Here is a 72,089-nt window from a genome sequence, read left to right on the forward strand (position 1 = left end):
TGTTATTTTTTTTTCACCAGCTTAGAATGTGCTGATGAAAAGGGTAGGAAAAATGCTGGCTATTTGAGGCTCTAGGCTCAAATAGCCAGCACATGCGTGACGGGTGGCAGTGGAGACTGAGGTATAGAAAACATATAGAACCGTTTACCGGTAATTCGTTGATGAGAATGACCGGGACAAGGCATTCCCTAAATGTTTTGAGAAAACCAGAAATTTCATCGTCAAAACACTCTGAGTCACACTCTAGAAGCACAAAAAAGTCATATACAAACCCAATTATCTTCTTTACTTACCTTTAAGCTTCACGTTTCTTAGATAAATGTCTGTCATAAAATGCGAGGTAGATTTTGCTTAACACGGGAGCTAATCAGGAACCGGTACACATGCAGTTCATCTAAATGAGACTCCCTTTTCCAAGTGAAAAAACGTCAGTTTTAGGTAAAAGGTTAAAAGCTCTAAGAAATGGCTTATGTTTAGTCCGCACTAACCTTGAAAAGCTACGTATCCCTAGCCGTCAATACAATGTTTAACACGTGCTAAAAGCACCGAGCGTGGAATGGAGCAGTAAAGAATCTTAATGTCAAAGTGTACAGGCAACAAAGCTTTGGTCCGAACATCGTTGAAGAAAGTCTACTTCTCTTCTGGGCTTTTTTGCCTGAAAAGAATTGTCAGTATAATACGTTCAATTTTGTTTGTTAAATTACCGCCTGCGATGTTTGCCAGATTTAATCTTCCGGCACTATTACACGTAGCGGATTGTAGTTTTTGTGTTTTGGTTGAGAATAATAGATAAAGATTGGGGCTTTTTTCCTCTTACAGCTAGAGAAAGTTCATATAGATTCAGCCGTCTGCATATTTTGCGTGCTTCCGTTTCCACTTTTCAAAAACAAAAAAAAACAAAAAAAAAAACGTTTCCCCCCAAAACAATGTACGCATCATCGAACATTGATTCTCCGCAAAATAAAGCGCTAATTGTCCGATTTAAATTCCAAAATTTCACGATTGATAATTACCATATTAAAAAGCTGTCAGTCATTTTCTTGTACATTAATTGTGAAAATGGCAGCCGACGTAGGCCTCCAATATATAAAACTAAGTGGCGCAACTTGCACAAAAAATAAAAATAGAACGGGTCCCGTTTTTTAATAAAATTTTCAGAAAATCACATAACATTCTAAATAAGATTCGGGCTAATTCTTAAACTTTGGCATCAGTTTCATATTGGTAGTGATTCAATTGGTTGGGGGCTCAGCATTCGAGAATCTGTCGTTTATTTTTACAGTAAAAAACAACAACAACAACAAAAACCTTGTAATTTTTTTTTTACGAAATGCACATAACACTGGGGGACTGGTAACAAAGCAGATTCCAGAGTACATCTGCCTGCTTATGTCTGGAGCGACTTTAATGAAGGGAGGGCAAATGCTGTCTCCCAACAGTCGGAAAAAATGATTTGGCTCGACTTAGCAGTTTTGACTGTCTCCAGCATACTATTGGGTAAGTGAGCATTTTCGTTGGGCAAGTAGCAGATGCCGATCTTGCACTTTATCAAACATACAGGCGGAATATAAGCTCGATTCTTAGAATAATTCAGTGTTGTTAGAATAAGTTATGTAATCTATTTTCAAACCAGGATTGGGTACCGTTTAATTTGATTGTTTACTTTTATAACGACACAGTTGCACGAGTCATTTGAACATTTTGAAAGTATTTTATTAACCAGTAAACCTTACTAATTTATCATACTGTCCCCTTTATTAGCATCACGGGCTACTAAAGTATTTTTGACATCGAAGTTTTGGCCGTTAGGAAAGCGTGTGTTGTATATTCGTAGGATGAGAAAGTAATCACCAGAATAGTAATCAAATGGAAATTGCATCTGAGAAACTGCCCAGCCAGGAGCAGTGAGGAGAATCAAGCGAAATTACATAGATCCAAGTGGAGGCATACCATATGTCCACAACCTAAGATTTGTAGCCTTTCTGTCACATCCAAAGAAAAACTTTGGCTTAATCAGCGGGTTTTAGACCATACTTCAAGCCTAGATTATCAAAAAGGAATGAAAGTCGCTGAAAAAAAACGAAAGACAAAAAACGTCCACCCTTTGGATAACTCTAACACCAAGTGAATTCGGAAAACATATATATATACGTATGACTCATCATAAAATTAATGTATTTTTGGGACACAAGGAATAGGGCGTAAACAGAAACAATTACCACAAGGGCAAAATGAATTTTCACGAAAAAGGGTTGCATAACAAAGGATTTTGTTAGCAATATATCCCCGTCACGACTTGTGCTCCACTGCGGCCTGAACGGATTCAGTGCCATCTGTAATCCTCCCTCATTTCCTCATCTTTTACCCTACACATACAGGAGTTTTGCTTACCAGCTTAGATATCCTCCTGCTTTTCTGAGATATTAAATTAGTGCGGCCACTCGAAAACTGGCCAGCACTTTATCGCTATCAGACATTATGTTTTAGAGCTGTTCAAACTTTTTTGTTAATTTCTTATTAAGGGTACCTAAATCCCTGGGTTGCACAGAAACAATCGTTAATATATCAATATTCGATCAATCGATCAGCTTTCTTTTTTAAAATAAATTTTACTTTACCCAACCACATAAATGGTGGCTACCCCGTACCTTTCTGAAGCCTGTTGACAGTGTTGATTGTGTCGTTTATCGATTAGAATCCATTATCTAAAGAAGTGTCCAGGCTTGCGATGTGTAGGCACGAGGCCCCTACACAAGAGCACCGCTCTTTTGTACGATAGCGTGAGACGCGGAAGTAGTCACCGGCCCTCCTCTCGCTCGCAAACTGATTCTGAATGCATGGCATTTTAATTTCTGATCAGAACTCAAGCAATTTTATATTTTTTAGGCATCTAGTGAAAATAATACATAAATAAAACAGCGCTAATGTATGAGTAGCATGGACTAGCAACGAGAAAACCCCAAGGCCATTGTCTCCGGTAACCGAAAGCAAGAGAATACACTTCTGTAAAGCGCGCATTATAAAATATATAAATAAGTGGACCATACTAGCGCACGCATTAAATTCCTCGGGAAGGGTAATACAGCGATACACGAACTCATTTCTGGTTGCCACGTGTAGTTTAGCTAGCACGCTCGCTATATGGCGCCATTATGTAGGGCGTCAAAACTGGCGTTGATCAGACGAATTTTCAATTTGACCAAAGCCCAATTTTCCTTGATTTTAGTTCACACAGAAAGAATAAAAATACACTCAAATGGACGAGGTTACAGACACCCACAATTCTTTCAACGAGCAGAGACACATTGATATCATGCCCATTGCATTAGGAAAACCTCATTGGTCACAGAGGAATACAAGGACGACGAAAACACTAGAAATATATACTAGAAGACGATAAATAAAGTTGAATTTATCTCCCTAAAAAAAGAATATTAAACAGGCGACAATTGAAGGAGGCCTTTTCTATGATAACGCGGGCACTTGGAATTCCAGCTCTTTTGTTGGTAACGACTACGAAGGTTCTGAAACATTGTGCGTGGCATACTTGATTTCAAATGCTTCAATCACTTCTTGCCCATAATTGTCCATGTGTGAGCAGAGCACTGTAGTGTTATCATAGCTAGGGGTGAAATCAAGGAAGGTGCGGTCATGAACAACAATTGGATGGTAAGTGTCAGAAGACGCCTGCTTGACGTTTAGAAAGTGCTCCCTAAGGCGAACGTTCAGGTAACGTCCCGTCTGGCCGATGTATATGGTGTCGCAACACAGCGGAATAAAAAAATTGGCTTTTATTGGCATTTAACATATTTGTTGGAATACTTGATGGTGCATTCTGGTGACGATTTTTGTTATTCACCCTCTGGAACATTTGTTTTAATTTCATCCTTCATGGGAAGACCATCTTCGTTTCGAACAGTCCAGCTAGACTCTTCAGGGGATGGGCGGTGTTATGCACGTATGGAATGCAGGCTGGGCGTGTTGTCCGTGTCATTTGTTGTTAGATGAAGGGCGTTCGGAGGCTGTGATGTGACGCTTAAGGGTAGTACGGAGGCCTGCTGGGTACCGCTCTTGGAGCAGTCGGCCATGTAGACGTTGGACAATTGCTGATGAGAGATTACCATCGAATGGTTGTGCACGCCCGAGCCTGCTATGATAGCACCTCTAGCTATGAAAGCAACACAGTGCTTGGCTCACGCAAGGAGAAGTATGGGCGAGAACAAATTGAAGCATTTACGATCAGGAATGTTTCAGAACCTTTGTTTTCATTATTGATAAAATAGTTAAAATTCCTAGCACCAGAGTTATTATGAAAAAATCTTCTTAAATTTGTTTCTCTTTTTTTTTACGGGGAGATAAATTCAGTTTTCTTCATCTTTTTTGGTATGTTTTTCCAGTATTTTTGCCTGCATTTAATTTCTTTGTGACCCTATAGGTTTTCGTAATGTGATGGCCATCACATCAATGTGTTGTTACTCTTTGAAAGAACTGTGGGTATCTGTCCCTCGTCCATTTCAGATTATTTGATTCTTTCCGGGAGAACTACAGTTTATAAGAACGTGCTCTGCCACGTGTACTTCCTTGATTCGTTTCTTTACAACATTGCACAAACAAAAGTTCAATCTATTCAAAAACAAAGCTAAAATAAACGAGTGCCCTAAAGCAGTACTAAAGCTACAGTTCCTTTTTGCTGTTCTATCCAAATGTTATTGGTGTCTAATAATCAAATAACTAAGTCTCTAACCTTTTAGCCTGGAGTATATTACTCAACTGCGTCTCGGTAATGGTTACAACACTATTTAGAATCAGCAGATAGCAAATTGCTCCACTCTGTTAGAAAATAATAGCCTAACATGAAAATAAAATGTGGAGATTCAATTCATTTCAATTCAATTAATTATTTATTGCCTTCATTGTTTTTGAAATTCAAGAAACTTTCTTCTTGAACCTAAAATGTCTAGCTTTCAAACCGATATCGATAACTTATTAGTTGTCTAGTAAACGTGAAATAATAACTAAACAAAGAACAACACAAATGACACTCTGTTGGTTAAACTTTAAGAAACCACGAATAAAGAAAAACTGATTTATTTGATTTAGATCACTGAAGCTAGAAACACTGAATTTGTACATATACGTATATGCTTGAGCATGGCAGATTAATTTATCAGTCCCTCTGATCACTGGTAACAATGCGGAAGAAAATATACTAAGTTAAACCACAGAACAATTAACAAATTCTAATTGGTGTAAATCCTGCCACACTAAAACAAAAAGAGCTTGATGTTCTGAGTCGAAAAGCTTCACTTGCGTTTTTTGCGCGTTCCGATTTGTTTGTATTAGAACGTTAAAGCAACTGCCGAACGAGTTGGAAGCTACAAAAGACACTCAGAGCACAGCTTTGCTCAGAAGAGCACCGCTTTTTCTTGTGCTCGGTCTAATATAAATCCATCTTGCTTGATGATTCCTTGGTGTCAGCATATAACAAAAACACATAGAAAATAGGTCGACAAAAATAACATAAAAAAGTAATTTGCTGATTTTATTTTGTGGGAAAAGTTTGATTTGAATTATCATTGTAACAATGGTCTGAAGAACATAACTACTTAGACGAAGTTTCAGACGATGTTAGAAAACCTCAGAACGATGTGCATAACGCTACCCGTCTCGTAGTTTTCGCAAGCAAAATGATGTAGTGGCTCTCGATGATGTCAAGGTAGTTTGCAATTAAGCTAAACTTTAGATTTAATGATTGCTGCGTTATTACCTGCAGTAGTTTTACCCCGATTATGTAGAAGGTATTATTTTCTTAAATACGCCCTTTGACAAAGACCATCCCGGCATTCATTTTATGCCCTTTGTCTAATGCGAAATTTGTTTTTTACTAGAGCCGTTTTTTTTTTCTTTTGTCGACTCACGACCACTGTTGTCCACTGGAGGGCTCGACGCCGCAATAAGCAAGCAGGTGTAAAGTCCTCGGAAGTGAGCGGCATGTCCCGAAAGTGGCATGCCGCTCTTCCAAGTGCCTGTTCGAACAGCGTCCAGGGTGCTGGATCCCTTCATGTCATCTCAAGAGAGCCGGTATATTGCGCAGTAAGAGCGCAAGCAGGTTCGAGAAGTATCCGGGGAAGCCATTCGATGTCAAAATTTTTAAATTCTAGTTCATCAAGTGTATATATATGTTCCACGTTTAAATGACTTATTTTCGGTATTTAATGAAAACGGGTTTAATAAAACCCACTCTAAGACACAAGAACTCATGGCTCAAACATTCGACTCAATGATCTGGGAAGCCCAGCGGACGCTCGACTTCCGGCACGAGCATCAAAGTTCAGGTGGCTTCAGTTGCGCCTGGCTCGGTAAGCAGCTATCCGCCATCCAGGCCCCTATTCGCCATTTTAAATTTGGCAACAAGTTCAGTGGCTCCATCTATTGGGTAGCCCAGGAAACTCATCCGAGTCAAGCACATTTGCAAATTTTTTACTCGTAATTTTTTGATTATAACAGTGTATTAAGTGTGGCAGTGCTATAAGCTACCATTCCCAGAAGATAGCGTGTATATTTGATGTACTGCTACACCCACCATCTAGTACAGGTCCGGAAGTGGTCGGGGGCTATTTGCGCACTGGCGCCACCACGTTTCAGCTTACGCGAGAAAGAGCGAATAGTAGAAATCAGTGCTTGCGGCTCGCAACGAAAATCCTTTTTTATTCAACACACGGACGTGCCTTCACGTCTCGGTTAAACGCGATAGTCGTGTTTCTATTTTTATACTTTCACGTTCCTTCAAAAATATGCGATTGACCTAAAGGTGAAGGTTGCAGCCTAACGACAAAAATTAATCCCATTCCTTCAGTATTAGTGTTTAAAAAACAAAACAGTAACTCTAATGCAAGACTAATATTTCTCTAAAAGTCGCATTTCATTCACTCACAGCCTTTGAGCCAAGCATTAATCGGCAGCAAAAAAAAACCTTATCAGGTGTTATGGTTGAAACAAATGGTACATAAGGCGCATCAGAGCATAACGCAATGTAAAGTTGGCTGCATGTCGTGTGGGCATTGCCAGGTTGCACGTCCCTCAGTAGCATGGAGGTTTTAGAGTGTATCAAGGAGAGCTGTTTTCAACACTTTAAGACGCATAGAACCATCCCACCCTTTGTTGCAGTTCTTGCGCCGAAAACAAAGTAATTCGACTGGTAATGATAGCGCAACAGATATTGACGTTTATCGTTTGAAACATTTATACAGCACAAAGCAAATAGGCATAATGCAAATCATTCGAATTCTCCCCCGTGCAATAAAAGCCCATAAACTTTGAACGACTAAGCAACTGCTAAATAAAATTTGTTAGAACATAGGCTCTGTGTCACCAAGCGTAACTGCGCAGCATCATATATGAACTTAACTTATTAATAAAATCATTTCTCAAGCAAGCAATAATGCAATCAGCTCGCGTGTCAAACTTCTATTCCACTTATAAACTTGAAGGGATTTGTACAAAACTTTCTCATTGGGCTAATAATTGACAACACTGCTACAGGCGTTCGCTGGTTAGACAAAATTATATAGACGCCGTCTTACTGATAAAAGTGTGCCGTTGTCTGGAAATGTTTTGGCAACGCGTTTTGTTAGCCGAACGTTAAAGGTACGATGCAACGATTTTTTAACCTGGACGAAATACCTGTAGGAGTACGTCCCTGCCACCGTTTTTAATAAAGATCTAAAAATGAATTTTACCTGCGTGTGTTAGTTTTTGTTGACAAATGGCAAATACTGAAGTTTTGGCCCTTTCAATATTTCAAGTTACGTGTACAGTGATGTAACTTGTCGAAAACCGAGGACCCGCAGTATCCGTACAAGTTCTCGGTGTCTGGCGTTGCCCACCTATTCACATGAAGAAACCAGCCCCCCCCCCCCCCCCCGAAAAAAAAAAGAAAAAAAAGAAAACGGTCCCCTTGAAATGTAAAGAGCGAACTCGCATGCCAATCTGCTGCCGTTAGTCCTCGCCTGTAGGCTTCGGTTGTTGCACAATCAAACCCAGGCTTTACGCCTGTGAATAAATCGTGGCACTATGAAGGTTCCATGCTAACTTTCAAAAAGAATATAGAGAAAAATTGGTGCACATTCCTATGCAGAACAAGGCGAGAACATTCACGAATTCATGACAACAACGTCCTTTATAAACAAGTAAAGAAGAAAGCGTAAATATTGTTTTAGCACAGATGCTTGCACATGACTAGTACGTATCTGGTGGGGCTGTATCAATGATTAAAATGCCTTTAATTATAACACTAGGCTCAGTCTTATGAGGAAAAACGGATGCAGATAAATCCGCAAGTCGAGTGCGATTTTGGTGTTGCACAGAAGTCTGCCAATTCTGGGCGATTTTAAATATATATCTTGCTTCCCCAAAATATTTTGACCACACGCTGTGCGGCGCTTCCCTGGTAATTACAACGACAAAACTGTTTTACAATAAAAAATATTTCGCGAGTCAGAGGTCTTTTTTGTGAAGGAAAATTTAATTCCTCGGTCTTCATCTCAGCTATGTATTCTCCAAAAGTGTATGTTTATGCCGCAGGCGTAGGTTCACCTTTCTGACTTTTCAAAACACGCAGTAGAAAATTATTCTCAAGACAAAACGTAGCATTACCTCAAGAAGGATCCTTTCCGCTTGATTCTTAAAACGTATTGTCTTTTATGAAGGTTTCTCCGCATAGTTTGACCCGTACAACGAAGCAATACGTCTGAACAAATTGGAGTATTGTAACTATTTGTTCAAACAAAATTATTATATCATCCATCTCATTAAACTGTTTATGTGGAAAGTCTTTCAGGAATATTAGGTTTAACTGAAGGCTCAGGAATTCGAAGTATATTTGTAGTGATATTTACTATCCGTACCTTCAGTTATAAATTGCCAACCTTCTGCAATCCTGTATTTGCCATTTTCGCTACAGTATACAGGTTGCAATGAGCCTTCTCTCCCGATACCTGGATATAATATATTCTGCTATATCTTACTTAAAAAAACAATATAAACTTATGTTGTTGTTTTTTTGTTTTTTTGGGGGAACGTTTTTTGTATGTGGGTGATTTAAAGGTGTTTCGTATGACAGCTAGAGCATGTTATTCAACCCTACTTGCATCTTAACCTTTGAGGTTTTGAGATTTTCGATATACTGATATGTTGATTCATTGCCAGTATCATATTAATATTGATAAAATATATTAATTTTGAATTTATTCATGAGCGAGATCACCATTTCAATCCAAAAATACTTGTTACGTAGTAGCACATTTTGAAATGTAATATGTATACATGCGCTCCGAACGGAATGTCGGTATACATTCGGACTTACATGAAAAGCCGCTGTTTTTTATCTGAGTGGTGTATGTCTTAATAGAACATACAAAAATGGTCTGTGGAAGTTTTAAAAAAAATATTATTACCCAATTTGGAACTCTAAGGTCAGCCATAAGAAACCACAAAACACACTATAGCCACCTAAAGACTAATATATGCCTTCAAAACCATAGAATCTGGACAATTCGAACTTCTTCAGCTGATTTTAGAAAAAATATGTCTACAAAGCTATGGACTCACGAGTATTCACTTTTCTTTAGCGAGCGATAGAAAATGTATGTATTTGATGTTACAGATTCGCGACTATGCAATGTTTCGTCGTCCGCTATAAAGTAATGTATGTCTATAAATCTGTAGACACGCTATTTTGTGAATTTCCTTAAGCCGACTCAATGGTATTTATGTCACCAAAGCTATAGGCGTCAGACATTTCACTGTGATTTAGCGAGCTATAAATTCATTTGTATATCTCTCCAGTTATAGACTCGCGACCATTCGACATTCTTTAACCGGCTCATTGGTGTTTTATGTCGCTTAGGCTATAAACCCGTGTTCTTCTACTGCGCACTGCAGAGGAAGTCAAGTGGAAAAGACTCATTAATGCGCTTGCTCGGGGCGATAATTTCTATAGCCAGTTTAATGGGACGTACGCAAGGTCGGATTAAGTTACGAACTAAGAGGGCTGCAGCCCGGGGACCCGGCCCCCCGGGGGCCCCATGCTGTTAGTCGAGGGGAAAAAAATTAAATGCAAAATATTTTAAACAAAAAATAGAAATTCAAAACAAATGTAAAATATTTCAACCGCACTTGAGAAGCGAGGTTTGACGAAGACAATGGCGCTGCAAGTAAAACCAAATAACCTTTTGCGCGGCGATTTTCTTTTCTTAATTAGTTTGCGCTTGCTGTACAGGAAGGCCCCTTACATTTGACGTGTCAGCGGCCCCTCGCGCTTTTTCTCCGCGTTCTTTCCAAAACGGCGTTGAAGAGAAGGAGTCGCAGAGGGGCCCCCCAGCCTTCTAGAGTTTTTTATCAGTCTTTAGAAAAATAAAAGGGAAACGTCATAAATGTCGGGGACCTTTGTGCAACTTGGAGAATCCTTTCTCTATAACAATGCGTTTAAACCGCCCCCGCATGTTACAAGCCAGAAGAAATTCCTTCCGCCATCGCTGAAAAGTTACATATGGGAGCATTCTTTGTGATTTATGAGAAAGAGAAAAAGGGAGAGCAGACAGCGTTGCAAACAACAAATAGACGACTCTAAATTATTGATTTTTTTTTTTTTAACCGAAGTGTGAAATAATGAGGTAGCCAACCAGGTCACTTATTCATCTGGCCCATTCCTTTTTTACTTCTTTGGTTTGACTCACGACTTATACTAGACCGCTTTGGCGCAAACTTTGGCCATGCATAAGCCAAGTTGGCTCTGGCTTGCGCCGATATGTCCCAAGCATGGGCCGAGGAATTGCGCTACTGGGGACATTTCCTTTAAACTCACAGTCGAAATGTAAGGTCACAAGCATATAATTGGGGCGTCTACTTGAAAACTAGAGTTTAAAAAAGGAGGTGATAAAAAATACCAAAGTTTACATATGTAACCAGTTGTTCAAAGACATTCAAAGAAAACTGCCATCTGGGTTATAAAGAAGTAGAAAAACTGACTACCTGCCAAGGGGTCTGGCCTGATATACCGGTGCGTCTGCTCTGTCCATTCGCAGCACTTACTACATCGTGTGAGCGCCTTCCTAGTAAATGTTGGTATCTCCAGCTCGACGTCGGTAGACGTCGGCAGTTGGGATCTTTCAGCGTTAGGCGGACCCACGCCACTTTATCAGGGTTTCCGCTGGTGTCGAGACCCAAGCTTTTTCCTGCGTAAGATTCCGATGCTGCCGAAACGGAACTCCCGATCTCTCCGGTCCCATTCTGCCCCACGTGCTGATCGAATTGGTGCACCTGACAATGGAAGCCCTCCTGCGGCAACTACGGCGGTTGGCCGTTCTGGTCAGCAATCTTTCGCAACCTTCCTGCCGTGCCTAATAATAGCATGCCCCCCCTCCCCCCCCCCCCCCCCCCCGACGTCTGCACACCTCTTACCTACAACAGCCGGGTTGGTCGGCGCGCTCACTTCGGCTATTCGAGCTGCGTTTCCCGAGATCAACCCGCCAAGGAGGACCCACTTCCCCCAGATGGACCCGCCCATCCCCAACGCGACGGACGACGACGAGGACGACTTCCTCCTCCGAGGGTTCGCCTGGGACCAAGACCCCACTAACCGCTACCGGGCCCGCATCCCACAGGATGACACCGACGATCCCTCTGAGAGTGAGTGGGACACCAGCCCGGACCGAGAGAGGGTCCACCATCCAGGTTACGTACAACCCCAGAGAGTCGCCACCGGAGCCCGTGGCCAGCGGCTTTTTCGAACAAGTGATATCCCCCCCCCCCCTTTCAGAAGGGACTTCAGAAATGACCTGGTCTTCGTGGACCGTGCCAGACGCCAGTCAAGGTTCTTCGGAACCCGTGATGTCATGGAGATACAACTCCTTGAAAACTTTCTTGCCGTGTGGGACAGCGTCCCCTCCCCCCCCCCCCCCCCCCCTCCGTCCAGCAGTCAAACTCCGGATCTTTGATAGGGTCCGTTCCCTCTACCAGGTTGCCCTCTCAGGCTGGCCGAACGCTTTGCAGGGCTGCGCCGACTCGTCGGCCTCCTACCTTTTGGAAGCCTCCACCGGCCGCCACTGCAGCTGCGGACCGCCAGGGCAGACTCCTAGACCACCAGGAGAGCACGAGCCAGGAACCCGCCCCCCCCCCTCCCTCCGTCCCTCAAGGCATCCAAAAATACCGACGCCGCCGAGTAGTCTCTTAGCGGTGACGCGGCGCGTCACCGCTAAGAGACCTTCTAGACCGGCTTTCCCTGTCCCCGTCCCCCACGCAACCCCACGTGCCGGCGAGTGTGCCCAATGAGGCAGTCTCCACACAAACTTCTTTTTTGGTCGACCAAGTTTCAACCCGCTTGGACATTGTTTCAGATCAACCAGAGCCTGTAGCTGTAAACATGAATGGACAACAGGTAGTTGCCGTTGTATAAAATGTAGTGGCCCCTTCGGATACCTTGCTCCAGGCCCTTCGGGCTGCAGACATTCTAGTCACTCCCCCTACCGAGTCCACTGGGGAGTAAGAGATTTAAGCCATCGCGGCAGACCGCATCCTAAGGTGGCCCGAAGACCACCGAACACCTGCTGAGACTCCTCTTGAGGAAGAGGACGGTGCCGATGATGACGACTCCCGTCGCCCCATTTCGCTTGATTCAATCCATCGGCAAACAGTTGGACCCCGTGCACCCCCTCCCAAAGTTAACTGGGAACCTACCGGCCATACCTTTCATTTTTCCTGGTTAATTATTCAACTTCTCATGACCATTTGCCTGCTATATATTGTTTCCCTAGACGTCTAACTCAAATGCGGAGAACGCATTTGTGCACCTTTCACAGATTTGTAAAAAGAACCACAACGAGTCTGTTCGATATAAAGTAGACACCCTGCATATAGTATGGTATATACAAGGCGTATGGTTTTAATTCGACCATATATATTGTAACGGAAAAGGAAAAGGAAGAAAAGGACAAGAAGAAGACGAGGTCGTGTGGAGAAGGGGGGACTGAATTATGGGTTGCCCGTTTAGCCCATGAACTGAGACGCCCGCAACATTTGGTGGCAGCGGTGGGATTACGAAATGGCAACCCAATCGGAGGCAAGTGGCGTCATCTCAACTTCCGCGGCGATGCAAATCACGGAGCGGTTAGCTAATCAGCTCGCCGAAAGGAGTGCTACGAACATTGTGAACCCGCTTGGAACCCTCGACGATTGCCTCGCAACCCGTCTGTCTCTGCTGGAATCTGCAGTCGAACGTCAGGTTGCCGATGTAGGGCAACGCCTCAATGACGGCCTTTCGTCCGTGGAATCTCGAATTCGACTGCCTGTGCACCACGGACCGCCACTCAAGCTGCCGACATTCGATGGGCAGTCGTCATTGCAAGCCTTCATCATCCAATTCGAAACGGTTGCGGACTTTTACGGGTTCGACTCAACGTCCAGAGCTCGTGCAATGGTGGCCCAGTTAAGGGGGAACGCTGCTGAATGTTTGGAGAGCATGTCTGCCACAAGTCGTTCCTCATATCAACTACTCATAGAAGCTCTAAAGTCCCGCTTTGGTGATGAACATCTCCAGCAATTTCACCTGACTGCTTTAAAGCACCACCGCCAAGGCACGGACACACTCCAGGAGCTAGCTGACGTAATCCAGAGGATGGCGAGAAGAGCGCTCGTCGGATGTACGGAAGTCGACTTGGAGCAGATAGCAACCACTGCTTTCATCGACGCAATCGAAGACACCGACATCCAGCTTCTTGTGCGACTCGCCCACCCAACCACGACTCGTGCAGCACTGGCTCGCGCACTCGAAGTTCAAGCAGCCAACAAAGCAATGGACATGGTGTCGACATCTGGAATCAAGCTTTCACGGGTGGCTCACCGATCTTCTCCGGTACGTTCAAGTAAACGTCGTTGCTTCACGTGTGGTGACATTGGGCACTTAGCTCGATCCTGCCCAAATCACTTGGCCCCGTGCAAAATGCAACCTATCCCAACGCCAAACGTTTCAAGTGACAGTGAGCCTGGCAAGGTTGAGTCTCATGTAGTGCATCATGTTCCTCTGGTGACAACGCCAGTGCGCACCTCGCCAACGCCATGTCTTTCAGTTCATCTTCATGAGTTGGGACAACATGTGAATGCTATCGTGGACACCGGAGCTGCAGTAAGTCTAATCGATTATGCATTACTGCAATCAGCAAAGTGTACCACGCCCAAGAGACTTCCTGGTACCGTCTGTCTTATATCAGCCGACGGTTCTACAATCGAACAAGAAGGACAGATCTCGTTGACTGTAGAAACTTTAGGAACAACAGTCAACCTCCCCTTTGTAATTGTGCGCAAGTTACAATGGTCAATGATACTCGGCCGTGACTGGTGTTCAAACGTCCAACTCTCCCTATCGTTTCGAGGAGGTGAACATTGTTTGTCAGCCGTACCAACTTTCACCACTGGCGATCAGTCCAGTTGTTCTGCGACAGAGTTGCCCCAAGGAGATAGCGGGGGAAGCAAAGAAGCAATTTCCTGGAATTTTGAGAACTTATTCGATGGATTTATCCTAGCGTGGTCCAGCTTGAAAAACCTGACGAAGACCGCGGCAGCCCAAGTGCGTTCTACCGTCGCAACTGCTACGACATTTGTGTCTACACTAATGGCACCGATGGTCAATCGAAAACCACAGAAGGTCTTCCGTATGGTCGCAGCATCGGACATTGTTGTACCTAAGTTATCTGCAGTTTGGGCTACAGCAATAATTCCAGGTTCAATGACGTCAAGAGATATCCTAGTTGAATCACTGCTACAATCTCGTCCTGGGATGGAGTTTGCTATACCTCGCTGCCTTGTTTCCTGCGAGAAGGGGAGTTTGATGCTTCCAGTTTTAAACCTGACGAATGGTGACCTGCTCCTGAAATCCGGTGAAGACTTCGGACCTGTGACATTTGCCCTGTCACATGCCACTGTCGCAACAATTAGTGCGGCACCAGCAATGTCTGTCCCGCAAGATTGCCTTGAAAAAGCTAGTGACCTTCCATGGTCGGAATTTAATTTCGGCCACAACTTAACAGAACAACAAAAGGCACAGATACAAGAACTGCTCTTGGACTTTCGGCAGTGCATTGCTATTACACCAGAAGAGCTAGGGTGCACACCACTTGTGCGCCACACCATCAATACTGGTGATCACGCTCCAGTACATCACAATCCAAGACGTGTTTCGATGAGAGAACGGGAGGAGATAAACCACCAGGTAGACGACATGCTTCAAAGGGACATTATAACTAGCTCCAACAGTCCTTGGTCGTCACCAGTTGTCCTGGTTAGGAAAAAAGACGGTTCTACAAGATTCTGCGTGGACTACCGGAAACTTAACAGCATAACAAAACCAGACGTGTATCCTTTGCCACGACTTGATGATGCCCTTGATCGCCTTCATGGAGCCAGCTACTTTACTACTCTGAATCTCATGTCCGGATATTGGCAAGTGGAGCTGGAGCCGAAAGATTCCGAAAAAACTGCCTTTGTGACTCCTGACGGATTGTTCCAGTTTAACCGTCTTCCATTCGGACTCTGCAATGCACCTGCGACCTTCCAACGCCTTATGGATAGGGTGCTTGGACACCTGAAGTGGACGATGGCGTTAGTTTATCTTGATGATGTCATCGTATACGCTGACACTTTTGAAGAACACCAGCACCGTCTGCGTCTAGTGCTGAATGCCCTCACCAATGCGCATCTCCGTCTGAAACCATCGAAATGTTTCTTCGGATGCGACAGTCATTTACTTAGGGCATGTTGTCAACAAAGAGGGTATTCGCCCGGATCCAACGAAGCTGGCAGCGCTAGCCAATATTCCTGAGCCTACTACCACAAAGCAGTTGAAAAGCTTTTTAGGCTTTGCGTCCTATTTTCGTCGATTTGTAAGAAACTTCTCTCTAAGAGCTGCTCCACTGACTGAGCTTCTTAAAAAAGACACCAAGTGGCGTTGGTCCGCAAAAGAACAAGCTTCTTTTGCTGATATCAAAAGAGCACTTCTTGAACCACCAACCCTGGCTCATTTTTCAGAAGAAGCACCGACGTTCATTCACACTGATGCCAGTGGCGAAGGGCTTGGCGCTGTTCTTCTCCAGAGAGACAATGCAGGAGTAGAACATCCCGTATTATACGCAAGCCGCAAACTTAGCGAACCAGAAAGTCGATGCCATTCTTCAGAACTCGAGTGCCTCGCTGTTGTTTGGGCAGTGGAAAAGTTCCGTCCATACATCTACGGAAAGCATTTTACAGTCGTGACAGATAACTCTGCTCTCCGTTGGCTTCAGTCAAAAAACGATCTAACTCCAAAATTGACTCGGTGGGCAATGAAACTGCAAGAGTTGGACTTCTCGATCGTTCATAGAAGTGGGAAACAGCACCAAGACGCCGACTTCCTCTCACGGCACCCCATCGAAGACGTCAGAGTTGCTCCTGTACTCGCACTCCTAGATTTGCAGTCAGCGCAAGCAGAAGAATGTGACACATACAACATAATCCAGTTGCTTTCTGACGAAGTGAACGGGAGACCGCGACTTTCAGAACGTCGCTTACGGCGTCTACGAGCGTACTACCAGCTTCGGGACGGTCTGCTGTGTCATCGAGCACATCCCTCAGGAGCGTGGCTCCCCGTAGTTCCCCCCAAGATGCGTCGGAACGTTCTTGAGATGTGCCACGATGCTCCAACTGCAGGTCACCTCGGGCAACACCGGACGCTCGACAAAGTCGCCAAGAGATTTTGGTGGCCGCACCTCAGGACGGATGTCCGACAGTACGTCGCGTCTTGCGCAACATGCCAACTGCGGAAAACACCACCGCACCCGGCGAAGATCGAACTACAGCAAATACCACCTCCAGGCAGCCCGTTTGAGGTAGTTGGAATCGATCACCTGGGGCCCTTTCCAAAATCTGATGATGGAAACAAGTACGTCATTGTCGCAACAGACTACCTGACGAAGTGGGTCGAAGTGGAGGCGGTCCCCGACACTTCAGCTGTGCATCTCGTCGCCTTCGTCAACAAACACCTTGTATTGAGGCATGGCACACCCCGCCGGATAATATCTGACAGGGGAACGTCATTTATGTCCCATACTTTCAGTTGTGCTCTGCGAGATTACGGAATTGAACATGCGGCCGCTTCACCCTACCATCCTCGAACGAATGGCCTAGTAGAGCGCACCAACCGCAGCATTGGAGATATATTAGCTGCGTTCGTCAATAAATCTCACAAGAACTGGGACACATTCATTGGTACAGCGGCGTTCGCTTTGAACACTTCACAACAGGAAGTGACCGCCAAATCTCCATTTGAGCTTGTTTACGGAAGACTCCCGACGCTTCCGCAGGAATCATCGATGGGCGCTGCGTGGACCCGTCGGGCGCGAGAGTATGAAGAGAACTTCGCTGAACGACTAAGTGAAGCCAGAAAACTGGCTCGGCTGGCTATTCTAAATAAGCAATCAAAGTTGGCCGAACGTCACAACAGGGAAACCTCATTGCCGTCGTTTTCACCAGGTGATGTGGTGCTTCTTCGAAGGAACCTAAGATGTCCACAGCACTCGGAAAAGCTTTTGCCCAGGTACTGGGGACCTTTCAAGATTAGCAGGCAACTTGGACCCGTAACATACCGTCTCGAACACCTTGACAGCCTGCCTCAGCGTGGGCGACGCCGCACTTTGACAGCCCATTCAAGCCATCTGAAACTTTATGTGACACGTGGTGACTATCTTAGCATCGTCCGGGACGGACTTCCGAACGGGGAGGGGCGAGTGTAACGGACAAGGAAAAGGAAGAAAAGGACAAGAAGAAGACGAGGTCGTGTGGAGAATGGGGGACTGAATTCTGGGTTGCCCGTTTAGCCCATGAACTGAGACGCCCGCAACAATATTTAAAAGGGGCTTTGAGACCTAGACGCGTTCCGCCTTCACTGTATGCTTATCGGCCTCGGTGAATATAAGATTGGGGCTAATTGCCATGATATGCTGGCAAAGGAAATAACACTTGTTGATTTATTATTTATTAGTTTTAGGGGTTATGTTACAATAGCAGTATCGACACTAATATTTGTTAAGGGGTGGGTTAACAGAAATATTTTGCGGAAATGTATTTGTTTGTTCAAATATTATATTGATCAACTTTCACGTTCCCAGCGCGTTTTAAAATTTCCCGCGAAGAGAGCACCACAAGCCCTGACGATAAAAGTTAGTTGTAGTAGATCGTCTTTCTTCACCACTAAGATATTTGTAAAGAAAACGCCGCAGCTGCGCATGCGCGCCGCCAACCTTGCATACATAGTTCAAGGTCTTGTGGCTAATTACGGAGCGCTCTGCGGGTGATTAGTGGGCTGCGGAAACGCTCTACTAAAACTCCCTAATGACGCATGACTGCGTGAACTAGTTGTTTTCATCGCGTCATTACTATCTCTCAAATATGTCGTTTTAAATGCACCGACGACAGAAGTGACGACGTGACGGAAACGACTACGTCATTGGTATAAGCGTCATTTTGGGCACGGATTGCGGCGCTCCTTTTACACGAATATTTCATATCGGGCCAAAAACGTGAACGTTCATCAAGTAAAATCTTAAAAGAATGATATTTTCGCAAATTATTTAGATTTCTCTCTTATGTATTAGTGATTCGCGTCATTTCTGCAACTTCAGCATGACCCCTAAAACAGGGAGATACAAAGTTTATCACCAGAAATTATTTAATTAGCGAACTTAGCATGGTAATTATCCCCGCTTCTAGTGTTGCCCAGGGATGATGAATACATGGTGAAGACCATACACACCTTAGTCTCATTTTCTTTTAAAATATCTGTTCAGATTTAAATAAAACATTCCGTGCTTGAGGTAAATCGCTATAATACTGGGACATTATATCTGCAGGTAGGCTGGAAATTCTTAGGGTCATGAACGCATTACCGTCGTCTTGGGCTGTGTTCCAAAATTTACTAGATCCGACTCCGGAGCAAAGGTTCCGTACTGTGGCGTTCTAAAACTCTCGCTTTCTTACTCGATGACATCAGAACACGCGTTCCAGAAGCGGCTTGCTTACTCCGGAGTAATTCCTCACGCTACCCTCCTCGATCGGGAGGTAACGTCGGACCAAATTAAGTAGATACGTCATGTGATCAGTTCGCCTTCTGCGCGTCGCCTGCTCTCTGCACCGACAGCCGTCAAATCTCGCTTGCTTCTTTGGCTTTGGTGGCAGACGGTCGAAATTGCAGAGAATGAGGTGCAGCCATTTATGTGTGGGCTTTTACGATTTTGTGTTTTCAAAGCAGAAATTGTCTGTGCAACAAATCCATACCGTGCACGTTCCTCGGAAATGTATAGCAAGTGTTATTACCAGAGTGCGAGGGTTCAGAGGAGCTTCTTCGCATCCTCGTTCTCGGCGTTGGAGGGAACTCGTTATTCTTACGTTCAAGGCTGAGAATGTTCGAACGCAGTAGATGATGTGGAACTATTTTTTTTTCTCAGACTGTGTGTAATAAGTTGGCAACGCTTCTAAAGCAGCGAGGTCTTCGAAGACTTCATCGGTCAACAGCCCCACCCCCTCTCCGCCCCCAAGAAATGCTGGCAGCTGTTTGGAGGTCGTCTTTGTGATTTTGTAATCATATTCGCGTCACAGCGAACTTAAGTTACATACCACCGTTGAAAAAGCCCCCTGAGCTGTACCGCTACACCATATGGAAGCAATTTTTTCAAGACGTAATCAGGAAAATTACGATGCCTGGATGCATAAGATGCGTGTCGCTAAACTTAGATCAAACTTAAAAAAACAATCGCTATAAGTTTCGTCCAGGTGCCCTAAACGCATATGATCCGTATGCGTTTTGGGCACCTTGACTAAACTAACAGTGATAGCCCTTATTAATAAACAAGCTTTTCTTTTAGTGAATAACTGAAAGGATTAATTAATTTTGTTCTCAGTATACAGCCAAAAATTATGGTGATTAAGTGGAGCAGGTGGAGCCACTTTCAATAACGCCGGGTCGTCACTGTAAAAGAATATTACCGAAGCGGCTAATATTATAGTCTCTTCGTATACTTTATCTGTGACCAAAGAGGTCGTCTGCTATTTTCCGCTGTAGCTGCTATGTTTTATTTTTGCCATATCCCAAGACAAAGCCGATCCGCGTAGTGTTCAGGTAATTATCCCGCCTTATCGAAAATCGAGTAGCGGATCGATTACTCGTGATGTCACGTGGTATTACCCTTGGACGTAGGAGACAGGTTACTCGGGTAAGTTTTGGAATTCTCCGAACTCCATTCGATGATTGCAGCAATCGACTCTTCAAAGTACATGTATTGATGTGAAAAACAGTTGACATGCCGGCTTTCTTTATGAATTATGGATTTTTTTTTTAAGTGTAAAGTGTGTGCACTTTAAAAAATGGTTTTCTGAGCTGAAATTTCTGCTGAACACGGAGACAGCTAATCACGACTAACAATAAATGCATCCCTGCGAATGACGAACTCAGAATACGAGATCCAATGTGTGATGTATGAAGGATCACAGAGAGCGATCAAATAAAAGAATACACATCTTGTAAACCCTGAGATGGGGAACGATAGAAAAAAAACGGACGAACACACCAAAATTTTAATAACCTGATATGCACAGGAACAACGAGAACGACGTTTCACTTGCTCATCTGTCTTTGGTCACATTTTCTTTTTCAAAATGTGCTTGTTATGCGTTCTTGGTGTCGCCTATCGGAGAACAAAAGGTGTTTAAGATCGGAAGACGTTTGCCTATCCGTACTGCCACCACCATAGCTGGTTCTCTTGGAGTAGCCGCGCACAAGAGGATGGCGTGATCACGAAGCCAAAAAGTAATGTCCCAAAACTTGCAGACGAGGTGTTCCGAAGAGCGCCTGCCATGTGACTCTGGGAGTACGGCCAGGTCACAATTCGCGTGTTACAGCTAAAGAAGTCCGGCGTGGTACATTGTGTGGTAAGAGAGTAGAAACATAATATTTTACTTACACACGTATTCTATCTGACAAAAAAGGCCCTTTCGTACATCGCTTGAAGGAAACAGAAATCACTAATAGGTGTTCCCATAGGATGACTGAGTAGGCAATAGAATGCGTGGACTTACAGAGTCAGGTCGTAATGGACAACATATTCGCCATGACTTGTGTTTTGCGAGGCTTGCATGATTGAAGACAAGATGTTGAAGCCCCGCCTAATCGGGTTTTCGCATATCAGGTGTGTATGTGCCCAAAACTATCCAGATGTTCTTACTCAAGTAATTTCTCGCAAAGCAGACGCAAAAAAAAACATCACCCCGCGTCTTTCACTTTAGGATTTCCATTGTTGATTTCTCCGTCTGTAGCGATTATTTGTAAGAAATGAAAAAAGAAACGCATATAGCTGATGATGACGTCATCTTGGGATCATGATTGTTTTTAAAGCTGAGTTGCTCTATTGTAAAAAGAAAAAAAAAACGAGCGAAAAATTCAACAAAAAAGACAACTGAAACTTTTATGAGACAATAACGAACTTATACTTCTTGGGGATACCTCTCGACTACCGCCTCTTCATATTACATGTACATCCTTACAAAAAAGAAATCAAAACAAGTACTGTTAGCGTTTGCTGTTGGACACAGCATCTAAGTGCCGAACTCAGTCTTATCCGAGGCTCATTGTGAAAACTTTAGTATACAAAATGCAATGACGGTAAGGGTTACTGTTTGTAAACTTTAAGGTTGTGTCTCACTGAAAAATTTTTTTTTTTAAAGTTGTTTTTAATTTGAAAAGTAAACAAGTTAATCTTCGACAGGTAACTTAGACGAATTCAACGACTTAAAAAAGTCGCGAAAACTTTCTGCCGGGTATATAGAACTCCACGGTAACGAATACATAACATATCACTCACAATGTAAATATTTCGTGCCACTAGAATATTCCCGAAAATTACACCTTTCCGAATTTGCGAAATATTGAGATTGCTAAGGTTGATCCACTTACAACGTCTTGACCAACGAGGGAGGGTAAACTCTGGGCAATAAATGTGTAATTGCCCACCGTGACGTCAGAGGTTCACCAGGAGTTTGAGCGAACAAATGGCTCGTGATAATTAGGTTCACAAAAAACTGCACCTCAAGGAAAACCACTCTAACCGCTGAACCGTGCCGAGGAGTGCTTTTGCTCATTTGTGCAGACAAGTCGCGCAAAGTGTGGAATGGGTTCTTGACTAGCGGGACATGTGTTGCATTCAGAATGTCTTGGGTCACATGAGTAGCTAACGGAGTCCTGTTCATGCCTATTACCTTCTAAATAAGGTTAAACCTAAACACAATTTTATGTGTGTTATATAGAAGAACCTAAGCGCGATTAACTGTTACGCGTGAACGCGAAATCGGTATTAAAAAAGATATATGGTCGTTGACAACCTGACGTCTGAAAAATTTCCAATAGAAATTAGGCAGTGCAGGAAAAAAAAAAGAATCATCGCTGGTTTCAGCGAGCAAGCAGAAATGAATCCTATGTGAACCCTCATATCTAAGGACGTATTGTCACGTGTCATATATAATCTCTTAGCAAGTATATAATCCTGCGTCCTTTCGGCCGCTGCTCCTGGGTCGTGTCGACAATTGTGGCACGGCAACTAAATCAAAAACAAGGCACGGCCGGACACGTGGCGCAGCCATACATAGGCGAAGCCGAGACTGATAAGTTTACAATGCCGGCAGCGTTGGCAGTAGTAGTCGTGTACGCTTCGGGCTATTCCCGGTACGCGCGCTTCTAAGCACGAGCGGAAATATAATAATCAAAAGAGAAATACCACGCAAAAACCAACCAGTGCCAGTGAGGTGCCGCCGCACTCTAGATATTCTACCATAGCCTTTATACACTGACAAATCCTGGCAGAACGTCAAGAGAAGCGGCCACGGAAATGGAAAAGGTGGTGCGGCAGACAACGGACGAGAGGAGAGTCACGTGACTGGCGCCCCGCTGCGGCTAGACGACGAAACACACTTCCCTCAAGCGAACAAGAGTGTTCCGGGTCCTCGCCACCGCAAAATCTGCTTGCTAACGTCCAGGTTTCCTGAGAAATGGCTCTTTGATGTTCTGTGTTACCAGATCCTCGAGCTCCAAATCTGCGACCGGACACTCTGTGGCTTCGTCGTCAAACTTCCAGGCTTTGTGAGTGAAGACGAGGCTAAGAGCCTGCAGGCCCTCTACAACTGTCATCGGCCGGTAGCGCCACGGTGGTCGCTCGGGGTACCAGAGTGTCGAGCCAAAAGTTTTGTCGGTTTGGTTTGGGTTTGTGTTCAAGGCTTTCGGTTCAGTTCCGGGGTGCAGAAACCGGTTCGAACCGGTTTAAACCACTAAATTGAGAATGTACTTTTCGGATTGTTCAGGCAATAGGCGCCATTTCCTCCGTGAAACGAGTGACATATTGTTCTTTATCGTTCGTACAAGGCTATCTTTGTTTTCAAATACCAAAAAGAAGATTTTACTTTATTTAATTTCGACGCTACTTTATATCTACATACGAAATATTGTGCATTCGTTTTATTTGTTTACTTCGGTAAAATATATTTTAAAGGAAAAAAAAAACAGCTCAGGGACACGGATATAGTAGAAGAGGAAAGACAAACACGGCGCTGAGTTACAATCGAGCTTTGATGAATCTGACAACGCGTATAAATACAAAATGTGTCCCGAGCAAAAACAAAGTTGGGAGACAACACTCCAGAAACATGACACCTGTTCCTAGAGTCATCTGCACGCTGTGCTGTTGTCCGATCTACAAAGAAACATGCTCTCCTTTATCGGCAAAGTAAGTGACGAGGTACTAATCCATTCTGACCCCGCTTGTCCATTAGCGCGCTCCTCTATAATCTCCAGCGTGGGCGTGTCCTTTTGTGAACTGATGACCGTGCATCTTTCAAAGAGTGAAGCGCATCCGCAGTCGCGGCAGTGCACACCAAGATGCTCCGACACAAGCTTTGACACATTAGTCGTGTGCTCTCTTAACCGCTCATTGTGACAGCGTCCTGTCTGCCCTATCTGTCTGCGGCATCAAGATGGGGGATAGAAAACATCACCTCCACAACTCGTATAAAAACCTGGCTTTGGCGTTCCTTATTGCAAACTTGTTTTTCTCTTACATCCTATTTCACTTTTTCGCACATCCTAGAAAGTTTGTTCGGAGCCGATAAGACCACACGAATACCGATTCGCGGTTCCACTATTTTCAGATTTTGGGAAACTTTGTGTCGGTACGGTAGTACCTTGATATTCGAATTTTTTTCTGTTAGCTTCTTGAACGCTCTCGTTGCGTCATCTCTTCTGTAGAGCTTCTTGGACCGCCATTAGGAGGTGCGATGAGTAGCCTGCGGCCATGTGTAATAATGCTTGATTTGTAAAGCTATACTTGACCAAGTGAAAACAGAATTTATGTAGAGCATTCTTAATAGAAACGTTGATGATTTTTTTTCACCAGCTTAGAATGGGGTGATGAAAACGGTGGGAGGGGTTTGTTGCCTCCAGTTTCATAAAGACAGCAGATATGTGAGTGATGACAGCGGAGCACGAAGTCTAGGTATCTTATGGGACCATTTATCGCTAATTCGTGCATTAGAATGAACGGTTCCACGCACTCAATAAAAGTGGCAAAATAACCGAGTATTGATCATTAAAATGCTTTCCGTTACAGTTTACAAGTGCTAACAAGTCATCCACAAAGCTAAATATATTCTTTGCCCTGGAACCTTCAAGTTTCCTAGATAAATGTATGTCATAAATACAAGGTAGATGTTGCTTTACACGAGAGTTAATCAGGAACCTGCACACATGCAGTTCATCTGAATGAAAGACTCTCAATTCTACGTAAAAAAGTTGATATCAGGTAAAAGGTTAAGACCCCTAAGAAATTTCTCACCCTTAGTCCGCACTAATCTTGAAAAGCTGCATATCCCTAGTCGCCAATACAATGTTTAACACATGCTAAAAGCTCGGAGTGCGGAATAGAATATTAAAGATCCTTAATGTCTTCGGAACAGGCAACAAAGCTTTGGTTCGGGCATCGTTTTAAAAAGTCTACTTCTGTCCTGAGCTTTTTTTTACCTGAAAAGGATTGCCAATAGATAAAACGTTCAATTCTGTTTGTAAGAATACGGCCACCGATTTTTGCCAGATTCCACTTTTCGATACTATTACACATAGCGCGCAGCTAGTTTTTTGTGTGTTATGGCTAAGGAGAATAGGCATAGATTTAGGCATTTGCCCTTACTGACAGCTAGGGCAAATTTAGATAGATTCAGCCGTTTGCATTGTTTCCGAGCTTCAGTTTCTACTTTTCCAAAGAACACGTCCTCTTTTCAAACAAACGTAGCCTCGATAGCGTCTACAGCTTTTGAGTTGAGCATGCCCTTCGGTAACAGCATAAAGACCCCCTTCTAATCGTCCGGTAGTAACGACAGGGCGTTATCTCTTAAGTAGGTAAAGGTGCCTTTCACCAGGACTCTGCTACGAGACGCTTTCCATTGCAGTAACACATCAACACCTTCAGCGACACATCTGTCCACTTCAGACTCCGCTGCTTGTCCTTACACTTGACTTATCAGAGACAACCACACCAGAGGCGACTTCATCGGCTCGACGGCGAACACTGGCCCATAGCGTAAGACGTTACTTACTTGCTTCGGAAGGCAGGCGCCTTCCAACTTCTGGACCTCGTTTTCCGTGGCAGCAGGTGGTCTCCTAGGGGTGCTTTCTGGGAGGCGAGGCGATGTTTGCCACCCGATGAAGTGAACAGTTTTGTCGATGGCACATCAGAGCTCTTGCCACAGTGATCCACCGCAGGAAGAGCGGTCACCAGCGAGCAGACATAGGTGTAAGCACTCTGAATAAAGTTGTAGCTGCCGCTCTCTCTCAATTCATAAAACAATTTTTCTATTTATGCGCATTGTCGGATCCATTAAAGCTGCGTTTTAAGTCAGCGCTCTGTTTGTCTTCTGTCTTCTCCTCTGTCCCTGTCCCAGCGCTGTTTTTTATCCGTTAAAATGAACTATGCACTAGCACATTGGCTAATGCCACTAGACTTAAGTTCTAATGAATCCGGTTCTTTTAATTGTTTTCCTTACGACACAAGTTTACTAGTGGCTATAGCTGTGTGTGTTGTTTGCCGTTACCGATCGGTGACACATTACAAAATGTATGACTCTTCCTAAATTTAATGTACGTTTTGGGACATAAAAATAGGGCGTTAACCCCAAACAAATTACCGCAAGGTAAAAAGGCGTTATCACAAAGAAGCCTTGCTTAGCGAAGAATTCTGTTAGTGTTCTATTCACGTCACGACTTGTGGTTTGCTTCGACCTGAACGGATTTAGGGTCATCCTTCGTCCTTCCTCATTTTCTCATCTTTTACCCTATACATACAGGAGCTTTACTTACCCACTAAGATGTCTTCGTGCTTTTATGAGATATTAAATCATTGCGGCCACTCAAAAATTGGCAATCACTTCATCGTTATAAGTCTTTATGTTTGCGCTCTGTTCAAGCTTTTTTGTTCATTTATTATGCATGGTACGTAGACCCTTGTTGTCCACCGTAAACGACAACTGGGATATTAATATTCGATCAATCAGATTTTTTGTTTAAAGGTTTCTTTTCCAAACCATATAGTTGGTTACTAATTTGTACCCTCCTGAAGCCTAATGATTGTGTTAATTGTTTCGTTCAAGTTCTATTTTTACCTAGATACATTTTAACGCCTGCTCAAGCTTTCAGAAGAAGAATCGATTATCATAAATAAGTAACCAAACTCTCCATTCATCGGGACGAGGCCCTCGCAAAAGAAATTACTCCGTTGTTCGACCGCGTGAGACACGAAAGTGATCACCGCATAAACTAACCCTCACGCGCATAAACTAATTATGAATACATGGCAGCTGAATTTATTATAAGAACTCAATCAATTTATACTTTTAAGGTTTCTTCTGTTAAAAGTAAAGCAAAAATAAAACAGCGCAGATATGTGACTGGCGTGCACTAGCACAAGGAAAACCCCAGTGCCACCAGTTCTGCCATAACCGAAGGCAAGAAAATGCACTTTTATAAACCGTGGATTATAAAATATTAAGTATAAGTGAACCACTGTAGTACACAGAATGAATTCATAGGGAAGGTATATTGCGGTGATACACGAACTCATTCCTGGTTGCCACGTGTAGTCTAGCTAGCACACTCGCTAAATGGCGCCATTTTGTAGGGCGTCAAAACTGGCGTTAATCAGACAAATTTACAAATTCACCAAAGCTCAAGTTTCTTTTATTTGCTTCATTACAACAATACAGCGAGAAAAAAATTTACTTGTATTCAGAAAAACGCTAACATAAACGAGTGCCTCGAAGCAGTAATGAAGTTAATGTTACTTTTTGTTGTACCATCCAAATATAAGTTTGGGAGCTAGTAATGAAACAACTAAATTTCAAACATTTTAGCCTGCAGTATATGCATTCTTTTAATACACACGATAAGTGAGTTATTTACGTTTTACTGGGTATGACGGAGGACTCCAAATAATAAAATAGTTTTAGATTATCAATGTATCAATCCGTGTGCCCCAAACAACTGGTAAGGCCTTAGGAGGGTTACACTTGCGGGATGTCAAAGGCGACCAAACTTAAATATTTTCACGTTACAGGTTGAGGCTCAGTATTACAGTATTTTTAAAACATGGAAGGGTATTGAAAATGTCCGCGACAGGATTAAAACTCTTGTCATAGATGATCTGCATCAGAGTCAATAAAAGACTTGAGTCTAATCACCCTTTAACTTGGAAAACATGTCGGTTCTCCTCACGTAAACCAGGAAGCGTAAGGGGACAAATGTAACGAATTATATATATGTATATATATTTTTTATTTAACAAGATTATTTCCAAAATCTTCCCCATTAGAGGCAATAAAAAAAGAAAAATGAAGGCACGACACGCAGAAAGTTTTAGGCCCCTGTCTTGACATTTGTCTCCTCTTCCTGGTTCATAATCAAGACCTACGACCGTCCTTCAGACGCGTGAAATAAGTCGTCATAATGCCAACGCTCTCGAGATGTATGTTGACCAGCAGTGAACCTCACTTATTCAGATCCCTGAAATTTACACAGAACAAGCCGACCTGCCCAGCTCAGACTTATTCCAGCTCCGAATGGCTTTTAACAAGGTTGTCTTTTATGAATTGAATTGGTAAACCCGTCAGTGCCTAAACATTTTCACGCATCGAGTAGTCAGTTAGAGGTATTTCATAATGGGCCGGACGAATAGGGTTGCTAGCTACTAAGGACTTGTGTTAGCTTTCTAGACAGATGGCACTGCTGATAAGTTGGAAATAACTCAGTTGGACTTCAGCCAGTATACGTTACTGACATCGAACATGTTGTTTGAGTTGTTGTTACCGATTGCCGAGGAGATATTCGTACGCCTGCAACAGAAAGGGTGTGTGCGTCGATTTGGGCACTCGCTTTTATGCAGAAAAAAAAAACGATTCCTGAGAGATTCGTGCAAAAAATTAGTTGGTACTTTTGATGGCTGTCTATTGGAAGATATACTGCGTCATATCTAGAACAAAATGTCCTAATCAAGCTCCTAACGGAAAAGCCGGCAACTATTACTTTTTTTTAAAAATATAACCTAAAGTTTCACGAGCATTGTAATGGTATTTTTGCGGCCCACTGATGCTTAGGCGTGTCAAGGCTCTTTATTTATTGGTATCGACGAACTTGCGAGATATGTTTTTTTTTCTGTCTTTATTATTTGTTTCAATATGATTTTTTTCTTAATTTCGCCAGCACTTAACCTTAATAAAACTTAATTTGATGGTCCATTGATGAGTACATTTTCAAATCATTCTAGGAAAGCAGCTGCATCTCTTCTTAATACTCTTGCAGGCTGGATAGTGCTCGAACACCAGAAGATTGAAATTGAATGACGGGTATTTTCGGGATCGATGCTACTTCTTAGTGTTTTAACTTGTTTTTTTGTTGTTTTTTTTTAGTCGCGTGGGCTGGTTTCGAAACATAAGTTAAGTACAGACTGCCTTAATACACAGTACACAAGGACTTGGATGTCCTTTGATATATCAAAGAGCATAATTACCGTTCAAGTAAATTTCGATAAACATTTCACACTTCATGTAGTTTCACAGTTTTGTTTTTTTGCAACCTTATGAAATATGTGCCTCTTGCTCTTCGCCACTCGAAGTGATTTGTCTGGGTTTAGCTACGTCATCTCTCAGCTTCATAAATAATTTGTTCATTTGCAAAACGTTTGGTTGCATTGTTTCCTAAGACCCTCCAGCAGACGTCGCGAAGCACTCATCGGTGGTCTGGTATTTACAGGAGTTGCAAGCATGGAACATACAGAATATAATGATTTTTTGAAAAAAGATAACTGTGGACGGCGCCATCTAAGAAATACTGTTACTGAACGCATCGTAAACGGTACCATGGCAGATCCAGGAAGCTGGCCGTGGATGGTGGGGCTGTACAATGGAAACGATACCTTCTATTGCGGCGGCGTTTTAATAAGCAACCAATTTGTGCTGACCGCTGCGCATTGTTTTCGGTATGTAAACATTTCGCCTGCTTCTTTATGATGTTAATTACATTGTTGGAACGGATCATGTCGATAAGACCTGTCGCACATTCGTTGCATACAAATGTGCTGTATTTGTAGATATATTTGACGGTTTGTCTGTATAGCAGTATATCTAAATTATAACAGCTGCTGACATTTAACCTTTAAAATTAGTATAGGCAGACATTTTGAGATGCGATTTTCACTTCAAGGAAAGTGTGTTTTAATAACATTGAAATGATGCGTAATACTTTGAAGTTTAATATCAGGACATCGCAACCCCTAATTTCTCGCAGAACTTTCTATCTCTACAGATTTCCAACCTTGAAAAAGTTGATTTAGGATGATTCACCGACCTATATAAATTTGCCAGAACCTAATACGCAAATAAAATTATTGGTAGATCTTTATAATGGAAGGGCTGAGTTAAGGCAGTGTTTGTAAAAAGACGCTGTATAGTTTCGAGTAAGGAGCTAACAGCTGCAGGAAAGGCTGATTGTGTACATTTTGTTTTTACTCCCCTCTAAACGCATAGAAGACAAGTTTAATAAACAGGCGAGTTGTTTCTAGTTCCACATTATTCTAAACCGCAGACGACGGGCAACAAGGCGACAGAGACGTGCGTCTTAAGACATATTGAGACTTCAGTATTTTTTCCTGAATCTCGTCCGTCATCTCCGGTTCATAATCACGTATAAATGCATTACTGGCACTAGCAGTCAAGGTTTGATAATACGAGACAGCTCTAAAATTAACAGCCACATTCTTTTTTTTGTATAACCAACAGTGGTTTAATGCGTCGCATGGTTTATGAGTGCTTGCAAGAATTATCTCACTGATTGATAAAATACTCGAGATATAGGTAGTCACATGCGTCGAATCGGTAATGTGCCGAGCGTTAGCACTGGTGTAGAGAATGAAGACTACTAAGAATCAAAATTACAGGCAGTTGACGAAATGTGTACTGTAATAATTTTTCTTTTTAGGCTTGTAATAAATATATAGGGGGGAAATAACAATTAGTAACCCTCGGTGCAATTTCTGACTGAGAAACACACATTTGTAAGTCGTTACTTGAAGCACTATGTGTCTAGGCATACATATACCGGTCATTCAAAACGCATGAACCTGTACAAAAAAAACAAAAAAAAAACCGGGAACTTGTACAAGAGTTTCTGTCAGCGTTTCACATGTAAGCAAAAAAAGCGGCGACAGCTTTTTTTTATTTTGCTGACTTCCATGTGAATGTAAGTTAAGCGAATCTTTGACTTCTTGAAGGCAACGCATAAATCGTTGTTTTAGACGGATCGGGCTAGGATTTACCGCAGACGGGCCTGAAGGCGTGGATCTTGTGTTATCAAATTCACTGAGCTAGTTACTTGTGTAGAATTATAGAAGTCCAGATCTTCACACTTTTACGTAAGGCGTCCGTCTGCTAACGGAACAGCCACAGATGGTTGCACTTGCAGTACCGGAGAACAGCCTTGCTTCGCATGTTGAAAGCTAAGCACACCAAGAAGTGTTGTTTTGGGCCTAACCGCCCAGAACAGCACAAAATAAACTTTCATGAAAAAATAAAACATAACCGGGCGATTACCAGGAAATGCAAAGCAAACGACGACATGAAGCCTAACAAAGAAGTAAAAAAAGAAGACAGCATTGTATTTCGTTTGTATTGTGCTTTTTTTATTTGTAAAACTAAATCATGCACTGGCAATTGACTCACAAACCGAGTGCATCGCTTTTGGTTCAAAAATGTCATCGGCTAATGTTGATGCCGATGAAAGCGCTCGTTGTGGCCCCTGCAACCTTAGGTGCCGCCATCTATTGACCGTTGCGCCAATCGGACGGTTTTCGTTAGCAGTCGGGCCTCGAAGGTAGGGTCTTCAAGGTCGGGAGTTTTAACGGTTTACTCGGATAAGCTTATTTTGTAAAATTTTGATACATATTCTACCGCCTTCAGCTATCTTTGTGGTAAATGCTAGCGGTATAGGTTAAGAAAACAATCTATGTGATCTCTTCAAATAGCTCCGGTTGACTCACACGGAAGGTCGTGTTCTGCACTTTCCAGACACTAATAATGAGCCAAAAAAATTAAAGACGTTTACAGTTCTCTGTAATGCCGAAGTAGAACGCAGCTCTTGAGGAGGAAAAGGGGAGGGTGCAAAGGGAAGTGTATGCCCCTTCTCTCCCTTCGCACCCTCCCCTCCTCCTCGCCTGCTGCCCTCCCGTTTAGTGCGAAGTTTTCCCTAAATTTCCCCACTAAATTTAGCGGGGAAACTGGATTGGTGTTAAGGTCACGTGACGTCAATTTCCCTGCTATAGTTAGCGGGGAAACTTAACCCGATAAATTTAGCGGGGAAGTTTCTGAGCTAAATTTATCGTAAAAATCCACCCGCTAAATTTAGCGGAAAAATTACCGAGCTAAATTTAGGGGGAAAATTTCCCAGCTAAATCTGGCGGGGAAACGGGCGCCTAAAAGCTGCGCTCTAAAATAGGGCTGCAGTAAAAACCAAAAATGAACAAATTGTCATCTTAACTGTTTTTAAAATCGAGATGCCGCTAGTCGTTTGACGAAAGGAATATTACACCTTAAAAGCAAAGTCTCGTCCCTTTCCCTCTCTGTTTTATTCGTCTAGGAATAAGAACGCCAGCTTTATTTCGGTGCGTATGGGAAGCATACATAGAATCAATTATGCAGATTGTTCCGGCGAAACAACTCGAATCCTCACCGCCGAACGAAGCGACGAACTAGATGGCAAAGCGGCGCCGAATGGCCACGTGTTTTGCGTTGAGGTCGAGCAGACCTGCGTCCCTATTCAGAACTGTTCCTTCTTTATGGTATTGTACCAACTACAATAATTTAAAATTGTTCTTTATTATTTGCTGGCTGCATATAATGCTAAACAATATTCATTTCTCTTACAGGAAGACATTGCCTTAGTGAAATTAAAAAGACCAGTAAACTTTACCGATTACATTCAACCAATCTGTCTTCCAGAAAACTTGGACATGCCGTCTCTAAGTGTACCCATACTCATTTTAGGCTGGGGCTTTTACTATGGTGAATGGCTTCTCTCGCCCTATTTTATTTTAAGACTGAAAACGGAAACAGCGATTATAAACAGTGTTTCGATTCTCCGCATGCCTAACAGAGCACGTCATCGCAAGCATTGAATCCTACTACATATTCGAAAACAATTTCTTGGAGAGTGTGTCAAAAATTATGATTTTCTGAAACATCGGGTTTGCCTTGAGAAAAACAATCGGGAGGCAATATAGCGTCTTTTCCCTATATAGGGACCAGTTATTTTGTATTTTTTGTTATAAGAAGGAGCCCGTTTGGAAACAGGGTCCTCGCGGGTGCCAGTGTTAACTAACAACAAAATCAACAACAGCAACAACAACCAGAACTACAACGACAAGGACAACGACCACAACAACAACAACAACAACAACAATAATACTAATACTAATATTACAAATAATAATAATAATAAATTTATTGACCCATTCAGACGAGAGAAGTAGGATGTGAATCCGGGTACATCAAAGCCAATAAAGGCTTGTGTGATGACACCCTAAAAAAAAAGGTCATATGTGTCTGCCTAGGTACAAAATAAAGCAAAATTCACACACACACAAGAAAATTTAAACTAGCACACAACTAGCATTTCACAAACAGTCTATACGCACATCCTGAAAAGGCAGTTAACTAGTGTCAAAGTTTAAGCACTTGAGTTCTCGTTTCAGCGTCATCAGTGATGTAACTTGGTAAACAGATTTCGGGAGGGCGTTGAACAGAAACGGGACATAGTACTCCCGCATAGATTTGCCATATCGAGTAGAACAAAGCTTCACTTCGAAACGAGAGGTGCGACGCAATGCGCGGGATGGAATAACTGGTGTTTTGAAATCGCTATTCAAAAGTACCGACGCACAACAGTCTAAATAAACAGAGAACGAAAATTTGGGACTTTAAGGCTTTTAAAGATGTCAGCACTGTTAGACAGATCCGTAATATATGCAACACTTGTTAATATACCTTTACGTAAAATATTATTTTTCCCTTGCCACCGTCCTGAACAGTTACCGAACACCGTTACACCATTACGGAGTAAACTGTAAGCAAGCGCGTGTACAATAAGAAATCGAATACCGACAGGAAGAAAAACTAGACTGTTAGAAAGAATACAGGCAATAGATCGCAGTTTACCACAAAGGTAAAACATGTGTGAGTTCCATGACATATCCTAATAAAAAAAAAGCCTAGGTATTTTACATGGTCAATTGATTCGATGGATACACAATTACAAGGATTACAGCTTGATCCATGGAGAAAGAACTGCAGATTACCCTGATGTTTTTTTAGGGGGTTGTGGAAACAGACAATATTTGTTTTAGAACTGTTAATATCTAGAAGGTTGTTCGTGAACCAATCCATTAAATGATTGGAGTTGGCCTGGAGTATATTGAGCGACTCAGAGAAATCAATATGACGAACGAAAAGAAGGGTATCGTCGGCATATTGATAAATTTTGCATCCATTTATAACATGGGCCATATCGTTCACAAAAATATTAAAGAGCAAAGGTGAAAGAATAGAACCCAGGGGGACTCCCGCCTTTATAGAAATAAAAGAGCTTTTAAAGTCTCCGAGTACTATACGTTGGGCACGATCAGATAGGAAGCTTTCTAGTAAGGAGAAAAACGGAGCGCGAAACCCTAAATTCTGTTGTACTATAATTCGCAATATAGATATAGGGCGATAGTTTTCAACTTTAGATCGTATTCCTCCTTTAAAAAGAGGTTTACCATGGCTACTTTGAGGCCAGTGGGTATGGTACCACATGTAATGAAGCCATTTAGCCTAACTAAAAGAACATTCTTAATCTTTGTGAAGTTTCTTTGGAGGTCATACGTGCGAATGCCATCAATCCCGGGTGACTTGTTAGTTTTGAAACCGAACAGAAGAGAATGAAGATGTGTGTCCTCTATGGTGGGAAGAAACGCTGATGTTAATGATGTGTTATGCAAAGTGCAAGAGTGGTCATGATTGTTTCGGCACACACTAGAGTACGTAGCAAAGTTGTTGAACGCTTCAGCTAAGGATGATGAGAATGCGCCGAAATGTTTTTCGATAGTTTGTTCAATAAATTGTGTAGTACCAGTGCATCGGAATTGATTAATTAATGACCATGTTTTAAAGGAACTACGCTTGGCCTCTTGAAATTTTGATTTGAAATCCTGTCTTTTTGCGCAGCGAATAATTGCGTTCACTTTGTTTCTAGCTTGCCTAAATTCATTCCTCAGGTTTAGGTTATTTGGAGGCTTTTGACAGCACTCCACCAAGATATTATTTTCTTTAATTTTTTTCCAGGATACTAAAGTTGAGCATTTGTGTTGTAGTCTGCGCTTTTTTTCAAAATAACAGTACGTTTAGCAGCTTCAGTTAATGAGCTAAAGACCTGCACAAACCGTGGATAAATATTATCGTTGTTGACAGAGCCCAGGGAGCCATTCCAACATATGAGGCAATTGATTTGTCGAGCGATGCAATATCAATGATTTTGACCTGTTTAGAAATTTTAGGTTCAGGAGCTAACGTCGAGATGGTGTATTACTCGACAACCAACAAAGTAGTGAACTGCAAGTTTGGAATGAATCACAGCGCTATCCACCCGGGAGCTTGGCGCTCGTATGCATATATGCTCGATACAGGAAGAGACTAGTTTAGTGCATAAGAGTTCTTCTCTCGTTGGGGCAGTAATTACACATTCTAAACCCGAGGTGGAAAAATGTTTAAGTAGTCACACACGAGGGTATTACTTGTGTTTAGTGCATCTATATTAAAATCACCCACTAAACAGAGGTGATGAATACACGATAACGTTGAAAGAGTCAGTTCTAGCTCACTCAGAAATAACCTAGCGTTTTCTGAGCGAGGCCTATAGAAACACAATAGAGAGAGCGAAAGATTGGAATAATCTAGTTTGAGTGCCAAGGATTTGGCGTGAGAAAACACTAAATCTAGGGAAGAGACTTGCCGTCTTTGGTGCACTGCGGTTGGTCTTAGGGACCAACCGCAGTGGTTGGTCTCTAAGACTAACCACTGCGGGTTGGTCTTAGGGAAAAAAGTATTGCAATCTTTGATGGTGTATTGGCTAAGCATAGATTCAGGAGTATTAGTTTCAGTGAAAATAAAAGCAAGGACGTAAGACATCAAATCCCGAACAATTAATAAGAAATGATCCCAGTGTTTGCGGAGGCTCCGAATGTTAACATGTAAACAGACAAAAGTTGTTCCCTTCGGTTTTCCTAGGAATGTATAAAATGCCGTTAAGTTACTAACAGTTACTAACAGATCAAAAGTTAGCGTTCATGGTCTAAACGATCTTTTCAATGTCCGCCACGGAATTAATCCGTAACAGAAGCGAGCCTTCAGCTTTCCTTGCGTAGATTTGTGCATTTTTTGTCCAAATGTAGCTGCAGCGCATCTCCTTTCTCCTGCTTCTTGCAATCCAGAACAGCTCACGGTTAGCACGGGTGAGGTTATCGTTGAAAAACAGCTTGGGAAGAGCGCCGTCATGGTTGAGGTCTCTCAGTCGTCCACGACAACCCATCCACTGCTCCTTTAGATCGACCGAAGCAAAGCTTACCAGGAGCTGAGGGACACCATCAGGTTTTTCCTTCTTGTTGGGCAGGCGCCGGATGGAAAGGACGTCGGATGTTCGGAACTGAGGGAGGCCGATCTTAGAGGCTAGGTCACAAAGAGCCTTGCTTAGGTTTTCGTTTGGAGTGAATGGTATTCCCTGGATCTCCATATTCGGTAACCGGTCCTGTTGGTCACGATCATTTAAATCTGCTTTAAGCTGGAGGATCTTGTTGGCCTGCTCTCTAACGGTAGCCTGTAACGCTCCGATTTCGCCACCCATTCCCTCTGTCGCTTCTTTTTGAGCCTTGGCTTCAGCTATTACAGAGTCATATTGCGCACTGAGGAATTTAACGGAATCTTCAACGTCTTGGACGGTAGTCCTTAGCCAATTTACCGTAGGTTTCAGAGCCAACAGTGCGTCGACTTTTTCAGAAAGTGTTAACAGCGTGTCTACGCTTCCTTTTAAGCACAGCAACCTCTCTAGCTTTTCGTCGACAGAAGGAGACGTGTTCCAGGCGCCGACGAGAGCGGTCGACGTCTCCGGGCTCTGCGAACCCCGGAGGACGACGTGACCCTGGTATAAACACCTCCTCGCTTCGTTGGCCCGCCGCCGCCCGTCGGCTCGCTCGAGTTTCGTTCTACGAGCGGCGCGCCCCTTCCTGTGGACGGGACTTCCAAACCGAATGGAGAGCGCTACCACGAAACCCTCGCGCCTGCAGACTGGTGATGATGATGAAACCGAAGAACCAGGCGCAACCCATCCCGGTGAAGGCCTCGGCCTGAGCGACGGCACCACAACTCCCAAAAGCGATTACCCTCAACATCAACAGGAGGGAAAAGATCAATTTTCCTGAACGGATGGGGTCAGCCGACGAGCCCGAAAGCGACAACTTCAACTAGAGAGAGAAAACGCATCAGCAGCTGAGATTAACAACTACAGCGTATCCGACAAGATGACGGCAGCTGGGAATCGCCCGACGGGCAACATGAAGCCAACCGGGGATACCCGTCAGAGAACAGGTGGCACGGATTTCCTCTATAACCAAGAAAACAGAAGCCGATGGAAAAAACGCAGGCCCTGTGCCAGAAGAGGCTGCCACCACTCCCAGTTGACGACTACAAAGTGGTCATACGGCCAAAAGATAGACTCAATTTTAGTGCCTGGGCAACAGATAAGATCACGCAAGCCATCACCGCGATGGCCCCACTGCCCGCCGCCGAGATGGCCCAAGCCACCATAAGGATCCGCCGAGATCAGAATCTGGTCGTCGTGAGTCCCCCATCCTCTACCCGTCTACAACAGATCTCAGCACTCACTCTTGGCACCAAGCAGTACGAAGTTACGGCGTACGTGGCAGTCCCCGACAACTCGTGTAGGGGCGTCATCTCTGGTGTCGAAAAGACCTACGGCCGAAGAACTGACTGAAAACCTACGCGCCACCGGGATCAACATCCTCTATGCCCGGATGATGGGACAAACCAACACCGCTGTCATTACTTTCGAAGGCATCAAGGTACCACGCTTCGTGCATCTATCGGGTGTGGAATAACCCTGCCGACCGTACCAGCCGAGGCAGCAAGTGTGCGGCGTGTGCCTAGGCCTAGGACACCGCACTGATGTCTGCCCACAACCAGAAAAGAGCCGCTGCACTACGTGCGGCGCGCCCGGCGGAGCCATGGAAGACCATGGATGCACCACCCACTGCGTTAGCTGCGGAGGCGAACACCCGGCAACCGACCCTCGCTGCCCAGCCCGCCAAAGGGCCCCCTACAACAAGGAACACGTCGCGCGGTATCTGCGGGAGAAAGAACAACAACGAACTCCGCCGTCGCCGCCCCCACTGCTACCATACAATGCCTCGGCGAGCCACCACTGGCCGGAACTACCAAGCTACAATCGCGTGAACCCCAACTCCACCATCCCCACTAACGTGGAGGAGAAGGAATATGATCGCAGCAGCTCAGGTCCACCCCCGGGACAGCCGAGCCACACCAAAAGGAACGCTACCCCAGAAAGAAACGACCACAGACGCAACCCAAGCGACAATGCCAACAAGGCCAAAACCCAGTCCTCGACCAGATCGCGTAGCCAACAGAGACAGCGTGAACAGCAACGACGGCCGGAGCAGCAGAACCAACCAGAGATCAACACCCCGGAGCCTGCACACAAGGGCGCAAATGTGAGCTGGGCCAGCGTGGCCTCCTAACCCTTCTCATTCCCCCTGTCCCGCATGCCTCTCTTCCTTGCAATACATTGACACCACTACCGCGGAGCAAAAACACCGCCAACGTCCTCCGCTAATACGAACAACCGACACACGAGCAACCGAAAGGTCCAAACAAAACTCCCCCGCGAACACCCAACAGCGAAGCGCCCAATCCCTGCAAGAATTCAGGACCGAAATCAAAGAGGATATCAAGGAAGATTTCGAACGCTTCCGGCAAGAACTTAGAGCTGAGGCCAAGGAGCTCATAGAAGAGCTAGGCCCGAAACGCTCCAAAAACAACCACGCGACGAGCTACGTGCTCTCATAACAGAGATACGGCAGAATCTAAAGCAGGAGATAAGAGAGGTACAACAGCAAATAATGCAACAAATTGTGCAGCAACTTCCCCAACTGGTCTTGGCCGCCATTAGCGATTCCCCACACAATTCCACCCAACCAGAGCAAAAACACCTCCTACAAATCGACACACACAGCGAGCGTGACCACCGCCAGACTAGACAAGCGCACCCGTACCAGCGTCCAGCCCTTGAACCCTCCCCCGCCTCGTCTCCCACCACGCAAGTCAACATGCCTCAAAACCAACACCACCATGAAGACGGGCAATAATCAACAAAACACAAGCCGTCGCGATTCGAGTCCCTCGCACTCCACCCCACACAAGCAACAACAATCTAATCACACCTCCAACCGGACCCCGCACTTCAACCAACCAAAAATTCCAATCAACACGATGGATACTTCACTCAGCCGTAGCTCCTCGCAAACACGAATATAAAACAATGCAAATGCAACGCGAGTGTGGCAATGGAACTGACGAGGGTACCGCCGCAAGCGCGGCAGCCTCACACAGTTCATTGCCACACACGAACACAAACCAGACGCCGTGGCACTGCAGGAAGTGGATTGCGTACCTACTCTGTCGGGATACGTTGCATTCAGTCACGAACTGACAGACGTGGAGGAAAAACCTCGCGTTAGCACACTCGTAGCAAAGCATATTCCAGTAATTGTACACACACTCTCAGTAGCCCAGTGCCGCATGTCTTCCTCGAACTCCTGCCACAGGGGAGAGACGATAGGGGACTCTCTCTACTAAACGTATATAGCCCTCCGAGCCGACCGCGAGACGTGTTCGGCGGCCTCTTCCGGGACGCGATACACGCCACCCACGGGAGGACCGATGACCTCGTGATGGTAGGCGACTTCAATGCAACGCACCCCGCGCTCGGATACGCCAAGGCCACAATAAAGGGGAGACGGCTGATGGACGCCATGGATGCCCACCGTCTGGCTCTCCTAAACGAGCCCGACCAACCGACTCGGATAGGCAACAGTGTCAGCCGCGACACCTGCCCGGACCTCACGTTCGCTCGAACGCACGACGAGTGCGCCTGGACAAACCTCGGGGAGAACCTGGGGTAGGACCATTTCATTCTCGAGACCCAGGTGCCCGTCGCTCTCAAGCGCAAGCGGGGCCGGCCGCAACGGTTGGTGAACTGAGACGCGTTCCGTCAGATCCGCACGACTACACCAACCGCGAACCTCACGATCAGCGACGGTGACGCGCTTGATCAGTGGGTCCAACGGCTGCAGGCAGACGTCGAACGGGCAACCAAGGAAGTCTACGGGACCAACAAAGTGCCCATAATTGATCCCCTCCTTCTCTATCTCTGGGAGGCACGCCGCGGTCTCACGAGGAGGTGCCGAAAGACAAAACACAAGCGCAAACTCCGCGCGCGTGTCACTCACGTCAAAAAGGAGGCCGAGGAATACGCCGAAGAGCTCACCCAGACTAATTGGAACACACTCTGTGACCAGCTGTAGGGCACTCTGGGCTCGAAGAAAACATGGAGCTTGCTGCGCACATTGCTCGACCGTTCTAGATCTCGGGTCGATTCGAGCAAGGCCATCACTAAACTCCTCCGGTCTCTCCCGAAAAGCGTGACTGGCGACCAGCTTTGGACGACGCTCAGAGACCGCTACATTGCGGTCGGACCTCGCCCAGCATATGCGCCGTACCCACATGAGGACGGAAACATACCCCATTCCCTCGACGTAGACATCACTGAGCAAGAGGTCCGGAACGCGCTCCAAAACATCTTGCGCAGCACCGCCCCGGGCAAGGACGGCGTCACGTACAGGCTTCTAAAAAAACCTTGACGATGGCTCATCACGGTCATCACACAATACTTCAACCGGGTCTGGACGACCGGGGAACTGCCCGCGTCGTGGAAGCGAGGAGACATAACGCTCCTTCCGAAACCGGGCAAACCTCTGTCGCTCGAAAACATCCGCCCCATCTCACTTACCTCGTGCATCTGTAAACACATGAAGCACGTGGTCCTACGCCGGCTTCAGCCGCACCTGGAGTCGACGGGCTTTTTCGCAGACTGCATGTTCGGCCTCCGGCCGAACCTCTCCACCCAAGACGTCCTCCTACAGCTTAAACAGGACGTCCTCGACTACCCCGGCACGGCCCAGACCCGGGCGGTGCTGGCTCTTGACCTCAAGGGCGCGTTTAACAATGTGTCGCACGACGCAATAATTGACGGCTTGTCCCGCGCACGGCGTGGGAGGCGGGCGTACGATTACGTGCGCTCGTTCCTTATTGACCGAACCGCCACCCTCGGCCTCGGAGACCAGCGATCTGACCTCATCCCGCTCGACGGTAGGGGCACCCCCCAGGGCTCCATCCTCTCGCCCACCCTGTTCAACATAGCGATGGCAGGGCTCCCCACAATACTCAACGCGATCCCACGCATCCACCACGCGCTCTACGCGGAGGATATTACCGTCTGGATCGAGAGCGGCTCAGACGGAGAAGTCCAGGACGCGCTGCAGGAGGCGGCGAAGGCTACCCAACTCTACGCCCGAGCGGCCGGCCTGTCATGCTCAGTGGAGAAGTCAGAGCTTCTATTGATCCGTGGTACAGCCAGGACCAAGATTAACGAGAGGATTGACGTCTCCACCGAAGGCCGGCCTGTCCCGACAGTGGAACGCCTCAGAATCCTGGGTCTCCAACTACAACGGGACGGGAAGGCAACGTACAGTCTCCGGCAATATGAAAGACCCACTGGGAGCGCGTGGCCGAGGTGGTGGCTGGCGGGGGCGCTGCGAGCGCTCCGGGCAATTCCATTCTGCTTCGAGGAAAGGACGCTCACTCGGGCTCGGGTGAAGCGAAACACGCTTATCAGATTGTGCTGAGCCCCGAGTGAGCGTCCTCCCCTCGAATCAGAATGGAGTTGCCCGGAGCGCTCGCAGCGGCCCCGCCAGCAACCGCCTCGGCCACGCGCTCCCAGTGGGTCTTTCATATTGCCGGAGACTGTACACCGTCCAGGTACTGCGCAGGCAGTGCCGGCAGATAGCTCACTTGATCCGCCGAGTCACCAACAAGCGCAGGGGTCACAAGGAAAAGGACACCATCAGGATGGTCCAGGCGCTCCTCGTGAGCCGCGTCGCTTATCACGCCCCCTTTCACAACTTCCGCCGCCGCGAGGTGGAGGCGCTGGACGCCACGCTCCGCACAGCAGTCAAGACAGCAGTCGGCCTCCCGCAACACAAGTCTACAGAACGCCTCCTCCAACTAGGCCTCCACAACACGGTGGAGAAACTCATTGAAGCGCAGCAGACCGGGCAGATGTCCTGGCTCGGTCGTATGACGACCGGCAGAGCCCTCCTCCGCCGCCTTGGGTACCGAGTCCCGACCACCCTACTTCAAAAGGGACGGCAGAAGCCCGCGCCACCGACTATCGCCGCGAAGGTACGGGTGATGCCCATCCCCAAAAATATGCACCCGCAAGCGCACGCGGGTAGGCGACTCGCGCGCGTCCGCTACCTCCGCAAACGCTACCACCACGACCCGGACGCCCTGAACACGGACACGGCGTCGTACACCTCTCCCTCGGTCTGTCGTTGCGTCGCAGTGGGTGACTCGGACGGCTGCAACGGAACCGTCGCCTCGCCCCATGGCTCTCCCACCTGCGCGGAGGCCGAGGAGACCGCGATAGCACTGGCTATATCGACCACACACGACAACCCAAAATTTGATCCGGACACGACCACCGTCACCATCCTGACCAACTCACAAGCCGCGTGCAGAGCCTGGGCTGGGGGTTTGCTCTCCCCCTGGCGCAAACAAATTCTTCCCCCATTAGAAAACAACAAACTACCGCTGGTCCGCATTGTATGGACCCCCGGCCATGCTTCCCTTCCAAGCAACGAGGCGGCAGACGCCTTAGCCCGAGACGCGACTCTCCGGGCATTGCCTCAGGAGGGACGGCATGACCGGCCTCTTGTCGACCATGCGAGGAACTCGACTCGCAACCCACCTAACCCGCCCATGGATACGTACACCCAGGTAACTTAGCACTACCGCATATCATGCAGAACATACCCCCCTCCACACAAATCCCTCACCCGACAAGACGTGACAGTTGAGGAAATTCCAAACCATCTCCTTTCCTAACCTCCTCCACCTCCACCGCTTCTTCCCCGACAGATACCGGTGCGAATGTCCGGGCTGTCGCTCTCCCGAGCCCACCCTTTACCACTGCACCTGGGCCTGCCCCACTCCGGTCGGAGTGGGGATCCGACCTATTCCCAATCCATCCCAATCCTCTTGGGAGGCGGTTCTGCTCGCCTCACATGCCGACCTGCAGCTCGCGCTGCTCGATCGGGCTAGGCGAGTCGCTCAGGCCTGTGGGCCCTTGACTAGGGGACCAAACTACGAGGCTCAATGACGCACACCCCATCTAGATAAAGTCTGTCCAACCAACCAACTTGACAGAAGCCAGTTGTGCCGAGAAACTGTTGGGGTTCTCTTTGAAGATAACATCCCCACTTCCTGAGCCAGCACGGCTGTCTTTGCTACGGCAAGTCTTGAAGCGCCATTTCTCACGCTTCAATGCTCCCATCGTCGTGAATGTAGCCTCTGCGATGCCGGCGCATTGCCCGAAATGTAAGGCGCTGTGGCAACCCACACATGCCATAAACCTACCATCTGCCGACACACTCGCACCACACACACCGCAGGTAAGGGGTGGAGACATGATGAGGCAGCAGGAAGTTAGTCCATAGATGGCAACGAGAGGAAAGAGGAAACAGGGGAAAAGCTGGGCCACTAGGTGAGACGTTCAGCTCACCGTCCTGACCGTTGTGTCAGGGGAGCCATGATATTGGATGCGTGATGCAAAACCAGGTAGGGTGGTGTCACCGAGGGCAATAAAGGCGGCGGTAACTCGGTGTGGATCAAGGATCGGTCCCGCGATGTCGCCAGGGCTTCAAATTGCTGTCTAGATTGCTTGCTGGAGTTGGGGAAGCTTAATAACTGAAACTTTTACCGAAAAAAATATAATAATAATATTATTATTATTTATTATTTTTGCAGGGAGTTTTTTTTTCGGTAAATTTTTTTATCTTTTATTTTTGGTTTTGCGTTTTCTGCCTAAACATTTTCAAATTAATGTGTATCATCTTACGTTAATATCGGGTTCAGTCCCACAAGCCGCTTCTGGCTTTGATGGACCCGCTTTTTTTATATATGGAATGTGATCTGCTTTATAAAATATATTATTATTATTATTATTATTACATTCATTTGGGAACGATAGGCATATCTAACAAGAGTGCAGCTTTTGCCGCACAAGGAATCAAAGCCTTGTGCGGCAAAACCAGCTCTTCTTGCATAAAATTAAATATATCTATATATATCTATATACATACATATATATATTTCTTGATTAAACAAAATTCTGAACTATAACGAAGTCTCTACAGCAGTTCCAACTGGAGTCTTACGAACCCGATAAAAAATACAACCTTAAGTCAGGTCATAAAAAAAAACAGAAGGCACCATGTATGACTCTTCACCATTGAATGTAGCACAAAATGTTGCCCAGTTCTTGCGACACGGAGGATGTAGAAGAGTTCCTTTTTTACCAACATATAATAATAATTAAAAAAACTTAACGCACAAAACAGCTAAAAGTTTGAAGATGGTAGCGATTAAAAATAATTATGAAACAATCACAGGAGTTCGTCGCTCAAATCAGAATGTCAAAGTGTTTTATAAGCTTCCTTTCTTGAGGTGAACTTGAGGCACATAGATTGACCGCATGTTCTTATTATAGCCTGTATAGCAAGCGGGGACGAGTAATTTTCATTTTTTTTAATAGACCCTTTTCAAAATTCAGTCTGGCCACTTCGATCACTATCGTCATCTGAGAAAGTGACATATTTGCCATACCAATGACGGCCTTCTGTTTGCTGATGAAGGAAGACGTTGAAGATGCTCCTAAGCTGATGGTTCGAAGCCTACATACATTTGAGACGTTTGCACGATGCGAAGGAGGAATTAAATTCAAGAGCTGCGTGTAAGTGTTTATTTCTAACTCGGGTTCAGACAATCTTTTAGAGCACACAATCGGTTTCAAAGCCCCTTGACGTGTAGAACTTTATCAAGGCGTCTATGAAAGTTGGCGCTTCGTTCTGAGTGGTTGCATCTTTTTGCCATCGACACTGAAAAAGGTTGAGAAAGAACTTACAGTTCAGTGCACATTCTCGTCTGCCGTTCACTTGCGAAAGTAACGGTTCCCGATACAATAGTGCAAACTAGATGTCCATTGCCGCCATTAGCACTGTAAAAGTTAAACTGCCCTTTGGGCCGCCAGATGACACTGAACTTCGGGAAGGGTCTATTGTTTCATATTCGGACGAATATTTTTAAAATCAACCTTGTAGTAGTGCCAAGGCGCGACAGATTAAAAAGACGAAACAAAAAAAGATTGCAGATTTGGCATCCACAAAGCCTTAAAAAGATCATGATCGCGTGATGCAGGTTTATACTGAACGTTCCGTAAAATTCCTTTTAGAATCGTATTTTTCTTCGCCTGCACAGTCTAGACCGTTGTTAAAGACCGTTTCGCCGTAGAGCAGTGTACCATAAGCTGATGATCTATAAGCTCTCTGAGATATACGCCGGAATTCTGCTGTGTGAACAACAAATAATTTTGTAAATCTTCCTAGATACTGAGGTAATCGACTACTCCGGATACGAAGATATGGAAGAAACAGGGAGCTCAAGTTCCGAATTAGTCATATCTGTGACATCCGGCATACCTTTGACACTGAGACAAAGAAATATTACATTGATTAACAAGACTGCTTGCGAAAAACAACTTAAGAAAATGGTTCCAGACTATATTTTATGCTCCACTGGAGGAGGATGTCATGTAAGTAGAATTATCTGTTTCACATGTCCACCATAAACACACATAAGCACCGGTCAATGAAAAAATGCATAGAGTTTAGTCGTGCAGGGGTTATATTGAACATGATGGCAAACCCTGAGAATGGAATGTTGACGACATCTTAGGGAGCGTATATAAGACTTGGAATAAATAAATCTTTAGCTGAGTTTGGGACATTTTCTGTGCCCCTCCTTTCGTGTTTCCCTCCCCGTTTTTTTATATCAGTGGGTTAGCATTGGTGGCCTGGTATATGCGCCGAGCTTGCACTGGTTTGAAGCACACGTGTCTAAAGATCGCAACGCCGCCACGGGATGGCGCCACAACCCCAATGGCCGACAAACCTGGTTAGGAAACACCTTTTGCGAGCGCGGACAAATGGCAGCGGAGTGAATATCTCGAGAGGCCAGGACCAAAATCGCTGCTGCCGCCACGCTAATTCTAAGAAAAAATGCGTTAGCATTTCGCGCAGCGGTTATATATAAGGTGTCCCAAGTCAGCCGGCTCGATCTAAAATGGAGCGCAAAAATCAACGCCTGCACATAGCATTCTAAACTCTTCGTCAAAGGTGTACTTCCCAGGTCGGTTTTTCTCTTTTAAAATTGCAAAGCGTAGCGCCCTTTCTGTGAGATATGAGTTAAAAAAACTTGCAAGGGTGTACGGCCGGCGGCAACGCAGACGGCGAAGTCAAGTGGCTGGTCGCGTTTTTCCACCCGTATTGATAGATGGCGCTACCTCTTAACCAAGACTGTTCGCGACCACCGTGGTTTGTTAAAATGAACATAATCACTTTGTAATATATCTTTTGGTTTATATATAAATGCGGACAATAAAATCAAAACTTAAAGTAAAAAAAGACGCGTTTACATAACGACGGCGTTTTTTTCTGCCAACGGATTTCGTCTGCCTGTCGTCTGCTTTCTTTCCCTGCTCGGCTACAACTTCGGACGCTGCTCGATCCCGACACCATCTATCAAATCGTTCGCCAAACGCACCCTACAACCCGACTTGGTCGTCTGCGTTGCCATCCGCCGTTGACCCAGCAAGTTTCTCGGCCCTATTTTTTTTACAAAAAAGGAGCTACGCTTTCTAATTTGACTAGAAAAAAAAACGACAAGTAAAATACCGCTCTGACGAAAAGTTTAGACTGCTACGTGCAGGCGCCGATTTTTATGGTCTATATTATATCGAGCCTCGTGACTTGGGACACCCTATATAACTAAGCACGGCGAATTTATCCTCACAGCACTGTTCCGCGGGGTGAACATTTCCAAAACCCCTCTTCACCCTGGTGCAAGTCGATCAGGACACTTGGCGTGTGTATGAGGGACAGGCGATGGGTAGAAAGCAACAGTCATTTTGTTGCTCATACATGTGGAGCATACACAGGTGAAGACACCGTGAGCTTACGGCCCGGTGGCATGGTAAGACTATTAGCGTCTAGAACGGCGTGGTAGGCCGACGGAAAGAACCGCAGCAAGTGCGCGTCCGCAGGTCTCCGTTGCCGGTGGGAGGGGCTTCCGAAGGCGTTCAAAGCGCACACCCGCACCCCGGCCGCTTATTTCGAGAGGCGTCAAGGACGGCCAGCCACCCCGTTCGTGACGCGCAGTTACCGTGTCACCGGGCCGTAAACGCATGGTGTCGTCGCCCCTGTATACACAACATGTATGCACAACAACGCAATGGCTCTGGAATGTTTCGCGCATGGAATTTGCGTCCTTCATGCACACGTTAGGTTACCTGATCTGCCTGCACCAGGGAGAAGAGGGGTTTGGGCAATCTTCACCGCGCACAAACATGCTGAGAGGCTGCATTCACCGTGCTTTCTACGAGGGTGATTCAGCTGAAGATCTGAATTATTTATTATAAGGCAAACGAGGTAATACAGAAATTTTATACATATATTCACTTTCGAGGTGGTTCTTGCGACGTGCGATGCACGTGTTCCACCGCTTCGAAAGTGCAAGGAATAATTTGTGAAAAATTGTTTTGGTTATGAGTGTAGCCACACGCGGACCGCTGTTTTCATCGCTTCCGAAATGATTGCCTCCCATAGCTTCTTGGAGCTGTCCGAAAAGATGAAAGTCACTTTGGGCGAGGTAAGGGCAAATAAGGTGGGTGTGTCAGACATTCAAATTTCATATCCCGGACTGCCGCGAACGCCAAAAATATCGCTCTTTCGGCAATGTTTGGATTCATCACAACGCGCTGTGCCGGGCCCGGTCGAGGGACGTACTCCACAGAAGTTACGCCGCTTTTAAACTTTCTGGTTTACTCGTACTTTTGCTGCATACACAAAAACGGATCACTGTGCTGCCCTTTCATTCTGCGATGACTTTCAGCTAGCTTAACACCTTCACTACTCAAAAAGGCATCACAGGTCGCTGCTCTAACACAGTGCATGTCGACAATAGGGCGGCCACCTTTGCACTGACGCTGCGTTCTTCTGTGTTCAAGTACAGTCGCCGGCCATATGAGCTCCCCCGGCCGAAAGCCGACCGGAGCAGCGAAAATCTTGCTTGCGGCGCGTCGAGCGTTGCCGCGTTTTGCGAGCCTGGCTTTTGGGACCAAACCATTCCGTTATCAAAGGGGTGGACGCAGGAAGTTTAATTGCATTCCGCGTTTTGGAACATGAATCTCAAGCACGGCCGATTACAATCCCGCTTGCTGTTGTAGGTAAACGCAGACGGCTTATCGAAATTCTCCACAGCATAATATCTCTGACGTGTTAAAGGCTACTTTTTTAGAGCGCAGCTCTTAGGGGCCCGTTCCCGGCTTGAGCGGCGTCGGCGTAATCAAGGTCACCCCAAGGTCATCCCAAGGTCACGTGACCCCCAAGGTCACCCCAAGGTCACGTGACCCCTTCCCCAGGGTCACGTGACCTCCCCCCCCCCGAAGTCACGTGACACCCCCCGAGGCCACGTGACCCATCGCCGAGGTCACGTGACCTCCCCGATACGTCATCGTCACTGATGACGTCACCGGCATCCGCATCGTCATCGTCATCATCACTGATGACGTCATCAGTGACGTCACTGATGACCTCACAGGCATCCGCATCGTCATCGTCATCATCACTGATGACGTCATCAGGGACGTCACTGATGACGCCACCGGCATCCGCATCGTCATCGTCATCATCACGGATGACGTCATCAGTGACGTCACTGATCACCGACATTCGCATCGTCATCATCGCTGATGACGTCATCGGAGTCCGCATCGTCATCGCCACTCATGACGTCATCAGTGACGTCACTGATGACATCATCGGCATCGTCACGTGACCCCCAAGGTCACGTGACCCCCCCTAGGTCACTTCACCCCCCCCCCCCAGTACCCTTCCCTCCTCCTCAAGAGCTGCGCTCTAATTCGGTCTTACAGGGAGTTGTAAACGGCTTTCACTTTTAGAGCGCAGCTCTTAGGGGCCCGTTCCCGGCTTGAGCGGCGTCGGCGTCGGCGCAACCAAGGTCACCCCAAGGTCACGCGACCCCCAAGGTCATCTCAAGGTCACGTGGCCCCCAAGGTCACCCCAAAGTCACGTGACCCCTCCCCCAGGGTCACGTGACTCTCAAGGTCACGTGACACCCAAAGTCACGTCACCCACGAGGTCACGTGACCACCCCCCAGGGTCACGTGACCCCCCGCCGAGGTCACGTGACCTCCCCGATGACATTGTCACTGATGACGTCACTGGCATCCGTATCGTCATCGTCATCATCACTGATGACGTCATCAGTGACTGATGACATCATCGGCATCGTCACGTGACCCCCCAAGGTCACGTGACCCCCAAGGTCACGTGACCCCCCCCCAGGTCACTTCACCCCCCAGTACCCTTCCCTCCTCCTCCTCAAGAGCTGCGCTCTAATTCGGTGTTACAGGGAGTTGTAAACGGCTTTCCTTTTTTTTTTTTATTTGCAAAACCGGTTAGTCATTTTAAACATTTCATACCCCAACAGTAATCCTATGCACAAGCTTTTTTGCGAGCTTTCTTAAACCTACGCTAGACAATGACAAGCAATTTCGAAATAATTTATTTAATTTATAAGGATATGCTATAGACAACAAAAAAAAAAGATTTGAGTCGAAGCAGAATAAAGATTCGGGCACTCTTCATGAACGCGTTTTATCGAAGAGATTCTACTGTTCTGCGCTCAGTAGCGAGTTGCTTCGCCAAGGGTAATTCTTTACACGATGACTCGGCAGATGTCTTCTTGGTCGGCCACTTCTCGCTTGCCGGGGCATCATTGTTGTCATGCCTAATATCATATCAAACATAGGGTTTTTACATTTGTAAGCATCGATCGAACACTGCTGCTTTATCTACGCCTAGAGCAAGCTCCAGTTTATCATCAGTTATAGTATCAACTCCGAACACTTGGGGCCAACACCCTGAAGGCGGCAATTCTGATCGGCCATGCTTTTGTGATTCACACCTCTAAAAGCCGGAATCCTGATCAAAGCTATGCGTTCATCCCTTTGATAACGGAATGGTTTGGTCCCAATAGCCCGGCTCCCAAAACGCAGCGACGTTCGACGCGCCGCGTGCGGGATTTTTGCTGCTCCGGTCGGCGTTCGGCCGGGGAACTCATATAGCCGGCGACTGTGCATGCTGTAACCTGTTGGTAATTTGTTTAATCCCAAGGATAAATCCTGCCTTTTACCGAATTAATCATACAACTTTTCGAAATTTCATTGAACTTTGAAATATTGTCACTTTTTGTTTTATTCACCTGCGCATTTGACCCACTTTCGTATATAACCCGCTGTGCAAAATGCTGCCGCATTTCTTCGAGAATCAGCGTGGAAGCAGCAACGATTTCGCCAGAGTTTTTTTTATTTTTTATGACAGGCAGGAGGTTTACTGTAATGTTCTTTAGAGTTGCTAGTATTCAATAACGGGACCATAACAGCTCCAAGGAAGAAGTGACTCGTTCATGAAACGTTACAAATTTACAACTAAAGTTTTTCTTGCTCTCATTGTTTTCATGAGAGCTAAAAAAGTATTCCTTCATTTGTCTGTTTCGTTTACTCTCAGCTTTATACTTTGTTCAGGTATCGGGTATCGACGACAAAAAAAAATAGTTCAACAAGAAAAATAAAACGAAATACAGGGATGGCAAGACAAGAACGAGAGATTCTTACACCTAAAACGGGAACACCTTCCAATGGCCTGAACGATGTTTTGCTTGTGTAGGGCGATGTTTTTGCTTATGCAGGACATTCCTCCATTTAAGATGGCAACTGCCGTATAAATAAATTGTACAGGGGCGTTGTGAAACTGTCGATGTTTGATCTCGACGAGGCTCAACTTTTCCGAATATTGAAAAAAGCTCGGAAAACGCTTGTTCCAAGTTCGACTTGCACTGGCGCTAAATTAATAAGCTGGGCTGGATTGTGTTGTCACAGGTGCCCACTTTACTATGCTTTATTAGTGCGTATGTATTGGCTTGCTTACTAAAAATACATTAAAATGATTTTTAAGGGCCTAGATGGTATGCATACTTTGTTTTGATATTTCGAGGAAAAATATATTTTCCAGCAATATGATTAATCGATTCGCCGCTATTTAGGTAGAGCTAGCCCGCCCAACACTCCGCCCAAGAACGTAGTTAACTAAGTTACTTTTCTCAATTCTCATGGCTTGGAGAGGTTAATGACGCATGGTTTGTTTGCTTTAAAATTGTTTCCAGTGCCATAATATTATTTGTGCCGTCAACATATGTGTCCTCTTCCTGAGAAACAAATAAACTACATAGAGTCATTCTCAGTGACGAACCGAATCTGCCGAGCTTCAGATTCGGCAAAGTTTGTCACATGCCGAAGTTTTGATCGAAAGTTCGGAAAAAGTTCGGCAATTGCCTGCGCACGCGCGAGAACGCGACGGGTCCATAGATTGCAAATGGACGCCGTGCGGTCGTGCGGTTACCATGGAACAGTGCAGTACAACCAGCGGCTACGGCGAGTTACGGAGTAGGCCACACAGGAGGTGTGCGTTTTCGAAATTTTACGAGTGTGGTTCTCTTCAATATCTTCTGCCTCAAGAACAAGATCGACCAACAATTTACGCAGTCAACTGCGAAAGTGACAAATGATGCGGCACATTCTGGAATACGTGATTTTTATTTTACCTTTCCAGTGATGCAACGACGTAGTTGAAACGTCGACTGACAATTACTTTAGAGCACTCCTCGCAAATATAGCAATACTCTTTTAGGCTCATAAATAGTTTGTGCCAAAATAAAATAATATTGCGTTTTAATTAGCGTTAGTTCGCGTTTTTTTATGTATGTGATAAAACTAACGAGAACTATCATGCTCGACATTGCACATCCCGCATTACTAACTCTTCCCCTCTTCATAAACGTGCGTGTAATTCCTGGCATCAGAAACCGGCATTTTAAAGGTTGAAAACAAGACTTTGTGATGATAAGACGCACATTCTCACGGAAAGCTGACTTCAAGTTACTTAAATCTAAAAACTTGCAAATTTACACTAATACTGTTATCACTTCAGGTGAAGGCTCAGCAACCGTTGCATTCGTTTTAGCGCATGAAATGGTGACTCCCAGAGGAAGCAAGAACGCAAGGTAGTTGTCTTTATTTTACCAATGTGCATACGCTTGCAGGCTTGCCCTGATGAGTCCTTAAAACCGAAACTCTCGTAGCGTGTTTCGTGACTCCGTCTGCAACTACCCAATCAGATTTGTCAAGCCACATATACAAGAAGTCACTGTAAAATTGCCAGTAAACACACAAAAACGACACCGAAACAATTATCTTGTAGAACATCACCTTATTTTGTAATAACCGTATTAATATGCATTACATGAATTATTCAAGTTAAAAAAGCAAAAAATATAAAGCCTTTTTTCGCAGGGAAAAACTAGATGTAATCGTTCAGTCTGGTAACAATGTATTCTTGAAGAATCTTCAGAAAAGTTTGGCAAAAGCTCGGCATTGCCCAATCCCATGTTTCGGTGCCGAATTATCGATTTGGCAAAAGTTCGGCCCATCCCTAGTCGTTATTGTTTTCAAACGTATTTCAAGCCCACCTTTGCCGCATTGATGTGAAACGATAACAAACATGGCGGGCTATGTCTTCAGAATGCTCCGCGACAGCAGCTCGTCAAGCTCGTCTACTTTTATGAGTGCGAGTCGTTTTGCGTTCACCGAGGTGTATAGAATATCTCTTCAACCGATGGAGCTTGGAACAAATAACTGTCGGAAGTACGCGCCTTAAGAAGCGCTGTGCGCCTGCTTCTTCTCGTAGCAGAACCAGCCTAAGCCTAGCGTGGCACGCTATCCTTCGTAACTTTCAAGTTATGCAGTGCACCTGGCTTTGCTAAGGGAATATTTTAAGTCGCGCTTTAATTGTGAGTCATGACGCTCACCCAAATTGCTCGCGGATGCTATGAAAAAATATAACAAGAACAAAAAGATGTAAAGACGACATCTTTATTGTGTTTATCTTCTTTTGTCCTCTCAATCGCTTTCTACCGCATATCGACAGACGCTGACAGACGCTTGTATTGAACCGAAGTTCGTACAGGATAGAACGCAGGAACACCGATTTCATAGCTCCGTCTGCCGAAGGTAGGAAACCACTTCACACAGGGGCGGAATAGCAGGCGGACGAGACCGAAAACAGATGCCAAGACGTGCAGCTTTCATGTCCGCGTCTGGACAGCGCAGTCGACGATGGACGGTGGTGCAATAGCAGACGGTCCCGGATGCTGCCACGCGTCTGCTCGCACGACTAGCAGGTTGTGTCAGGCGCCAGACGAGACGCACCGGTTCGTCGCGAAAGTGGGACACTAGGCTCCCGAGCATGTTCGACCGAGCAGCCAAGCCATTCCAGTGGTGATAGGCGGGGTTTAAAGCGTGCCCTGACCTTCACGTAAATTGCGTCTAACGGCGCAAAAATTTCACCGGTTGTTGTTGTTTTTTTTGCGTGAAAACGTTAGAATAAGAAAGAGTCGGTTTAATTTTTTTTTTACTCACAAAAAATGTTTTGAAACGGTTAAGTGGTTCAGCTTTGAGCTTTCGAATTTCGAGGGGAAGTAAAAAGGGACGTTTTACTCCTTGGGGTTGAGTTGTTTATGTTATCACGCCTCATTCTTTTACTTCGCGGTAAAGCATTTATCACACTTTTATGATTGCCATCCAGAGTGAAAAAATTTTATGATTTTATGATTGCCATCCAGAATGAATTGCCATCCAGAGTGTTTAAATAAAAATGTCAATATATTTATTTTGAAAACTGTTTATCGGTAAGCAATTAAGAAAACAATCCATATAAGTACGTTTTTTTTTTCTCTCTCTCTTGTGGGTTTCACCACGTGGTAGTTTCATATTAGGATAAACTTTTTCATAGATATTATAACAAGAGAGACTAAAATACATTGTCGTTTTGAACCTCCTTACACGTGCTTGAAGGAAAACTCAGCGTATTAAATCACGCAACAGATGAAAGTGTAGCGATTCACCCGGTTAAAGTATTCAAGCGTTGCTCAGTAAACTTTGGATAACTGTTTAATGTCCCGACCTGCGGCCGCCACTTTTTTATCTGATTTTATAGAGAGCCTGGGTATTGATGCCACCGTGTATTAAGCATTCAGATCTATAAAGTCAGCATGGAACACCTTAAATTTGTAGGCGCAAACCCAAATGTGTCTTATGCTTGGGAGTTTCTCAGCAAGTTAAAACAAAGCAGAAACGCACGACTTGGCTATTTACCCTTTATTAGAGCATACACCGAGTTACAAATCGAACAATACCAGATAAAATAAAAATTACTGAGTATTTTAAACAAAATGTTTAGCATACGTCGTATCGCTAATTTTTTTTGCAAACCCTATTGAAGAAGATAAAACACACGCGCATACATTCCCCTCCCACTATTCCAATACCATGCAAAATAAAAGTGAAATATTCTTATTTGAGAAAATCCTCACTTACTCTTTGTGCAGAGCGTAAAAGATAAGGAGGCCAGAATGACCTCGCCTATTCATTCCCACCCTATTTTGCTCAGGAACATTGCAGGCCGGACCTTTGAGAAGCCTCGTGTAGTGAAGAAGGAACCGAGCGCGGCTTTGCCGACTCACTCCGACTCTTCCGAAGACGTGGAGCATTCACCCTCGCTCTAACGAGCTGTCACGCCAACACACCATCGCTCGCTGCTGTCGCCGGCGACGACGCTCAGTGCTTCTTTCTCGACACTCGCTCTCTCTTTTCTTCCTGGAACAGGTTCGCCTACTAAAGCGCTGTTGATAGCATCTTATTCATCGTGTCGGTGCCTTCATCCGTGACATTTCTCGTTTAGGTGCGGGGCAACCTTCTGTTCTGCGTCCTCACACGCCCCCGAGGATTCCGCGAACATGACCAACTTGACGCCCAGTTGAACTTCCTTCTGTGAAGCCAGGCGAAACCCGAGCAAGCACTCAGGGCCAGTCGACGGGATTTGCCCACTGACGAAACAATCAAGGAAGAAGTCACCGAAGCCGCAGATGTTCCCCATTGACAACCGTCTGAGACTCCCGCTGCAGCGTCCCCCGCCGTGTTTCTGTCTATCGCAACAGGTACTCCGACGCCCTTCTATGACATCGTGTACTAAGACGTCTACGACCGGTCGCAGCAATAAAAGCGAGCTGCCCGTCACAATAGATGGACGCCGGAGCCATGACTCCAGAACGCGTACTTCGCTCTCGAGGGAACGGCACGTAATTAATGTGAAAATCACGAGGTGACGATCACCACTTGGGAGCCAGACAAGGATGAATGCTGCCGAGCGTTTTCGACGCAGCAACGACGAGAACGGCTGAGGAGCTGCTTCAGGCAAGGGTTAAAGGACCGAACGAGAGCATTGTCAGGATTTTCGTGGACGTGCTTCAAATATCAGAAAGGTTTGGATTTGTGCTAGTTGGTTGAACATGTTTAGGGGTTAAAAGCGCTAAAAACGACGGACGAGTAGGAGAGACACACACAAGATAGCGGTCCTTGCAACTGGTTTATTATTGGAAAAACCACACGCGCCGCGAAACCAACAAGATACACCTCCGATTCAGTTCCAACCGTCGCTTATCACACTTCTTACTCTTACACCATGCACGATCGTAAAAACGATAACTCCGATTCAAACAGGGTTATCGATGGGGCACTTACACACGTACGTACCCTCGTCACACTCGGAAATTAAAAAAAAAACGCTTCCGTTATCTCCCCAAGACAAGGGAGATAACGGAAGCCTTTTTTATTTGCGGGTGTGACGAGTGCACGTGTGTAAGTGCCCCATCGATAACTCTGTTTGGGTTATCAATGGGGCATTCTCGCCCTTGTTTTCTCCCGAAAATTCTAGGCCTAATCTTCGAGAAGCCTAGTGAAGTAGACAAGGAGACGAGCGCGGCTTTTCTGCCTCACTTCGTCTCTCCTGCGACGACGCACATACACCCTCGAGCTAGCGTTCTGCCACACTGAGGCACCGTCACTCGATGCCCCCTCTAGCGACACTTGCTGCGGCTGTTACAGGACAATCCGATGTTTGCTCATTGTTGCCTACCATACATAGCCTGTCAGATGGCGCATAAATTACGCTGGTTTCTTCGCCCTCGTTTTAATAATTTTCTAATCACCGATATTTTGTGATGTAGACTGGACGCACAGCACATGCAGTAATTTGCATTTTTTAGGTTATTAATACTTGTATCAGGTAAGAGAGATTGGTCTTCATCATCTTAAAATCAGAAAGTACGTTAATAAGTTCACAGTCTTTTTTTTTTTGTTTTTAGTTCCTTTGCATGACATTATGAGAGGTGTGTCGGAAGTGTAAAAATATAAAATATAGTAGGGAAATATCGAAATAAAATTCGACACGAAACATCGTATGTGAGTCTTTTTTTTTTCTATTGTGCACTCCTGATATTGGTCGCGGGAAGAAATACTTGAAACTAGATGGAGCTTTGCTGTCGCCACGGAAGAATACAATATGGTCTCGCTTTTCTTACTGATCCACTTGCTCATCCACATTGTTTGCCTGCTTCTCGATCCTCATCCCTTCCCCTAGAAAACGCAAAACACATTTGCAAAAATGTAAAAAAAAAAAAATCACCCTTTCGATTTTGGTGAAGAATAAAGACCGGCGGAGCTGTACTATGGGAAGTAATGGCCGGCAGCAGGTCTGCAAGCCAGAGTGGAAAGGCTGCCGCCATCTATGAGCGACGGCGGCAACCAGATACGCGGCTTGCCGCCGTGGCTCATAGATGGCGGTAAGTGTCCAGAGTTCGGTGTCTTCATTTCTTTGCCGGGGACACGATCCTGTGGAAACTAGCCCTTAACAGCTCCGCTATAAAATAGACAAATGAATCGATTTGAGCAAAAAAAAAAGAATAATTAAGCTAAAAAAAAAGCTATTTCCACATCTGCTTGCTACCATTCTAGAAATTGAACATTGCTCTTAGTTACATAATATTCTTGATTAACTTTGGCGACTAAAATAATATGTCATAAAAACAGCAACGTTTTGTGACTCGAACACAAAGCGCAACAGCAGATTCGGCACCGTTGTCTCTGAGTAATGTGACGTAGCCTAAAACTTCGCACTTCTATGTTGATTTTTAAGATCACAAATCAACGTTTCTTTAATAACATCTAGAACAAAATGGTAGCCTAAAGATAACTGTAAATCTTACCCTAGCAGACGTTTATTAAATGAGGAAGAAAAACAAAGTCAATCACCATCTTGTTCCTACCTTTCGTAGAATATTGAAAATGGGTAGCCACCTTCGGTTCCAAAGTCCCAGAATGTATGCAATGCAAAGAAAAAAAAAGAAAAATGAATTCATGAAACTTCTATTTGACACCCAAGAACTCTTTCAGCTTGTGAAGAACGGTTTAGCTTTAACCACTATCGCCCTCTGGCGCACTAGACAGGCCATTGAATGATGAAGGAATATTTCTCACGCAAAAAGGATTTTTAAAGAGCCCCTTCTAGGTTTTTACGAAAATCCCTTGGGGGGGGGGGGGGGGGGGGGGTTGGTTAAAATAACTTTGTGGGCTGCAATTTACGGGCAAGCCAGAGAACCCCTAATAATTCTTTTACAAAAAGATTTTGTGAAGTTCAGTATTTTAGGTGCAATCTTTCAAATCATGTCGAAGAGATTAAGCTGTCGTTTTGGATAGGGAAAATCTTTATTTTTATGAAATTCCCACATACATTAGGAGGGAAAGCTAAATTGGTGTATGGATCTTGTGACTTCATGTGACGCGACAACATTTTTCCCCCTAAAGTTAGCGGGAAACCTGGATCACTGTATATGTGACGTGACAACAATTATCCCTCAATTTTTCTAAGGAACTGAAGGGGTGTTTCCACTTGGCATTAGGTGACATACAATGTTTTTCTCTAAATTTAGCGTAAGACTCAATCGGTGCATAGTTTGTCACGTGTCACTAAATGGTGTCACATACCCTAAACAACAACTGAGTTTCCCCTCTAAATTTAGGGGAACATGTACGGATGAACGGGCGGGCGGACGGACACCATTTTGGGACTACAGGTTACCGCTAAAAAGCATTTCATGATTTAAAAATATATCCTGAGTTTAAAGCTGGTTACTGAGTATTACATCCGCAAGTTCAACGTTGAGGTTTCTTCATCATATAAAATGTGTTAAAAGCATTTAAGGACCTTTCGGCGATCATAATCCATGAAACAATTTAATGTTTTATTTCAAGATAAATTTATTTTCACCTAAAATAGAGCGCAACTCGCCCCATTTATGGGGCTGGTGGTCGCTGAGAAGAAAAGAATTGTTTGGGGACTTTAGACAAGGCGCATTATTTCAGCGGCTACTGTAGTCGCAGGGCGCGAATTTAGCACCATTTAATTACCTTCGGTAGTTTTCCTTATATTGTTATATTTTCACTTTCCAGGGAGACAGCGGAGGACCATTAGTGTATGAAAACAATGGGATGTGGTTCCTTTTTGGTATTCACTCAGGAGGAGATCAGGATTGCTATAACCCCAAGGGGCCAGGAATGCATATCGATGTGTCATACTACGTTTCATCGTTTATTAAGCCCTTCATGAAGCTTGGTAACAACACCGGAGGGGAACAACATATATGCGCCACATACGAGGATCATATGCAATGTGTAGCAAAATTGTATGCGTCTTAAAACGAGTCTGTAGAATACGATAAAAAAAAATGAATAAAAAGTATTAGTGTTGATTCACTTCCGCATGTGGAAAATCTTTCACTGCTTCAAATTTGTATTATAAATAGACGGTGACTGGCAATCTTTTGTTTGATATACATGACGGCACAAAGCGGCAACGTATTCAAAGCCAGAAGAGTTGCATTCACCACTAATGCAATTATATTCCGCTATTACACTTTATATTCAAATATAAGAAATGCAGAACGTGTCAGGCCCCGATCATCTGAATATCGATTTGCAACCAATGCGGTTGCGGTATTATTCGATAAGAACTCAGAAGGAGCAATTACGAAATGAGAAGCGTGGACAATGAGCCACGCCCAAATTTCTTACTCTGCCAGGGCTTGTGAACATGCTTAGCGCATCTAAATAACTCTACATCATTATTTCGTAGAAGCTCTTCTGTCCATGGGAGAGTACGGCTCAGGAAAGGACGAGGCTGAAACATAAATTTGCACATTAAATTCAAGTGGGCGCGGTGATGCTAAGCTTCACTTTACATGTTCCCATTTCTTGCTCAGTGCTTTCAGCGCCAAAATTTCCTAAGAGCCACACTTCCTTACGATGTGAATTTTTGAGTTTTCATATTTAATCGAAGGTGATGGGATGACGAGATTTATATGAAAAAGTTGACGTATGTGTACTTTGAGATAAATCTCCTCAATATCTCTTTTTTTCTATTTTCTGCGTAGCTTTCTGTGGACGCACAAACTTATTTGTAGCATACATTCACAGGAAAATTTGTTCGATATACAGATTTTGAGAGAGAGCGATTTTCTCACAATCGAATTCGGCAGCATACATAGGATGTCCCAAGTTAAGCTTCACAGGTAAAATAAAAAGCAAATAAAAAATGAAAGCCGTTTACAACTCCCTGTAACGCCGGATTAGAGCGCAGCTCTTGAGGAGGAGGATGGAGGGGTACTGAGGGATAGGACGGAAGGGTACTGAGGGATAGGATGGAAGGGTACCAAGGGATATGTGACTCCCTGAGGTCACGTGACCTCAGGGGTCACGTGACCTGAGGGGGTCACGAGGGGGTCACGTGACATCATGGGGGTCACGTGACCTCAAGCGTAACCCTCCTGACCCTCGTGAGGGTAAGTATCGTGACCCCCGTGAGGGCAACCCTCGTAAGGGTAACCCTAGTAACCCTTGTGAGGGTAACTCTCGTGACGCTCCTGAGGGTAACTCTCATAACCCTCGTGAGGGTAACTTTCATAACCCTCGTGACCATCGTGAGGGTAACCCTCGTGACTGTCGTGAAAGCAACCCTCTTGAGGGCAACTAACCTTCGTAGCCCTCGTGATGGTTACGAGGGTTACCAGGGTTAATCTCACGAGGGTTACGAGGCTAATCCTCGTGATCCTCGTGAGAGTAATCCTCGTGAGAGTAACCCTTTGTCAGGTTCTTTATGGTAAAAAGAAAGTAAATTGAGAGGTCCGTCTGATTTTTGATGTAAAAAATATATATCTATTTGTACCCAGTTGTTCTGCTTTCCGAATCCACGTAAAAAAAAAGGAAACTTATAAGCAAATAAATAAAAGAAAACGGCGTGCGTCCAAAGTTCGACTTGTCCAGCTTGGCACTGGTTTGCGCTGGTTTTAGGCGCCTTGACCGGTGGTGCAAGCCGGTCTCGTTTGGCTCCAGCTGCCGGCGTACCGATGGTGACCAGTCAGCCGGTTGTCTGGATGGCTTGGCCGGTTCGCTCTTAAACCAGGCTTGCCGTTCGGAGTTGGCAGTGAGAACAGGTCGGCAGACTTCTATGGATGAGAGCTTCGCCGGTGTATTTCGGAGTCAAGCTTTTCCAAATCCGTCCGCTCTCCGCCCTGAATATCCTCGTTCTCCCCACTTCTTTTTCTTCCTCTCTTCTCCGTTAGACTCCTTCGATTTTCTTTCTCGTTTTGTCGCCGTATTGATTATATCATTACAATGGCCCCCCTTTTAAGTTTTTTTTTCTTTTATAAAAAAAACAATCTTAATGATGTGTTCTTTTGTCAAGTACAAAAAAAAAATCCCAACCAACCAATGTACTCAGCTTACGTTTTTGGTGTGCTACATGTGTTCTATTCGAAACGAATATTCGTGCAACAACAGACTCCAGTGGAGCGCACGAATCTTGAGCTGCTTTGCTTTGTCTAAGTAATGAAGCGGCTGATGGTCTGTTTGCACAACGAAACGCCTACCGTATAAGTACGGATGAAACTTTTCCACTGACCGTACGAGCGCCAGGCACTCTCTCTCAATCGCAGAAAAGTTATTCTCTCTCGGAAGGAGTCGCTTACGGGCATACGCTAAAGGACGCAGTGTCCCCTCGTGTTCTTGCATAAGCACCGCACCCAAGCTGAGTTTGGTGGCATCAGTTCTTAGGACAAACTCTTTTGAGAAGTCTGCGCTTTTAAGAATAGGCGATTCCGCAAGTGCCCGCTTCAACATGTTTATATGAAAAACCTTTAAATTGTAGTCAACCTCGCTTTTCTTTTCGACCACGGGAAAGGGACCTTTCAATTGCATAAGCAATTTGTTATGGCTGGTAGGTAGCAAGATCAGGGCCCGATCTCCTACTTTCAATTGTCGACCTCTCGCGTTTCGGTCATAATGTCGCTTTTGACTCTGTTGTGTTTCGTCCAGTTTCTGGTGGGCTAATTCAATTGCTTGCTCTAACACTCTGTAGCTCTAAGGCGTACCAATATGTCGTCGTCAGCTCCGGGCTCATTGTATCTTCCGTCCAGATTATTTCAGAACCGACAATGGGCCTCGTACGTGTCGTCCATAAATCAACTCAAAAGGAGAAAAACGTATACTCGCCTGTGGTGCTTCGTGGTAGGCGAAGAGCACCGGAGCCAAGTGTTCATCCCAAGACTGAGGTTTCTCTTCGCACATCTTTTTCAGCATTTGCCTGCGCGTACCGTGAGGGTATTCGACCAGACCATTGCACATGGGGTGGTAAGGGATAGACAATAAGTGCTTGATCGAGAGCAGCTCCGTTACTTCATTCATCAACTCCGAGGCAAAGCTCGTACCCTTGTCAGAAATAATCTCACTTGGTAGACCCACTCTGGAGAAAATTTCGATTAACCCCTCTGCTACTTTCTTTGAGTCAGTGGACGGTAGGGCGACGGCTTCTGGGTATCCAGTCGCAAAATCCACTAGGGTGAGTATGAACCAATTCTCATTCTTAAAAGTGGGCGACAACGGTTCAATGAGGTAGATACAAACTCATTCAAAAGGTGTCTCAATGATGGGCATGCGCCCCAAAGGTGGGTTCGACACACTTCCTTTAGGAATCGTTCTCTGGCACAGGTCAGACGAACGCACAAACCGCTTAACATCTGCTAAGACTCCGGGCCAATAAAAGGATTCTAGGGCTCTGTCTCTCGTACGCTTGACACCCTGGTGGCCTGCCGTTGCGATATCATGAGCCAGACTGAGGATATTGTGGCGCAACGTTTTGGGTACAGCTACTTGGCGGAACTCCTTCCCGTTTGCGAGGAGGCATCTGCGGAAGAGAACTCCCTTGCTTAAATAAAAATTGTAAGTGTTGCGCCCTTCTGTCACGTGAATATCGGCAATCCTTCCGCGGCAGATATCTAATGACGTGTCTTTGACCTGTTCTCTTTCAAGCACGTCTTTTGTAACATCTTCAATCCCGAGGCTGGGTGTGGGGTTTGGAGTAGCAGGAACCTGGCTTTTCAATGCGGCGAATATGTTCCTGTCCAGTTGCAAAGTCTTCGCTGCTTCAGCCTCATTCCCACTTCTCCAATTTGGATCGAGGTCTAATACTTCCTTGGCTCCCTAAACGATTCCAATATTTGCATCATAAAGTGGCTCGTCCATACATTTTGCAACAAAATCTCCAGTAAAGTATGGAGAAGCTATTCTAACGATTGCTTCTGGTAACAATCTTCATGCAACGTCTACTGGACCACTTGGCGTAGTTTGCCCGTCAGGTGCTCAGGACCAACCAACTTTCTGCGCACGATAACGGTGTTGCAGCCAATATCTCGTAACACCTTAGCGGGTTGTCCGTCTAGTAGTCCATGTTTTACTGGCATGCGTCTCTTTGGTCGTTGCTCCTTATCGCACACCACACTCACGAGTGCTTCGCTGGTATGCTCCACACCGTGCGTCTCATAGTTACGCAAGTGGCTTTCTTCACACTCGCATCCTGCAATTCCAGATTGAGGTGCCGTAAAGCATGAGAGCTGAGTTTTGCAGCCCTTCCGCTGTATGCAGGCTTTGGCATCGTGTCCCGATCTCTGACAAATTTGACATACTAGGTGTCGCTGTTCTGGTCTGAACACGCAATCAGTCGCTCGGTGACCTACTCTCCCGCACAAAAAACACCTGATTTTTGTTTCTTGCTTGCTACTTGGAAGGTCATTCTTTAAATTATTATCCTGGCTATGGTCCTCCTTGAAGTGAGCCAGATTGTCTTGCATGTGCGCTTCCATGAACTTATCCGCTGCAGCGGTCATCAAGGGAAGTGTATTGCAACTCCGCTCCTTGAGGAACACTGCCAGCTTCAAATGACAGCCGTTGATGAACTGTTCGGCTATCGCAAGGTCCCGCAGATCGCCGTACGTTTTGAGACGAAGGCCCAGCTCCACCCAGCGATCGAATAATCCCTCTAGCCTCGCGGCGTACTGGCTGCTGTCTCGCCGTTCTTTGAAGAGCTCCTTCAAAATCTTTTGCGATGTCCTTCGGTTGTAAAGTGAAACCGCTGTAAAAGTGCCATCTTTACTTTCTCATAATCTAAGGAGTCGTCCGGAGACATCCTTCCGAATACCTTTAGGGCCTCACCTACCAGGAGAGGCTTAATGCAGTGGCCCATTTTCCTCTTGGCCACTCCTGTCCCATGGCTAAAACCTCAAATCTTTTCAGGTATGCATCCAAGTCATCTCTTTGGTCGTCCAACGACGGCATTGGCTTATGAGGACTGAGAAACTGTGACGCAGTAACTCCTTGGGGTCCTTCACCGCCGCCCGCGCTATGCCTGTCACTTGCCGACCCCTCGGCCTCAATCAACCTAAGCTTAAGCTGGAGTGTTCTCTCCGTTCTTTCCTCCAGTTCCGCTTTCTGTCGGAGAGCTTCTAGTTCGGCCACTCTGTCCTCTCTTTGCCGAGCTCGTTCCTGATCAACCCATGTTCGTAATTATATACCTGTAATCCCCAGCTTTTCACCCAGGTCCATCAACTTCTTTCAATCCATAACTTATATGTTGCACCAAAACCCAGACGGATGATCATCAGTGTCCTGCCGCGGACGCCAGTTATTGTCAGGTTCTTTATGGTAAAAAGAAAGGAAACTGAGAGGTCCGTCTGATTTTTGATGTAAAAAAAAAGTATATTTGTACCCAGTTGTTCTATTTTCCGAATCCACGTAAAAAAGGCAACTTATTAACTAGCAAATAAATAAAAGAAAAGGGCGTACGTCCAAAGTTTGACTTGCCGAGCTTGACACTGGTTTGTGCTGGTTTCAGGCGCCTTGACCGGTGGTGCAAGCCGTTCTCGTTTGGCTCCAGCTGCCGGCGTACCGATGGTGACCAGTCAACCGGTTGTCGGGATGGCTTGGCTGGTTCGCTCTTGAGCCAGGCTTACCGTTCGGAGTTGGGAGTGAGAACAGGTCGGCAGACTTCTGTAGATGACAGCTTCGTCGGTGTATTTCGGAGTCAAGCTTTTCCGAATCCGTCCGCTCTCCGCCCTGAATATCCTCGTTCTCCCCACTTCTTTTTCTTCCTCTTCTCTCCGTTAGTCTCCTTCAATTTTCTTCCTCTTTTTGTCGCCGTATTGATGACATCATTACACCCTCGTAACCCTCGTAACCCTCACGAGGATTACGCGTGGTTAGGCCGACGCCGACGCCGACGCTACTCAAGCCGCAAACGGGCGCCTAAAAGCTGGGCTCTAAAATTTGACATGTACGCGAATTCAATCTTTGCGCGTGCTTTATGCTCGCAGTTATGCAAAAAAGTGCAAGAATAATCGTGACTAACAACCTTGTAATTCACAAAACAAATATAATTACACCTTTTAAATTACACTAATTAAGGTATATGCCTATATTGGAAGCAGCAAGGCGGCCGTATTCCAAGTTTACTGCATGTTGTAGAATTTTCTAACAAACCTGCGTTAGGGGGCATCCTTTTCCAAATTTTCCTTTAAATTCGGCTAATTAGGCAAACAAAACGGCGAAAAAAAAATCAAAAACCCTTTCAGGTTTGACTAAGGTCTTGGTGTATAATTAATTTTGTTCGTCTACTGAGTTAGAGAGAAGCAGCTATTAGCACCGCCCCGTTTTCATACGGAATATCATACGCAAGTACCTCCGTCAAATGGGAGAATGTGTTGGCGGTTAGGTGCGTGCGCTTAATAATCCGGATTAAGTAGAAATTTTGGTGACATATCTGGTAACATGGGCTTAATTCCGAAAATTCTACAAATAAGAGTCAAAACTGTGTCCGCCTTGACGTTTACTGCGGGAAGAGATACCCAAATTAGACAAATCAAGAAGTTAATTATTTACTTCAAGATTATTGATAAATTAAAGGCTAAAATTAGTTTTGCACGAACTTTCCACTTATAAGAATAACCTTGGTACACAAACGGATATAGCGTGCGCTTCAAATACTTTTTCTTGCAGTTAATCAAACTTAATTTTGAATTATGGTCTACTGCAGCACTGTATACCACAACGCTCATATAGTATAACAATATATTAAGCACACTGCTATATGGATCTTGTAATTACTATTCACTATTGAAAATAGCACAAAAGAGAAGGGACAAAAACGAAGAAGCCTACAGGACCAGCGTGCTCGTCTCGCTAAATTTTGAAGCTGAATTAGAGTTTGTGGAACTTGACGTAATTTAATGTCAAGTGACAACCTATGCACCAATTATATTTCCCCGCTAAATTTAGAGAAAAAATATTTGATGTCATCTGAAGCCAAATGGCTTATACGAACGTGCTCCACCCTCTAAGCACGATTCGACTAACCGGGCCAAGTTACGTCAACGCGACGAGGAGTGTAGCGAAGAGAGCGGTTGAGGAAGCACCCCCGGTTCTTCCGACGAAGGTCAAGAAACCAACGGTAGCCAAGGAGGCCCATACGGCTTCCGGAGAGCCCGCTTCTGCAGCTGCCTTGAGTTTGGACAACGCGAGTCTGAGTTCTGTTGCTCGAACTGCGTCAGAAGATGGCCGGACTACAGTTTGGAAACGACAAAAGCCAGAAGTTCGCAGTGGTTCCAGAAATTCAACGTCACTGACCACCGTTCCTCGGGGTCCTGCGCAGAAAGCACTCTTCGTCACAAGGTTGCACCCGGATACATCCACAGAAGATATCGTGAAGTTTGTGTCTGATGTAGCGATGAACGATGCGCTCGTCTGTACAATGCTCAAAAGCAAGTTTCCTTCATATTGATCATTTCATGTCTTAGTCAGTGCAAACAAGTTCGATCTTATTAACGACCCATTAGTTTGGCTTGAGGGCTGTCCTTTTCGTCATTTTTGGGGCACACTAAAAACAGACGAACTCGAAAATGCGACCCCGTGAATCACTCAAAACGTTCTCGGTTTACTAAGAGAGTGTAGGAGGTATCCGCACAAAACTCAACAAGTTTATCGAAGGGGCTCTACTTCCAGATCATGATGTGTTTTCCATTTCAAAAACCTAGCTCACTTGCGATATCCCATCATCTAAATACTTTTCTGACAACTACTGCACTTTTCGTAGTGACCGCAACTATAAAGCTACCGGTCAGAAATATGGTGGGGTTTAGTGATTGGCAGGGTTGTAAAAGTTACTTCAAAAATGTACCTAAGATACAGTTACAGTTACTCACACGAAAATGCGCCTAGGTGCGTATCTAGCGACTCGCTTAAAAATGTACCTGGGTACAGGTACAGTTACTTCAAAGGTACTTTTTATTTTAACGTCAAGTATTTTTCTGAAATCTGTCACATTATTATTGGAAGTAAATCCTTTGTATACCGTGATGTACACAAAAACAAGTTTGATAAACGTGCTTTATTGGTGTCAATGGGAGTAATAAGGCAAAACGCTCTCAACCAGAGCATTCGAAGACTTTGTCTTTTTGACTTGAGTGCTCGATTTGACCTCAGAATCAGGACTTCTTCGAAATGTTCATCCGACATCTTCGATCGCAGTTTGGTAAGAATTGTTCCTCCCATGCTAAAAACGCGCTCCACCGCCGCACTGCTTGGAAGCCCTTTGTTGAATTTTAAGAACACGCTTTTCAGCAGCGGCATGTGCTTGAGACAGTCGGAGCAAGTTCGGTGTACTGTACAAACTCCTGCTCCCATGAAGCAGATGAGGACGATGTTTCGAAGTTAAAGAAGTGCTCACAGTCTTCTTCATCCTCACCACTTTGTTCGCCTGACGACGCTTTTTCTATAGTTGATGTTCGCATAAGTTCGTTCTTTAGATTCTCCCAGGCCCGCTTCCGTTCCACTTCGTTGTCTATCCATCCAACCTTAAATTTTGGATGGCATACGGCAGATATTATCAAATGTTTTTCTTCCTCCATACCTGCAAACCTCTTATTGATCGCCGCGATTAAGCTCTCGACCACCGGGCGGCAGTACCTCAGGTTCTCCGTCAGCAACGCGGACATTTTTTTGCGAAGTGAAGCCTCTGTAGGCAGGAGATATGCCATGAACATGCTGTTTTCGCGCTGGAGAAGAGTTATAGCTTATTAGAGAGGTGTAAACACCTGAACATACTCATCAATAAAGTCAATGTCTGACTTCGTGAATCGCGGAATTTTAAAATTCTCACAAACTTCCTTCAACTCTCCCTCACTGTGAACAAGCATTCCGTGAAGCGATTTGAGGCAATCGTACGTAGAGTTCCACCGCGTGAGGACAGGCGTGGGCAAATATCCTTCACAGCTTGAAGAGATGGCGTCAGCAACCACATTAGACCTCGCTTGCTTCTTCCATAATGCCGAGCACTTGCTGAAAGTCTGCCTTATATGCTTCTTCAGCTGCGGCGACAATTCTTCAGCGTTCTCCACGTCCTGCAGAATTAGAAGTAACATGAACCGATTGCCGCTGTAAGAGTTTGCCTATTTACCTTCGTTGCGATCAGATTCAGCATATGGCACACACAGCGCTGGTGATGAGGAAGTGAGTAGACCCCATCAGATTGGTCACGAGCTTCGAGGACGTTATAGATTGGAACAGGTGCACAGATTTCCCCCTCTATCTCACTCTCCGATGATGTGTCTGTGTAGTCTTCATACTGCCGCCCAAAATGGCTGTATAACAGAAAAAATAAACATCTATTCTGGCGAAATTGTTCGAATTTTCTAGTGAGAAATATCAAAGGTTTCATTTTCCCCTGAAAGCCTTTATGAAATTGGAGCCGCTGTCCGTTGTGGTACCGGTTAGTTTGTCGAGGTTATCGTACTGTGTGTATACGCCTTCTAACGTAGATGCAAGAACATCGAATGTGTGTCTTCCTCGAATGCTACGACAGCCCAGCACAAAAGAACACCTTTCCAGCGTGTCTGGGTCGATCCCGTGTGCTGTCAACCCAAGGTAACTCCTTGAGACACCGAAATAAATTATACCACTGAGAATACCGCATAGTGAAGAGAAACCACGACAGTTACCTCTTATGAAGTGACCAGCAGTCCGCAGTAGAAGAAACATACTGAAGATCGCCAAGCCTTTTTCTTATCACTTCCTTCGTCTCAGCCGCATCCTTACTGATTTCGCTCATCAACTTGGGTCGTCTCATCAAGTGACGGCCAGGGAAGCCGCACTGCATCAGATGCCTGAAACTCCTCTGTTCCACGAAGGAGAACGGTAGGTTGGCATTTACAATCAGTTCCTGAACCATTTTGTCTAATGCATCTGAAAACCAAATATCAGTTCATTCAATAAATGCAGCGCTGCTCTTCGGTAGCAGTACGAATGTAACTTAGAACGTATTGTAGAACTCTTTCCGTCTGTCAACACTCAATTAAGTTAAAGAACTCCGGCACGTAGCAAGGATCTTGTTGCGGGCGGGAGGGTGGGCGGGGTAGGGGGGGGGGGGCGAATATGACAAGATACTATAGGTGGGGGAGGGAGAAAGGAGGTCCTAGCAAAACAAGATTTGAGGGGGGGGGGGGGCGGGCAACCTCCTGGCTACGCCTGAAGAAACTCCCTCCTGGTTTCAAAAAAATACCCCCTACAAATACTACTTCCAGAGTCACAGTTATAATTACGTGCAGAAAATAGTATTGGGACACCTTAGATATGTAAATGTTCATTTCACATAATTAAGCACAACAAAACTGGCAGGCTTCGTTGTCCAAACTTAATGCAGCAGTAGAAGGATACAAACATTAAAGGCAGATAATCTAAGTACTCGTACTCTGGCCGAACGGGGACTTCGAACTCCTGATGTAGTCTGCCACTGATGGCTGGACTGCTGCTATTCTATGTTGTGGAGGCCCTGTGCTACATTCGGGTCTTTCCTTTGGTACCGCGGCTTTCCGTCTTACCCCGGCGACATTTGTCTTGCTCTTGTCGACACTATTTAGTGCTTCCTTGTGAGACCTCTGGAATAAGCAAAGCATGACTAGTTAATACTTATTGCACCGTATCAGAACAGCTCAGCGGCGCAGGACACTAGTCCAACTAGGTTTCAGCATTAGCACTTGAGACGAATACGATATTTCTGCCAGATGCCAAAGATGGTCAACAGCGACGGAAAATTCCGGACGTGCGGGCATTAAAAAGGGAAAAGGTGGTTGCTTTCAGTAAAACTAAAATGAAGACGATATCGAATTTACCAATGACAAGGCAGCTTACAAATAATCGTTGTGGGTCGGTCTACAGGCTACAAACAACCTATTCGCTAAAGCGTCATTCGCGAAAACGTCCATTCGCTTAAGTGATTCCTATTCGCTAAAGTGTCATTCGCTAAAACGTCATTCGCTCATATAATATGAACCACTTACCATCAGATGCTTTCTGACATTAGACGTGCTAGTGACGGACGCCGAGAGGATCTTGATTTTCGGGGCGCACTTCAGACACCTAACATCAATTTTCCAATTCTCTTTCGTTTTCACGAGTTTAAAATAATCCCTATAAAAGGGCCATGGTACATCTCATTCGCCTTCTTTTACGCTATGACGATGGCCGTCTCATTAATGATCGAAGACATGACGATGAAGGCAAATTGCGTCTGCAAGTCAACCAAGCAACCAAAGACAATGGGGCTGACTCAACTGACTCAACACTCGACCAGAGAAGGCAGAACGTAACGTAGCCACGTGTCCACGTAGCCTTCGTTGTTGTTTGTTTCCGAGAGACCTCTGTTTTTCTTTTTCCGTCTGCTCTTCTTCGCCACGGCGGCACGCTTAGCATAGAGCCCGAGTTGCCCGGGCGCCCGGGCCCGGATAGTGGCGGCGCCCGAGAGTCCCGACAGGCCGGATCCAGTCGGCGAGAAACAGCCACCGGAGGAGCCTCCAACTCGGTAGAAGTTGGCAAATGGCAAAACAGAAGGGCCCGGGGAGCCAATATGGTTACTGGAGCGAGGCACGTGACGGCTTTGCACAGATGTCCACATCGCAGTTGAGTCCTAACGTGCCTTACTCTCACGCTCCAATTGGCTCACCGAGGACAGAGCTTCCACTGTTTACGACGTCGCGCTCAAACTCGCTTGTTGACGTGGCTTGCCCTTCAGCGCCAGCACTGGCATCGAAGCCATCGGCGGGCCCAGAAGACGTCGGCCGCATGGAGAAACGAAGAGTCGAGTGCACGCGCACCTAACCTTCGCAACGCAACGACGAGCGAAAGTCTTCAAGCTTTCACGTTTTTTCTTTCGCTTTTAGGAAGGAAGAGAATATTTTAACGCGAGCGCGTTTAGGAGCTCGTGTCACAGAAAATCCGTCGGATGTCGGTGGCGTCGGTGGCGTGACGGGAAATTCCTGAATGGTCGATAGGGTCGTGACGTCAGAGTTACATGACGTCTCGCGGGAATTTCAAACAATCCACAACGCTCATGTGAAACGTGACGTCACGCGTGGAATGAAGGTGGTTAAAGACATACGAATTAATGATCGCCGCATGTTTCAAATGATCCCACCTGATAAACTAATTCATTTGCCTTAAAAAAAGTTTGAAGAATTTACGCAGGATCGCAACCACGACCCTTCGGTTGCGAGCCAGACATGCTATCGACTAGGCAACGGAGGGCTTAAGAATGGCACTGCGATCCTGCCGTCATTAGAGTGCCTCGGTGTCTGTCTGTGTGAGGGTAAAAGAATTGTCGCATCGAGTGTTGTTAGCGCGTGCCGAGCAAACACATAAATAAACCTTGCTGGGGGGTCCATATCACAAGAGCGAATGACATTTTAGCGAACGGCGACATTTGAGCGAATGGTCGTTTTAGCGAATAACGGGGGCGCGCGTTAACCCATCCGTCGCGTTGCGCTTTACGCCGCTTCGCGGCGACAGTCTGCGGCAACTCATTACAAAAATGTGAACTCACTTGGCCCACCCGAAAACGCCGCTTCGCGGCGTCCGACTATTCGCTAAAGTGTCGTTCGATGAAACGTGGGCGTTCGCTAAAACGTCATTCGATCAAGTGAGTGCCTCCCCTTGCTGGGTAAAATGGCATCAAAGCACTGGCAAAGGCTCCTCGATCGCGCCGGGAGTGTTGTATCATAAGAACTAGGTCGCTGTGTGACTCAAGAGCACGAGAAGCGATTGAGAAGGCCATGCGAACGGGGCCCGATAACCCTATCGCGTTCAACTCTTAAAGACGAAGCTAAGAGGCCTCCCAGTTTTTTTTTTTTCTTCACCAACCTTTTAAGTTTAGTAAAGTGCAAAATTTTAGTTCGATTTATTGCGTGGAAACACTTCGTGATGTTAAATTGTTTTACAAGTGTAATTATAATTTATTTTCAGTTATATGCTATATTGTATTTTCTACGATTTTGACGAAGTGAATAGAAAAGTACCTGTAAAAAGTAACTTCACTTAGTTACAAGTTACTGGAAAATGTACCTAAGATACATATACAGATACTGAGAAATGAAAGTACCTAGGTTTGTACCTCAGGTGCAAC

The 72,089-nt window shown here is 45.3% G+C and overlaps 2 protein-coding genes and 1 pseudogene across 2 annotated transcripts; all 3 read left to right on the forward strand.

The window, feature by feature from the left end:
• The first annotated feature begins 11,249 nt into the window (after positions 1-11,249).
• On the forward strand, positions 11,250-12,330 carry LOC120850858 (annotated as a pseudogene).
• A 769-nt stretch (positions 12,331-13,099) lies between these two features.
• On the forward strand, positions 13,100-14,576 carry LOC121045728. Its single transcript, XM_042291016.1, has 2 exons — positions 13,100-14,344; positions 14,430-14,576. The coding sequence occupies exons 1-2, from the start codon at positions 13,100-13,102 to the stop codon at positions 14,574-14,576; spliced, it is 1,392 nt and encodes a 463-aa protein (XP_042146950.1).
• Positions 14,577-29,421: 14,845 nt separating this feature from the next.
• LOC120836234 (chymotrypsinogen A) lies at positions 29,422-58,954 on the forward strand. Its single transcript, XM_040223550.1, has 5 exons — positions 29,422-29,636; positions 32,288-32,489; positions 32,577-32,712; positions 45,555-45,760; positions 58,709-58,954. The coding sequence occupies exons 1-5, from the start codon at positions 29,422-29,424 to the stop codon at positions 58,952-58,954; spliced, it is 1,005 nt and encodes a 334-aa protein (XP_040079484.1).
• Positions 58,955-72,089: the final 13,135 nt, after the last annotated feature.

This window comes from Ixodes scapularis, unplaced genomic scaffold (genome assembly GCF_016920785.2).
Source record: "Ixodes scapularis isolate PalLabHiFi unplaced genomic scaffold, ASM1692078v2 PGA_scaffold1__304_contigs__length_218370807, whole genome shotgun sequence".
Lineage (NCBI taxonomy): Eukaryota > Metazoa > Arthropoda > Arachnida > Ixodida > Ixodidae > Ixodes > Ixodes scapularis.

Excerpts from the sequence above, each read along its gene's own strand:
- LOC121045728 (XM_042291016.1), top strand. The coding sequence starts at position 13,100 with ATGGCAACCCAATCGGAGGCAAGTGGCGTCATCTCAACTTCCGCGGCG. Across the intron at positions 14,345-14,429 it reads CAACAGTCAACCTCCCCTTT|GTGAACATTGTTTGTCAGCC; the intron begins GTAATTGTGCGC and ends CGTTTCGAGGAG.
- LOC120836234 (XM_040223550.1), top strand. The coding sequence starts at position 29,422 with ATGGAACATACAGAATATAATGATTTTTTGAAAAAAGATAACTGTGGA. Across the intron at positions 29,637-32,287 it reads ACCGCTGCGCATTGTTTTCG|GAATAAGAACGCCAGCTTTA; the intron begins GTATGTAAACAT and ends TTATTCGTCTAG. Across the intron at positions 32,490-32,576 it reads AGAACTGTTCCTTCTTTATG|GAAGACATTGCCTTAGTGAA; the intron begins GTATTGTACCAA and ends TTTCTCTTACAG.